This window comes from Ranitomeya variabilis, chromosome 5 (assembly GCF_051348905.1).
Source record: "Ranitomeya variabilis isolate aRanVar5 chromosome 5, aRanVar5.hap1, whole genome shotgun sequence".
NCBI classification, from domain to species: domain Eukaryota; kingdom Metazoa; phylum Chordata; class Amphibia; order Anura; family Dendrobatidae; genus Ranitomeya; species Ranitomeya variabilis.
Window position 1 is genome coordinate 609,930,994 of NC_135236.1, and position 72,089 is coordinate 610,003,082.

Consider the following 72,089-nt stretch of genomic DNA (forward strand, 5'->3'; position numbering starts at 1 on the left):
GGCATGAAGAGTGGTAGCATCCCTGATGGATTATTGGTGGAAAGGTGAGTATAACTTTGCTTTTCTATTATTTTGTGAATAAATAGGTAAAAAAGGGTGGGGAGTTTTATTTGAAATAAAGAACTTTATTTTTGCTGTGTCTTTTTTAAAATATGACTATGGGATTTATAACTGGGGTGTCTTATAGACAACTCTCCATTACTACCTCCTTGGCTTGATGTCAGCTGACAATAAAAAGCTGACATCAACCCCAAACCCATTACCGCACTTGAAACCAGGACAGGTGGGAAGAGAGAAGATAAGCACCAGATATTGCACATTTCTGGGGTGGCTGAAGGCTGAGGTTGGGTAATATCCCTGGCCCCATCCTAGGCTATTAATATCAACTCACAGCTGTCTGATTAGACTTTGCTGGTTAGAATTTATAGGGGGGCCCTACTTTTTTTCTGGGATCCCCAGCAAACTAACCAGTAAAGGCTATGCAAACAGCTGTGAGCTGTTATTAATAGCCTGGGAACATTTTGGGATATTGTCCCTTTTCCCAGATTAGTATCATCAGCCAGCTGCCGTGGGCTTTCTCTCTGCTGGTTATCAAAATTATTCTGGAGCCCAGGTCAATTGTTTTTATTTAATTCTTAATTTTGCACATGATGTACACAGCGGATTCTGAATACAGCTCCCATCATAGACATTTGGTTGCGCTGATCTCAGGGAGACCAGGCTTCAATGATCAGAGCTATCATCAGCACCTGGGAACAGCGTAAACTGTACCGCTTTTTCCCAGGTGCTGGTACGTGTCACACGGATGACACATTGATGTCAAAAAAAGAAGAGAAGCCAGCACTGCTGAAGTTCAAAACGCAATATCTAAATTGCACATGCACATAATACATTCTGACTGTATTTCAAATATGAGATATTTAGCAAATAATTGATCAATTCTTTGAGCTACCCCGCCACTTCACGGCAATCTCATAATGGGGCAGTCCTAATCCTAACTCTACGTTTTTTATTTACATTGTGCCATTACGGCCTCCTAAATGTATAGAGAGTGAGAAAAAAAAAAAAAGGGACAGACCACATTATATAACATTACATGACAAACTGTACCTGGAGCATTGACAGAATCACTCCCCTTAGTGCCAGGAAGGCGAGCGCGGATAGAGGCCGATCAGGTCCTGTGCGGACATGTCAGATCTGGCCTCCACACTGCCAAACCAACACCAAAGTTAAAGGATGAAACTGGCTGAGGCACAGCTGCCTAATTAACTAGAGCCTGAGGCAGGGCAAGGGCTGCTGTGTGCGTGTGCGCACAGCAGCCTATCAATCATAGTGAACCCAGACAGAATGGCGCATATGACCCAGCGAGCGCGGCAACAGTGGTGGTCAGCCACATACCAATACAGAAGCAAAAAAAGAAGAGAAGCCAGCACTGCTGAAGGTCAAAATGCAATATCTAAAGTGCACATGCACATAATAAATTCTGACTGTATTTCAAATATGAGATATTTAGCAAATAATTGATCAATTCTTTGAGCTACCCCGCCACTTCACGGCAATCTCATAATGGGGCAGTCCTAATCCTAACTCTACGTTTTTTATTTACATTGTGCCATTACGGCCTCCTAAATGTATAGAGAGTGAGAAAAAAAAAAAAAAAAGGGACAGACCACGTTATATAACATTACATGACAAACTGTACCTGGAGCATTGACAGAATCACTCCCTTAGTGCTAGGAAGGCGAGCGCGGATAGAGGCCGATCAGGTCCTGTGCGGACATGTCAGATCTGGCCTCCACACTGCCAAACCAACAGTTGCGTTTTGGCCTTCAGCAGTGCTGGCTTCTCTCCTCTTTTTGCTCCTGACACATTGATGTCATCCATATGCACGAGTTCCACTTACATTTTGTCTGTGCTGCACAAAAAAAGAACATCTGCAGGTTTTTCATACGGACCATGTAAAAAACCAGACATGTGCGCACCACAATTGAATAGAGTAGGTGTTGGTATGTCCACATTTGTGGTCCTTTAACCCCTTTCTGTCATTAGACGTACTATTCCGTCCATGTGGGGTGGGCCCTACTTCCCAAGGACGGAATAGTACGTCATACGCGATCGGCCGCGCTCACGGGGGGAGCGCGGCCGATCGCGGCCGGGTGTCAGCTGCCTATCGCAGCTGACATCCGGCACTATGTGCCAGGAGCGGTCATGGACCGCCCCCGGCACATTAACCCCCGGCACACCGCGATCAAACATGATCGCAGTGTACCGGCGGTATAGGGAAGCATCGTGCAGGGAGGGGGCTCCCTGCGGGCTTCCCTGAGACCTCCGGAGCAACGCGATGTGATCGCGTTGCTGCGAGGGTCTCCTAACTCCTTCCTGGCTGCAGGTCCCGGATCCAAGATGGCCGCGGCATCCGGGTCCTGCAGGGAAGGAGGTGGCTTACCGAGTGTCTGCTCAGAGCAGGCACTGGTAAGCCTGCAGCCCTGCACAGCAGATCGTCGATCTGGCAGAGTGCTGTGCACACTGCCAGATCAATGATCTGTGATGTCCCCCCCTGGGACAAAGTAAAAAAGTAAAAAAAAAAATTTTCCACATGTGTAAAAAAAAAAAAAAAAAAATTCCTAAATAAATAATAAAAAATAAATAAATATTATTCCCATAAATACATTTCTTTATCTAAATAAAAAAAACAAAACAATAAAAGTACACATATTTAGTATCGCCGCGTCCGTAACGACCCAACCTATAAAACTGCCCCACTAGTTAACCCCTTCAGTAAACACCGTAAGAGAAAAAAAAAAAAAAACGAGGCAAAAAACAACGCTTTATTACCATACCGCCGAACAAAAAGTGGAATAACACGCGATCAAAAAGACTGATATAAATATCCATGGTACCGCTGAAAACGTCATCTTGTCCCGCAAAAAACAAGCCACCATACAGCATCATCAGCAAAAAAATAAAAAAGTTATAGTCCTGAGAATAAAGCGATACCAAAATAATTATTTTTTCTATAAAATAGTTTTTATCGTATAAAAGCGCCAAAACATAAAAAAATGATATAAATGAGATATCGCTGTAATCGTACTGACCCGAAGAATAAAACTGCTGTATCAATTTTACCAAACGCGGAACGGTATAAACGCCTCTCCCAAAAGAAATTCATGAATAGCAGGTTTTTGGTCATTCTGCCTCACAAAAATCGGAATAAAAAGCGATCAAAAACGGTCACGTGTCCGAAAATGTTACCAATAAAAACGTCAACTCGTCCCGCAAAAAACAAGACCTCACATGACTCTGTGGAGCAAAATGTGGAAAAATTATAGGTCTCAAAATGTGGAGACGCAAAAACTTTTTTGCTATAAAAAGCGTCGCTGGTTTCACACTTGCGTTTTTGTCTGCAGCGTTTTTTGCACAAAAAAACGCATGCGTTTTTTCCCTATATTTAACATTGAAAACGCATGCAGTTTTTTTGTACGCGTTTGGTCGCGTTTTCAAACGCATGCGGTTTTTTTCTGCATGCGTTCATTTTCAGAAATACAACCTGCAGTATTTTCTTGCGTTTTTAAGCACATGCGTTTGTTTGCGTTAAAAACGCATGCATTTTTATCGAAAAAAAACAGAAAACACACTGAAAAGCCACCCACCACCATCAAGGTGATAAAGGGATCCAAACCCTAACCCTAACTCTACCCCTAACCTCACCCCTAACCGTTTAATGAACATTTTCTGACAGTCATAGTGCCACGTATTTCAGAGCCACGTATTTCAGTGCCACGTATTTCAGTGCCACGTATTTCAGTGCCATGTATTTCAGTGCCACGTATCACCTATTTCAGTGCCACGTGTTTCACTGCCACGTATTTCAGGGCCACGTATCACGTATTTCAGTGCCACGTATCACGTATTTCAGTGCCACATATTTTAGTACCACGTATTTCAGTTGCACGTATTTCAGTGCAACGTATTTCAGTGCCACGTATTTCAGTGCCACGTATTTCAGTGCCACGTATTTCAGTGCCACGTATCACGTATTTCAGTGCCACATGTTTCAGTGCCACGTATTTTAAGTGCCACGTATCACATATTTCAGTGCCACGTATTTAAGTGCCACGTATTTAAGTGCCACGTATTTCAGTGCCACGTATTTAAGTGCCACGTATTTCAGTGCCATGTATTTCAGTGCCACGTATTTCAGTGCCACGTATCACGTATTTCAGTGCCATGTGTTTCAGTGCCACGTATTTAAGTGCCACGTATCACATAGTTCAGTGCCACGTATTTAAGTGCCACGTATTTCAGTGCCACGTATTTCAGTGCCACGTATTTCAGTTCCACGTATTTCAGTGCCACGTATCACGTATTTCAGTGCCACGTGTTTCAGTGCCACGTATTTAAGTGCCACGTATCACATATTTCAGTGCCACGTATTTAAGTGCCACGTATTTAAGTGCCACGTATTTCAGTGCCACGTATTTCAGTGCCACGTATTTCAGTGCCACGTATTTCAGTCACGTTTAGGGTTAGGGTTAGGGGTAGGGTTAGGGTTAGGGTTAGGGCTAGGGTTGGAGGTAAAGTTAGGGTTGGGGCTAAAGTTAGGGTTGGGGCTAAAGTTAGGGTTAGGGTTTGGATTACATTTACGTTTGGATTAGGGTTGGGATTAGAATTATGGGTGTGTCAGGGCTAGGGGTGTGGTTAGGGTTACCGTTGGGATTAGGGTTAGGGGTGTGTTTGGGTTAGGGTTTCAGGTAGAATTGGGGAGTTTCCACTGTCCAGGCACATCAGGGGCTCTCCAAGCGCGACATGGCGTCCAATCTCAATTCCAGCCAATTCTGCGTTGAAAAAGTTAAACAGTGCTCCTTCCCTTCCGAGCTCTCCCGTGCGCCCAAAAAGGGCTTTACCCCAACATATGTGTTATCAGCGTACTCGGGACAAATTGAACAACAACTTCTGGGGTCCAAGTTCTCTTGTTATCCTTAGGAAAATAAAAATTTGGGGGGCTAAAAATCATTTTTGTGGGAAAAAAAGATGTTTTATTTTCACGGCTCTGCGTTATAAACTGTAGTGAAACACTTGGGGGTTCAAAGTTCTCACAACACATCTAGATAAGTTCCTTGGGAGGTCTAGTTTCCAATATGGGGTCACTTGTGGGGGGTTTGTACTGTTTGGGTACATCAGGGGCTCTGCAAATGCAACGTGATGCCTGCAGACCAATCCATTTAAGGCTGCATTCCAAATGGCGCTCCTTCCCTTCCGAGCTCTGTCATGCACCCAAACAGTGGTTCCCCCCCACATATGGGGTATCAGCGTACTCAGGACAAATTGGACAACAACTTTTGGGGTCTAATTTATCCTGTTACCCTTGTGAAAATACAAAACAGGGGGCTAAAAAATCATTTTTGTGAAAAAAAAAAGAATTTTTATTTTCACGGCTTTGCGCTATAAACTTTAGTGAAACACTTGGGGGTTCAAAGTTCTCAAAACACATCTAGATAAGTTCCTTGGGAGGTCTAGTTTCCAATATGGGGTCACTTGTGGGGGGTTTGTACTGTTTGGGTACATCAGGGGCTCTGCAAATGCAACGTGACGGCTGCTGACCAATCCATTTAAGTCTGCATTCCAAATGGCGCTCCTTCCCTTCCGAGCTCTGTCATGCGCCCAAACAGTGGTTCCCCCCCACATATGGGGTATCAGCGTACTCAGGACAAATTGGAAAACAAATTTTGGGGTCCAATTTATTCTGTTACCCTTGTAAAAATACAAATCTTGGGGCTAAAAAATCATTTTTGAGAAAAAAAAAAAATTATTTTCACGGCTCTGCGTTATAATCTGTAGTGAAACACTTGGGGGTTCAAAGCTCTCAAAACACATCTAGATAAGTTCCTTAGGGGGTCTACTTTCCAAAATGGTGTCACTTGTAGGGAGTTTCAATGTTTAGGCACATCAGGGGCTCTCCAAACGCAACATGGCGTCCCATCTCAATTCCAGTCAATTTTGCATTGAAAAGTCAAATGGCGCTCCTTCCCTTCCAAGCTCTGCCATGCGCCCAAACAATGGTTTACACCCACATATGGGGTATCAGCGTACTCAGGACAAATTGCACAACATTTTTTGGGGTCCAATTTCTTCTCTTACCCTTGGAAAAATAAAAAATTGGGGGCGAAAAGATCATTTTTGTGAAAAAATATGATTTTTTATTTTTACGGCTCTGCATTATAAACTTCTGTGAAGCACTTGGTGGGTCAAAGTGCTCACCACACATCAAGATAAGTTCCTTAGGGGGTCTACTTTCCAAAATGGTGTCACTTGTAGGGGGTTTCAGTGTTTAGGCACATCAGGGGCTCTCCAAACGCAACATGGCGTCCCATCTCAATTCCAGTCAATTTTGCATTGAAAAGTCAAATGGCGCTCCTTTCCTTCCGAGCTCTGCCATACGCCCAAACAGTGGTTTACCCCCACATATGGGGTATCAGCGTACTCAGGACAAATTGTACAACAACTTTAGGGGTCCATTTTCTCCTGTTACCCTTGGTAAAATAAAACAAATTGGAGCTGAAATAAATTTTGTGTGAAAAAAAGTTAAATGTTCATTTTTATTTAAACATTCCAAAAATTCCTGTGAAACACCTGAAGGGTTAATAAACTTCTTTAATGTGGTTTTGAGCACCTTGAGGGGTGCAGTTTTTAGAATGGTGTCACACTTGAGTATTTTCTATCATATAGACCCCTCAAAATGACTTCAAATGAGATGTGGTCCCTAAAACAAAATGGTGTTGTAAAAATGAGAAATTGCTGGTCAACTTTTAACCCTTATAACTCCGTCACAAAAAAAAATTTTGGTTCCAAAATTGTACTGATGTAAAGTAGACATGTGGGAAATGTTACTTATTAAGTATTTTGTGTGACATATGTCTGTGATTTAAGGGCATAAAAATTCAAAGTTGGAAAATTGCAAAATTTTCAAAATTTTCGCCAAATTTCCATTTTTTTCACAAATAAACGCAAGTTATATTGAATAAATTTTACCACTAACATGAAGTACAATATGTCACGAGAAAACAATGTCAGAATCGCCAAGATCCGTCAAAGCGTTCCAGAGTTATAGCCTCATAAAGGGACAGTGGTCAGAATTGTAAAAATTGGCCCGGTCATTAACGTGCAAACCACCCTTGGGGGTGAAGGGGTTAAAAAATGGACTGCAAATGGACATAAAAAGAAGTGTGAAGGGGCCTTTGAGTTTGTTTTTTTTTGTAGACAAATTTATAGTTTTCATTGGTACCATTTTGAAAACACAAATAATTTTGATTGCTTTTTGCTCAATTTTTGGGGGGAGAAGAGGTGAATTAAAAAAATGGCATTTTTGGCATTATGGTTTAAGTTTAAATAATTTTTATATTTTTGTGAAATCCAACTTACCTGCACCAAATATGCTCAATGTGCCTTTCAGTAGGCTCTAGCTTCTAAGATAACAACATAAACAATATGCAATGCAAACATAACAAGTGCAATGGGTCACAGAATGGACAAGTGACATCGGTATGTGAGAGATTAAATAGTATGGAAAAGGAAAGGTTAATAAAATGTAAAATGAGATTGTGTAACATCATTGAAAAAAGCTACTATATCTCTCTGGGCATAATTTCTTCTGGCTTTTCATGCATCTCTGTTATCCCATGTGGTTACTTTTGCCGGAATGTGCTGGTGTAAATGTTTGCTTGCAGAGTCACTCATGTTTAATGACAGCTCCCTTGATTAGAGCTTATTGCATTTTTAAGAGTCATTGAGCATCTGTCAGTGATATTTAATTCTATACGCAGCTGGAGGTCTAACATCGGATAGAGAGTTCTGCCTTAAAAGAAAGATCAATAGTTACAATTAAAGACTCGTGTATCTCTGCCTACAAAAGAGCGACACTAATAAAATGTCTTTGTATAGGAATATACGGGGATTAGTAGAATGGCAATGCCAAAGGATCATTACATCGGGACCATTATGAGTGCAAAATAAGTCATTGTTAACCCTTTGAGTTAATAAGTTTACATTTCTATTATCAAACCTATTCCTGTACATTTCAACATCACAGATGCACAACCCAACCACTAAGAAATAACTTCATAGCAAAGACAATTGTTTTTTTGACATTTTGCAAATTAGAATCCATTAAATCTGAAATTTTATAATATGAAATTGACCTGTGAGCTGGCAATACAAAGTCAGAGGGTGATAAACCGTTAAAAACAGACAGCACTCTTATGACACACAGATGGCATCCGATCACTGGCCATTCTTTTATAGATCCCTTGAATGAGGGAGATCTGCAAATTGGATCCAAAATTTTCATCTCCAGGTATTTTGTTTTTTTATGACATGCGGTTCGCAAAAAAACATGCCCAAAACATGCCCATAGATTATAATAAAGTATTTCTTCTATCTGAGAAAAAAATGGATATAACACATACATTATGGGTCAGTTTCTGGCGATATGTCTACCAAAAAGAAATGTAGAATGCCTGTTTTCTGAATAGAGATGTAACCAGGAAGAATTGTAAGCAAAACAATGGCAGGGGTCCAGCTTGTAAACACACACGAAACCTAGTTATAGATCTAGTTCAATGTGCTCCAAAATGGATATGAATAGCAACAAACATTTTTTCATAGCCATTAGACAACCTTTTAGAGTTCTCTCACCCAGCCAAATCAGATCTTCTTTTTTGCACTGATGAAAGACAAAAACCCTGAAGCATGTGACCACAATTAAAGTTTCTGGTTTGGCTTCTTATCCTAAATCATGTATCAAGTCCCCTTAAAAGGTCAATATTGACTTTTAGGATTGTTAATTTCCAATATGTGGCACTAGTGTTCCTCCTCTTCCTCCTTGAAAAGGCTATTTGCATACTTAATTCAATGAGGAGCATTGCCTGGCTTAGAAGTCTCCTTAAGGTACCTTCACACGAAACGACTTTGTAATGATATCGCTAGCGATCCGTGACGTTGCAGCGTCCTGGCTAGCGATATCGTTTAGTTTGACACGCAGCAGCGATCAGGATCCTGCTGTGATGTCGCTGGTCGCTGAATAAAGTTCAGAACTTTATTTGGTCGTCCGATCGCCGTGTATCGTTGTGTTTGACAGCAAAAGCAACGATACCAGCGATATTTTACACTGGTAACCAGGGTAAACATCCGGTTACTAAGCGCAGGGCCGCGCTTAGTAACCCGATGTTTACCCTGGTTACCATCGTAAAAGTAAAAAACAAACAAACAGTACATACTCACCATCTGATGTCCGTCAGGTCCCTTGCCGTCTGCTTCCCACACTGACTGAGCGCCGCAAAGTGAAAGTGAAAGTACAGCACAGCGGTGACGTCACCGCTGTGCTCTGCTCTCACTGTACGGCGGCACTCAGTCAGAGCAGGAATCAAACAGCGACGCTGCAGCGATCGGCATCGTTGTCGCTATCGCTGCAGCGTCGTTTCGTGTGAAGGTACCTTTACTCTAACTTGGCACTCTCCACAAGGAGAATCATTATGCCTTAGTGTATGTGCACAAAGAGTTTTTTGTGAGGAGGTTTTGGAGCAGAAAATCTCCAAATCACACTCAAAAGCTAAAAATTTCACAAAAGCTAATATATTCTGCTCAGATTGCCCTCTGTAAAAATACTACGAGCATATACCCTTAGGCTATGTGCATACATAGTCTATTTGCTGAGGTTTTGGAGCAGAAAATTAGTGGAAAGTAGTGTTGAACGATACCTTCCGATATCGGAAAGTATCGGTATCGGATTGGATCGGCCGATATTCAAAAAATATGGGATATCGCCGATACCGATACCCGATACCAATGCAAGTCAATGGGACGAAAATATCAGAATTAAAATAAAGCCTTTCTTTCCTTGTAGGTTCATTCTACATGAAGGAAAACAACTAAGAATAATGTAGGATGTATTGGGGGAGGTGGCGGAGACATTAAAGGCATAGAGGTTTAGCCCAATCAAACAGAATTAGACAGTTAGGAAGCGGGGTAGAGGGAAGAGTGCCAGGGAGGCTAGTCCTGATCTTTCACACCCCAATAAGTTTGCTAAGTTGGCAGATGAGGGGGGTGCCAGTACAGTGGTAGCACTGCTGCAGCCAGGCATGTCCTCTGAAAGCCAGAGGAGTGACTGCTCCAGTAAGGAGGGAAATAGGAGAGCAGGGCAGGCCAGACAGGTGCTGGTAGTGGGGGACTCAATTATTAGGGGAACAGATAGGGCAATCTGTCACAAAGACAGGGATCGTCGAATGGTGTGCTGCCTACCTGGCGCTCGAGTCCGACACATCGCTGATCGGGTGGACAGATTACTGGGAGGGGCTGGTGAGGACCCAGCGGTCATGGTGCACATTGGCACAAATGACAAAGTTAGAGGTAGGTGGAAGGTCCTTAACCCCTTAGTGACAGAGCCAATTTGGTACTTAATGACCGAGCCAATTTTTACAATTCTGACCAGTGTCACTTTAAGAGGTTATAACTCTGGAACGCTTTATCGGATCCCACTGATTCTGAGATTGTTTTTTCGTGACATATTGTACTTCAAGTTAGTGGTAACATTTCTTCGATATTACTTGCGATTATTTATGAAAAAAATGGAAATATGGCGAAAATTTTTAAAATTTTGCAATTTTCAAACTTTGTATTTTTATGCCCTTAAATCAGAGAGATATGTCACAAAAAATAGTTAATAAATAACATTTCCCACATGTCTACTTTACATTAGCACAATTTTGGAAACAATTTTTTTTTTTGTTAGGGAGTTATAAGGGTTAAAAGTTGACCAGCAATTTCTCATTTTTACAACACCATTTTTTTTTAGGGACCACATCTCATTTGAAGTCATTTTGAGGGGTCTATATGATAGAAAATAATCAAGTGTGACACCATTCTAAAAACTGCACCCCTCAAGCTGCTCAAAACCACATTCAAGAAGTTTATTAACCCTTTACGTACTTCACAGGAACTGAAACAATGTGGAAGAAAAAAATGAACATTTAACTTTTTTTTGCAAACATTTTACTTCAGAACCATTTTTTTTAATTTTCACAAGTGTAAAAACAGAAATTTAACCACAAATTTTGTTGTGCAATTTTTCCTGAGTACGCCGATACCCCATATGTGGAGGTAAACCACTGTTTGGGCGCACCGCAGAGCTTGGAAGTGAAGGAGCACCGTTTGACTGTTTCAATGCAGAATTGGCTGGAATTGAGATCAGACGCCATGTCGCGTTTCGGGAGCCCCTAATGTGCCTAAACAGTGGAAACCCCCCACAAGTGATACCATTTTGGAAACTAGACCCCTTAAGGAACTTATCTAGATATTCGGTGAGCACTTTGAACCCCCAAGTGCTTCACAGAAGTTTATAACGTAAAGCCGTGAAAAAAAAATCGCATTTTTTCTACAAAAATGATCTTTTTGCCCCCAAATTTTTATTTTCACAAGGGTAACAGGAGAAATTAGACCACAAAAGTTGTTGTGCAATTTCTCCTGAGTACGTCAATACCCCATATGTGGGGGTAAACCACTGTTTGGGCGCACCGCAGAGCTTGGAAGAGAAGGAGTGTCGTTTTACTTTTTCAATGTAGAATTGGCTGGAATTGAGATCGGACGCCATGTCACGTTTGGAGAGCCGCTGATGTGCCTAAACAGTGGAGACCCCCCACAAATGACACCATTTTGGAAACTAGACCCCTTAAGGAACTTATCTAGATGTGTGGTGAGCAATTTAAACCCCCAGGTGCTTCACAGAAGTTTATAACGTAGAGCCGTGAAAATAAAAAAATCGCATTTTTTCTACAAAAATGATCTTTTTGCCTCCAAATTTTTATTTTACCAAGGGTAACAGGAGAAAATGGACACCAGAAGTTGTTGTACAATTTGTCTTGAGTACGCCGACACCCCGTATGTGGGGGTAAACCACTGTTTGGGTGCATGGCTGAGCTCGGAAGCAAAGGAGCGCCATTTGACTTTTCAATGCAAAATTGACTGGAATTGAGATCGGACGCCATGTCGCGTTTGGAGAGCCCCTGATGTGCCTAACAAGTAGAAACCCCCCAAAAGTGACCCCATTTTGGAAACTAGACCCCCCATGGAACTTATCTAGATGTGTAGTGAGAACTTTGAATGCCCAAGTGCATCACAGAAGTTTATAATGCAGAGTCGTGAAAATAAAAAATATATTTTTTTTAACAATAAAGATTTTTTAGCCCCCAAGTTTTTATTTTCACAAGGGTAACAAGAGAAATTGGACCCCAAAAGTTGTTGTCCAATTTGTCCTGATTATGCTGGTAGCCCATATGTGGGGGTAAACCACTGCTTGGGTGCACGGCAGAGCTCGGAAGGGAAGGAGCGCCATTTTGGAATGCAGACTTTGATAGAATTGTCTGCGGGCGTTATGTTGCGTTTGCAGACCCCTAATGTACCTAAACAGTAGAAACTCCCAACAAGTGACCCCATTTTGGAAAATAGACCCCCCAAGGAACTTATCTAGATATGTGGTGAGAACTTTGAATGCCCAAGTGCTTCACAGAAGTTTATAATGCATAGTAGTGAAAATAAAAAATATTTTTTTTTCCCACAAAAAAGACTTTTTTAGCCCCCAAATTTTTATTTTCACAAGGGTAACAAGAGAAATTGGACCCCAAAAGTTGTTGTCCAATTTGTTCTGAGTATGCTGGTACCCAATATGTGGGGGTAAACCACTGTTTGGGCGCACGGCAGAGCTCGGAAGAGAAGGAGCGCCATTTTGGAATTCAGACTTTGATAGAATTGTCTGTGGGTGTTATGTTGCGTTTGCAGAGCCCCTGATGTACCTAAACAGTAGAAACCCCCCACAAGTGACCAAATTTTGGAAACTAGACCCCATAAGGAACTTATCTAGATATGTGGTGAGAACTTTGAATGCTCAAGTGCTTCACAGAAGTTTATAATGCATAGTAGTGAAAATAAAAAAATATTTTTTTTTCCCACAAAAAAGATTTTTAGCCCCCAAGTTTTTATTTTCACAAGGGTAACAGGAGAAATTGGACCCCAAAAGTTGTTGTCCAATTTATCCCGAGTACGCTGATGCCCCATATGTGGGGGTAAACCACTGTTTGGGCGCACGGCAGAGCTCAGAAGGGAGGGAGCACCATTTGACTTTTTTAGCGCAAAATTGGCTGTCGTGTTTGGAGACCCCCCTGATGTACCTAAACAGTGGAAACCCCCAAATTATAACTCCAACCCTAACTCCAACACACCCCTAACCCTAATCTTAACCCGATCCATAATCCTAATCACAACCCTAACGATAATCACAACCCTAACCCCAAAACAGCCCTAATCTCAACCCTAACCATAACCCTAATCAAAACCCTAAATCCAACACACCCCTAACCCTAATCCCAAACGTAACCCTAATCCCAACCCTAATCCAAACCCTAATCCCAACTATAACCCTAACTTTAGCCCCAACCCTAACCCTAACTTTAGCCCCAACCCTAACCATAACTTTAGCCCCGTCGTCACAAAAAAAGTTCAATGTAACCTTTTTTTTGTACGTCGCGTCCGCCATTTCCACGCATGCGTGGCCGTAACTCTGCCCCCTCCTCCCCAGGACATAGACTGGGCAGCGGATGCGTTGAAAAACTGCATCCGCTGCCCACGTTGTGCACAATTTTCACAATGTGCGTCGGTACGTCGGGCCGACGCATTGCGACCGCCCCGTACCGACGCAAGTGTGATAGAAGCCTAAGGCTACTTTCACACTAGCGTCGTACTCGGCCCATCGCAGTGTGCCGGGCCGACATACCGACGCTAGCGTTGTAAGCGCCGCACAACGGGTGCAGCGGATGCTGTTTTTTCAACGCATCCGCTGCCCTATTGTGAGGGGAGGTGGGGGCGGAGTTCCGGCCGCGCATGCGCGGTCGGAAATGGCGGACACGTCGCACAAAAAAGTTACATGTAGCTTTTTTTGTGCCGACGGTCCGCCAAAGCACGACGCATCCGTCGCACGACGGATGCGACATGTGGCAATCCGTTGCAATGCGTCGCTAATGCAAGCCAATGGAGAAAAAACGCATCCTGCAAGCACTTTTGCAGGATGCGTTTTTTCTCCGACGCATTGCGACGGAAGCCAAAAAACGCTAGTGTGAAAGTAGCCTAACCCTAACCCTAGCCCTAACCCTAACCCTAAATTTAGCCCCAACCCTAACCCTAGCCCTAACCCTAACTCTAACCCTAACCCTAACCCTAACTCTAACCCTAACTCTACCCCTAACCCTAACCCTAACCCTAACTCTAACCCTAACCCTAACCCTAACCCTAATTTTAGCCCCAACTCGTCTTCTCCTGCCGGCCGGCAGATGGCAGCAGATGGCGGGCGCACTGCGCATGCGCCCGCCATAAGGAAAAAGCCGGCTGGCAGGAGAAGACAGAAGAGGACCCAGGGACACCGGGTGAGTATGTTAGGGTCCCCGAATCCCCCTATTTCTCTGTCCTCTGATGTGTGATCACATCAGAGGACAGAGAAATACAGATCGCTTTTTTTTTTTTTTTTGCGGTAGCCGGTAAACTGTTAATTACCGGCGATCGCAAAACAGGGGTCGGTGCAAACCGACCCCGATCATGTTCTTTGGGGTCTCGGCTACCCCCGGCAGCCGAGACCCCAAAGATCTTCCGGGTGCCGGGCGGCGGGCGTACTGCGCGTGCGCCCGCCATTTTTTCCCGGAAAAAAGATGGCGGCGCCCATGGGGACGCACCAGGAGCACCGGGGGAGGTAGGTAAGTATCGGGGGGCTATTGGGGGCCATCGGGGACCCTATTTCTCTGTCCTCCGATGTGCGATCACATCGGAGGACAGAGAAATTAAACGGCACATCGCGTTTTTTTTTTTTTGTTGCGACCGCCGGTAAACGGTTAATTACCGGCAATCGCAACTCGGGGGTCGGTAAAAAACCCCCGAATCATGTTCTCTGGGGTCTCGGCTACCCTCGGCAACCGAGACCCCAGAGAAAATCCGACTCTGGGGGGCGCTATTCACTTTTTCCACAGCGCCGTTAATTAACGGCGCTGTGGTTTAAGTACCCTTAGCGGCCGCCGTTAAAAGGCGTATCGGCGGTCGTTAAGGGGTTAAAGATGATTTCAGGGAATTAGGCTGCAAGCTGAAAGCAAGGACCTCCAACGTGGTATTTTCTGAAATACTGCCTGTACCACGTGCCACGCCAGAGAGGCAATGGGAGATTAGGGAGGTTAATAAGTGGCTCAAGAATTGGTGTAGGAAGGAGGGGTTTGGGTTCCTGCAGAACTGGGCCGACTTCTCAGTTGGCTACAGGCTCTACGCTAGGGATGGGCTGCACCTCAATGGGGAAGGTGCAGCTGTGCTGGGGGAGAAAATGGTTAGAAGGTTGGAGGAGTGTTTAAACTAGGGAATGGGGGGAGGGTATTCATTTTATAGGTGGGGAAGATAGTGCAGATAGAGACCTGGGCACAAATAAGGAAGTTGGGGGTGGCGGATACATGGGGGGTGGGGTTAGAACAGTTAGTAATTTAAGAAAGAATAGAGGTACAGAGAGATACATAAATTGCATGTATATTAATGCCAGAAGCCTCGCCAACAAAATGGACGAATTAGAACTAATGTTGTTGGAACATAATTATGACATGGTGGGGATATCTGAAACATGGCTGGATGAGAGCCATGATTGGGCTGTTAACTTGCAGGGCTATAGCCTTTTCAGAAATGACCGTACAGATAAGCGAGGGGGTGGGGTGTGTCTGTTTGTAAAATCGACCTTAAAACCCATCCTGCATGATAATATAGGTGAATCTAATGAAAATGTAGAGTCCCTGTGGGTGGAGATAAGGGGAGGGGGAAAAAATAATAAATTACTGATAGGGGTTTGTTATAAATCTCCAAAAATAATGGAAGCAATGGAGAATATCCTTGTAAAGCAAATAGATGAAGCTGCGACTCAAGGAGAAGTCATTATTATGGGGGACTTCAACTACCCTGAAATAGATTGGGGAACAGAAACCTGCAGTTCCAGTAAAGGTAATCAGATTTTGACAACTATGAGAGACAATTACCTTTCACAACTGGTTCAGGACCCAACAAGAAGGGGGGCACTGCTAGACCTAATATTAACCAACAGGCCAGACCGCATATCAAATATAAGGGTTGGGGGTCACTTGGGGAATAGTGATCACAAAATAATAAGTTTTCATGTCTCCTTTAATAAGATGTGTAGTAGAGGGGTGACAAGGACACTAAACTTCAGGAGGGCAAATTTCCAACGGATGAGAGAGGATCTTGGTGCAATTAACTGGGACGATATCCTGAGACATAAAAGTACACAAAGAAAATGGGAGACGTTTATTAGCATCCTGGATAGGACCTGTGCACAGTATATACCGTATGGGAATAAACATACTAGAAATAGGAGGAAACCAATATGGCTAAATAGAGCTGTAAGGGGCGCAATAAGGGACAAAAAGAAAGCATTTAGAGAATTAAAGGAAGTAGGTAGTGAGGAGGCATTAAATAAATACAAAAAATTAAATAAATTATGTAAAAAGCAAATCAAGGCAGCAAAGATTGAGACAGAGAGACTCATTGCTAGAGAGAGCAAAAATAACCCCAAAATATTATTTAACTACATAAATAGTAAGAAACTAAAAAATGATAGTGTTGGCCCCCTTAAAAATAGTCTGGGTGAAATGGTGGATGAGGATGAGGAAAAAGCCAATATGCTAAATGACTTTTTTTCATCAGTATTTACAAAAGAAAATCCCATGGCAGCCAATATGACTAGTGATAATAATTCCCAATTTAATGTTACCTGCTTAACCCAGCAGGAAGTACGGCGGCGTCTAAAAATCACAAAAATTGACAAATCTCCGGGCCCGGATGGGATACACCCCCGAGTACTGCAGGAATTAAGTACAGTCATTGATAGACCATTATTTTTAATCTTTAAAGAGTCCATAATAACAGGGTCTGTACCACAGGACTGGCGTATAGCAAATGTGGTGCCAATATTCAAAAAGGGGAAAAAAACTGAACTCGGAAATTATAGGCCAGTAAGTTTAACCTCTACTGTGGGTAAAATCCTGGAGGGCATTCTAAGGGATGCTATACTGGAGTATCTGAAGAGGAATAACCTCATGACCCAGTATCAGCACGGGTTTACTAGGGACCGATCATGTCAGACTAATTTGATCAGCTTCTATGAAGAGGTAAGTTCCGGTCTGGACCAAGGGAACCCAGTAGATGTAGTGTATATGGACTTTTCAAAAGCTTTTGATACGGTGCCACACAAAAGGTTGATACATAAAATGAGAATAATGGGGATAGGGGAAAATATGTGCAAGTGGGTTGTGAGTTGGCTCAGGGATAGGAAACAAAGGGTGGTTATTAATGGAGCACACTCGGACTGGGTCACGGTTAGTAGTGGGGTACCACAGGGGTCAGTATTGGGCCCTCTTCTTTTTAACATATTTATTTATGACCTTGTAGGGGGCATTCAGAGTAGAATTTCAATATTTGCAGATGACACTAAACTCTGCAGGGTAATCAATACAGGGGAGGACAATTTTATATTACAGGCCGATTTATGTAAACTAGAAGCTTGGGCTGATAAATGGCAAATGAGCTTTAATGGGGATAAATGTAAGGTCATGCACTTGGGTAGAAGTAATAAGATGTATAACTATGTGCTTAATTCTAAAACTCTGGGCAAAACCGTTAATGAAAAAGACCTGGGTGTATGGGTGGATGACAAACTCATATTCAGTGGCCAGTGTCAGGCAGCTGCTACAAAGGCAAATAAAATAATGGGATGCATTAAAAGAGGCATAGATGCTCATGAGGAGAACATAATTTTACCTCTATACAAGTCACTAGTGCGACCATACTTAGAATACTGTGCACAGTTCTGGTCTCCGGTGTATAAGAAATACATAGCTGAACTGGAGCGGGTGCAGAGAAGAGCGACCAAGGTTATTAGAGGACTGGGGGGTCTGCAATACCAAGATAGGTTATTACACTTGGGGCTATTTAGTTTGGAAAAACGAAGACTAAGGGGTGATCTTATGTTAATGTATAAATATATGAGGGGACAGTACAAAGACCTTTCTGCTGATCTTTTTAATCATAGACCGGTGACAGGGACAAGGGGGCATCCTCTACGTCTGGAGGAAAAAAGGTTTAAGCATAATAACAGACGCGGATTCTTTACTGTAAGAGCAGTGAGACTATGGAACTCTCTGCCGTATGATGTTGTAATGAGTGACTCATTGCTTCAATTTAAGAGGGGACTGGATACCTTTCTGGAAAAGTATAATATTACAGGGTATATACACTCACAGGCCACTTTATTAGGTACACCTGTCCAACTTCTTGTTAACACTTAATTTCTAATCAGCCAATCACATGGCGGCAACTCAGTGCATTTAGGCATGTAGACATGGTCAAGACAATCTCCTGCAGTTCAAACCGAGCATCAGTATGGGGAAGAAAGGTGATTTGAGTGCCTTTGAACGTGGCATGGTTGTTGGTGCCAGAAGGGCTGGTCTGAGTATTTCAGAAACTGCTGATCTACTGGGATTTTCACGCACAACCATCTCTAGGGTTTACAGAGAATGGTCCGAAAAAGAAAAAAAATCCAGTGAGCGGCAGTTCTGTGGGCGGAAATGCCTTGTTGATGCCAGAGGTCAGAGGAGAATGGGCAGACTGGTTCGAGCTGATAGAAAGGCAACAGTGACTCAAATCGCCACCCGTTACAACCAAGGTAGGCCTAAGAGCATCTCTGAACGCACAGTGCGTCGAACTTTGAGGCAGATGGGCTACAGCAGCAGAAGACCACACCGGGTACCACTCCTTTCAGCTAAGAACAGGAAACTGAGGCTACAATTTGTACAAGCTCATCGAAATTGGACAGTAGAAGATTGGAAAAACGTTGCTTGGTCTGATGAGTCTCGATTTCTGCTGCGACATTCAGATGGTAGGGTCAGAATTTGGCGTAAACAACATGAAAGCATGGATCCATCCTGCCTTGTATGGAGCATCTTTGGGATGTGCAGCCGACAAATCTGCGGCAACTGTGTGATGTGTTGTGAATTTGGATTCTGGGCTCCCCCGGTGGCCGCTTGTGGAATTGGACTTGTCATCCTCTTTCCTGTTTCACCTGGTTCCATCAGTAGTGGGTGTCGCTATTTAAGCTCATTTCTCTGGTGGTTTCTTGCCGGTCAACAATGTTATCTGATGCCTCTCAGTGCTTGTTCCTGCTTCTAGACAACTACTAGTTAAGTTGGACTTTTGTCCATGTTTTGTTTTGCCTATTTGTTCCAGTTCACAGCTGAAGTTTTGTTACTGTGTCTGGAAAGCTCTCGTTGATCAGGGATTGCTACTCTGGCGTTATGAGTTAATGCCAGAGTTTAAGGTAATCTCTGGATGGTGTTTTGTTAGTGTTTTTTCTGCTGACCATGAAAGTATACTATCTGTCTTCTGCTATCTAGTAAGCGGACCTCAAATTTGCTAAGACTATTTTCCTGCTGCGTTTGTTGTTTCATCTGAACTCACCGTCATTATATGTGGGGGGCTACTGTCTTCTTTGGAATATTTCTCTAGAGGTGAGCCAGGTCTTATATTTCCCTCTGCTAGCTATTTAGGTCTTAGGCCAGAGCTGGGCATCTAGCGATAAATAGGAAATGCTACCTGGCTATTTCTAGTTGCGCGGCAGGCTTAGTTCATGGTCAGTATAGTTCCATCTTCCGAGAGCTTGTCCCTCTATAGGCTTGCTATGATCTCTGCCTGCAGAGATCATGACAGTTTGACCGGCCAATAAAGTGTTAAAGACCCAGGTTGAGAAAGGAGAGTTATAAGAAGTCTGCTGGAATTTTTTTTTTTTTTTTTTCTTCCTCCAGTCTGCCTTGCTGCAGTCTTTTTTCTCTCTCTCCTCCTAATCTCTGTATGCTCTGTGTGCACCTGACAATAATGGATCTCCAGAGTGTAACTGCGGGTTTGAATAATCTCATCACGAAAGTACAAAATTTACAAGATTTTGTGGTACATGCTCCGGTATCTGAGCCGAGAATTCCTTTGCCGGAGTTCTTCACAGGGAATAGAGCTAGCTTCCAGAATTTCCGAAATAATTGTAAGCTTTATTTGTCCCTGAAGTCTCGTTCAGCTGGAGACCCTGCTCTGCAGGTTAGGATTGTGATTTCCTTGCTCAGGGGTGACCCTCAAGATTGGGCCTTCTCATTGCCAGCAGGGGATCCTGCGTTACGCGATGTGGATGCGTTTTTTCTGGCCTTGGGCTTCCTTTATGAGGAACCTCATTTGGAACTTCAGGCAGAAAAAACTTTGATGGCACTATCTCAGGGGCAAGACGAAGCTGAAGTTTTCTGCCAAAAATTCCGTAAATGGTCTGTGCTTACTCAGTGGAATGAGTGCGCCTTGGCGGCAACTTTCAGAGAAGGTCTCTCTGATGCCGTTAAGGATGTTATGGTGGGGTTCCCTTTGCCTGCAGGTCTGAATGAGTCCATGACAATGGCTATTCAGATTGATAGGCGTCTGCGAGAGCGCAAACCGGTGCACCATCTGGCGGTGTCTATGGAAAAGACGCCAGAAAGTATGCAGTGTGATAGAATTCTGTCCAGGAGCGAGCGACAGAATTTTAGACGGAAGAATGGATTGTGTTTCTATTGTGGGGATTCTACTCATGTTATATCAGCATGCTCTAGGCGTACAAAGAAGCTTGATAAGTCTGTTTCCATTGGCACCATTCAGTCTAAGTTTATTTTGTCTGTAACCCTGATTTGCTCTTTGTCATCCATTGCCACGGACGCCTATGTTGACTCTGGCGCCGCTCTGAGTCTTATGGATTGGTCCTTTGCCAATCGTTGTGGTTTTGATTTAGAGCCTTTGGAGACTCTTATTCCTCTGAAGGGGATTGACTCCACCCCATTGGCTAATAATAAACCACAATACTGGACACAAGTAACCATGCGTATCAATCCGGATCACCAGGAGATTATTCGTTTCCTGGTGCTGTATAATTTACATGACGATTTGGTACTGGGATTGCCATGGTTGCAGTCTCACAACCCAGTCTTGGACTGGAGAGCAATGTCTGTGTTGAGCTGGGGATGTAAGGGTATTCATGGGGATGTACCTTTGGTTTCTATTTCGTCGTCCATTCCCTCTGAAGTCCCTGAGTTCCTCTCTGATTATCAAGACGTCTTTGACGAACCCAAGCTTGGGTCGTTACCTCCGCACCGTGAGTGCGATTGTGCCATAGATTTGATACCGGGTTGTAAATATCCAAAGGGTCGTTTGTTTAATTTGTCTGTGCCGGAACATGCTGCTATGCGGGAATATATAAAGGAGTCTTTGGAAAAGGGACATATTCGTCCATCTTCTTCTCCCTTGGGAGCTGGGTTTTTCTTTGTCTCAAAAAAAGACGGCTCTTTGAGACCATGTATTGATTATCGGCTTCTGAATAAGATCACTGTTAAGTATCAATACCCATTGCCATTGCTTACTGATTTGTTTGCTCGTATAGAGGGTGCTAAGTGGTTCTCTAAAATTGATCTTCGTGGGGCGTATAATTTGGTGCGGATCAGGCAGGGGGATGAGTGGAAGACCGCATTTAATACGCCCGAGGGCCACTTTGAGTATTTGGTCATGCCTTTTGGTCTTTCTAATGCCCCTTCAGTTTTCCAGTCTTTTATGCATGATATTTTCCGCGATTTTCTGGATAAATTTATGATAATATATCTGGATGATATTCTGATTTTTTCTGATGACTGGGACTCTCATGTCCAGCAGGTCAGGAGAGTTTTTCAGGTTCTGCGGTCTAATTCTTTATGTGTGAAGGGGTCTAAGTGCGTTTTTGGGGTCCAGAAAATTTCCTTTTTGGGGTATATTTTTTCTCCCTCTTCCATTGAGATGGATCCCGTCAAGGTGCAAGCTATTTGTGACTGGACTCAGCCCTCCTCTCTTAAGGGTCTTCAGAGATTTTTGGGCTTTGCCAACTTTTACCGCCGATTTATTGCTGGTTTTTCGGATGTCGTTAAACCACTGACTGATTTGACCAGACAAGGCGCTGATGTTGCTAATTGGTCCCCTCATGCTGTAGAGGCCTTTCAGGAGCTTAAGCGCCGTTTTGCCTCTGCCCCTGTGTTGCGTCAGCCTGATGTGAATCTGCCTTTTCAGGTTGAGGTTGACGCTTCGGAGATCGGAGCTGGGGCAGTGTTGTCGCAGAAAGGTTCCGACTGCTCCGTCATTAGGCCTTGTGCCTTCTTTTCTCGCAAATTTTCGCCCGCAGAGCGGAATTATGATGTTGGGAATCGGGAGCTTTTGGCCATGAAGTGGGCGTTTGAGGAGTGGCGCCATTGGCTCGAGGGGGCTAGGCATCAGGTGGTGGTATTGACTGACCACAAAAATTTGGTTTATCTTGAGACTGCCAGACGCCTGAATCCTAGACAGGCGCGCTGGTCTTTATTTTTTTCTCGCTTTAATTTTGTGGTGTCATACCTACCGGGTTCTAAGAATGTTAAGGCAGATGCCCTTTCTAGGAGTTTTGACCCGGACTCTCCTGGTAATTCTGAACCCACAGGTATCCTTAGGGAGGGAGTAATTTTGTCGGCCGTTTCTCCTGATCTGCGGCGGTCCTTGCAGGAGTTTCAGGCGGATAGACCGGATCGTTGTCCGCCTGATAGACTGTTTGTTCCGGATGATTGGACCAGCAGAGTCATCTCTGAGGTACATTCTTCTGCATTGGCAGGTCATCCCGGAATTTTTGGTACCAGGGATTTGGTGGCAAGATCCTTCTGGTGGCCTTCCCTGTCACGAGATGTGCGAGTCTTTGTGCAGTCATGTGACGTTTGTGCTCGGGCCAAGTCTTGTAGTTCTCGGGCTAGCGGACTGCTGTTGCCCTTGCCTATTCCTAAGAGGCCTTGGACACACATCTCGATGGATTTTATTTCAGATCTGCCTGTTTCCCAGAAGATGTCTGTCATCTGGGTGGTCTGTGACCGTTTCTCTAAAATGGTCCATTTGGTTCCTCTGCCCAAGTTGCCTTCTTCGTCTGAGTTGGTTCCTCTGTTTTTTCAGAATGTTGTCCGATTGCACGGTATTCCTGAGAATATTGTTTCTGACAGAGGTACCCAATTTGTGTCTAGATTTTGGCGGGCATTCTGTGCTAGGATGGGCATAGACTTGTCTTTTTCGTCTGCTTTTCACCCTCAGACTAATGGCCAGACCGAGCGGACTAATCAGACCCTTGAGACATATCTGAGGTGTTTTGTCTCTGCTGACCAGGATGATTGGGTTGCTTTTTTGCCATTGGCAGAGTTCGCCCTCAATAATCGGGCCAGTTCTTCCACCTTGGTGTCCCCGTTTTTCTGTAATTCGGGGTTTCACCCTCGATTTTCCTCCGGTCAGGTGGAGTCCTCGGATTGTCCTGGAGTGGATGCGGTGGTGGAGAGATTGCATCACATCTGGGGGCAGGTTATGGACAATTTGAAGTTGTCCCAGGAGAAGACTCAGCGTTTTGCCAACCGTCATCGTCGTGTTGGTTCTCGGCTTTGTGTTGGAGATTTAGTGTGGTTGTCTTCTCGTTTTGTCCCTATGAGGGTCTCTTCTCCTAAGTTTAAACCTCGGTTCATCGGCCCTTATAGAATATTGGAGATTCTTAATCCTGTTTCTTTCCGTTTGGACCTCCCTGCGTCCTTTTCCATTCATAACGTTTTTCATCGGTCGTTATTGCGCAGGTATGAGGTACCTGTTGTACCTTCAGTTGAGCCTCCTGCTCCGGTGTTGGTTGAGGGTGAGTTGGAGTACGTTGTGGAGAAAATTTTGGACTCTCGTGTTTCCAGACGGAAACTCCAGTATCTGGTCAACTGGAAGGGTTACGGCCAGGAGGATAATTCTTGGGTCAATGCATCTGATGTTCATGCTTCTGATCTTGTTCGTGCCTTCCATAGGGCTCATCCTGGTCGCCCTGGTGGATCTGGTGAGGGTTCGGTGCCCCCTCCTTGAGGGGGGGGTACTGTTGTGAATTTGGATTCTGGGCTCCCCCGGTGGCCGCTTGTGGAATTGGACTTGTCATCCTCTTTCCTGTTTCACCTGGTTCCATCAGTAGTGGGTGTCGCTATTTAAGCTCATTTCTCTGGTGGTTTCTTGCCGGTCAACAATGTTATCTGATGCCTCTCAGTGCTTGTTCCTGCTTCTAGACAACTACTAGTTAAGTTGGACTTTTGTCCATGTTTTGTTTTGCCTATTTGTTCCAGTTCACAGCTGAAGTTTTGTTACTGTGTCTGGAAAGCTCTCGTTGATCAGGGATTGCTACTCTGGCGTTATGAGTTAATGCCAGAGTTTAAGGTAATCTCTGGATGGTGTTTTGTTAGTGTTTTTTCTGCTGACCATGAAAGTATACTATCTGTCTTCTGCTATCTAGTAAGCGGACCTCAAATTTGCTAAGACTATTTTCCTGCTGCGTTTGTTGTTTCATCTGAACTCACCGTCATTATATGTGGGGGGCTACTGTCTTCTTTGGAATATTTCTCTAGAGGTGAGCCAGGTCTTATATTTCCCTCTGCTAGCTATTTAGGTCTTAGGCCAGAGCTGGGCATCTAGCGATAAATAGGAAATGCTACCTGGCTATTTCTAGTTGCGCGGCAGGCTTAGTTCATGGTCAGTATAGTTCCATCTTCCGAGAGCTTGTCCCTCTATAGGCTTGCTATGATCTCTGCCTGCAGAGATCATGACAGTGATGCCATCATGTCAATATGGACCAAAATCTCTGAGGAATGCTTCCAGCACCTTGTTGAATCTATGCCACGAAGAATTGAGGCAGTTCTGAAGGCAAAAGGGGGTCCAACCCGTTACTAGCATGGTGTACCTAATAAAGTGGCCGGTGAGTGTATATTAGATTCCTTGATAAGGCGTTGATCCAGGGAACTAGTCTGATTGCCGTATGTGGGGTCGGGAAGGAATTTTTTTCCCCATGATGGAGCTTACTCTTACCACATGGGGTTTTTTTGCCTTCCCCTGGATCAACATGTTAGGGCATGCTAGGCTATGGGTTGAACTAGATGGACTTAAAGTCTTCCCTCAACCTTAATAACTATGTAACTATGTAACTATGTAAGAATAGCAGGAATTTTTTTTTATTTTTTTTAAGACGTTCGGAGTTACAAAGATATTGACAATGTTAAGTTTTTTTTATTTTGTCAGATATTGATGTCTCACTACTTCCATGCCCTTCACCTTCTTTTTTACTTCTCCAACACTTTCTTCATCATCCTCAGCAGCAGCATCTTTGACATCAACTTCTTCTTCACCTTATTCATCTTCTTCTTCATCTTCTACCTCTTAGTTTTCTTGTTACATTCTTCATCTTCTTGTTATTAAACTGTTATTCTTCTTCATATTCTACTTCTTCATCATATTCTTATTTGTGACAGGCATTCCTGTCGTTGTTATGTATAACAGTTTGAAGATTACACCTCCCGTTCTGCCTGTCACAAAAGAGTTACAACAGTATTTGTCTGCGTTCAGTTTGGCCTGCAGCATCAGGCTTTTTCCAGGGGCACCACGAGGAGGAATGGACTCACCCCCATACACTGCTTAGTCTTCTTCTGCTTATAATTTAGATAATATCTTTTGCTCTGATGTTTAGTCTTATGCTTAATGTTCTTCTGCTCTTTGTTCTGCAGCCTCTTGTTCTTCTGCTTCTCGGTCTTCCAGGGTCGTCGTCTCCAGGGTCGTCGTCTCTGGGGTCGTCGTCGTCATCGGGGTGGTCTTCAGGGTCGTCGTCTCCAGGGTCATTGTCTCAGGGGTTGTCATCTCTGGTGTCGTTGTCATCTTAGGGGTGGTCTTCAGGGTCGTCGTCGTTAGGGTCTTGAACTTGGAAATGTAGCAGAAGGTACAAGAAGGCTGAGAAAATGCCGAGAACCAGCTGATGGAACTGGAACCCGGATGGTTACCCAAAGGTCCAAGAGCCAATGGAACTACTGAGGACCAGCTGACGTTACTGGAACCCGGTTACTAAGCAGGAGGTACCCGTGCCAGAAAGCACTACCAAGGACCACCTGATGTTGGTGGAACTCAGATACCCAAAAGGAGGCACCTAAGCCAAAGGCTCTGCCCGGAACCAGCTGACGGTACTGGAACCAGGATAGGGAGCAGAAGGTACAAGAGCAAAAGACACTACTGAGAACCAGCTGACGGTACTGGAACCCGGACGGGTAGCCGAAGGTCCAAGAGCCAATGGAACTACCGAGGACCAACTGACGTTACTGGAACCCGGTTACTAAGCAGGAGGTACCCATGCCTGAAAGCACTAGCAAGGACCACCTGACGTTGGTGGAACTCGGATACCCAGAAGGAGGCACCTAAGCCAAAGGCTCTACCCGGAACCAGCTGACGGTAGTGGAACCAGGATGGGGACCTATTCAAGATTGTCCTCCTAGAGCCCCAACTAGCAGTGTTGGAGCAAAGGGTCAGCAGGGGGAGCAGAGTGTAGGCCGAAGCCTGCACTGGAGGCAGCTTAGTGTCTGTTGTGTCTGCGTGGCGTTTGCAGGACACGTTGCTGGCTACACAGCAGGGGTACAGCTGGCGTTACTGAACCCCACTGACACATTGTCGAGTGTTTTTCTCTGTGCAGCTAGCACTTCCGGGCACCAACTGGCGGTGTTAGAGACCAGGGAATCAAGGAGGAGTAGAGGAGCAGAGTGTAGGCCAGAGCCTGCACTGGAGGCAGCTTTGTGTCTGCCTGGCGTTTGCAGGACACGTTGCCAGCTACACAGCAGGGGAACAGCTGGCATTACTGAACCCCACTGACACATTGGCAAGTGTTTTTCTCTGTGCAGCCAGCACTACCGGGCACCAACTGGTGGTGTTAGAGCCCAGGGACAGCAGGGGAAGGAGAGTGTAGGGCGAAGCCTAATTGGAGCAAATTGAAAGGGAACCTTTAAACCCCCCTCAGGTGTTACAAACTAGAATAGCCACCTTGTGCAGCAGTAATGCTGCATTAGTAATAGATTGCTCTTTTAATTTTGTTCCTTGCACACGCTGAATGAAACACGTGTACAATTTAGCCCCTTATACCGTCAAACTGTCTTGGAGGTGGGACTTTCCTTCTTAACCCCTTCCCGACATCGGACGTACTATATCGTCCGATGTCGGGTCCCCTGCTTTGATGTGCGCTCCGGCGGTGAGCGCACATCAAAGTCGTGACATGTCAGCTGTTTTTTACAGCTGACATCTGCGCGCAATAGCGGCGGGTGAAATCGCGATCACCCGCCGCTATTAACTAGTTAAATGCCGCTGTCAAACGCAGACAGCGGCATTTAACTACCGCATCCGGCCGGGGGGCCGGAAATGAGCGCATCGCCGACCCCCGTCACATGATCGGAGGTCGGCGATGCTTGTATATTGTAACCATAGAGGTCCTTGAGACCTCTATGGTTACTGATCGCCGGTGGCTGTGAGCGCCCCCCTGTGGTCGGCGCTCACAGCACACCTGCAATTCTGCTATATAGCAGCGATCTGATTGATGATCGCTGTTATGTAGCAGAGCCGATCGGGCTGTGCCTGCTTCTAGCCTCCCATGGAGGCTATAGAAGCATGGCAAAAGTTTAAAAAAAAAGTAAAAAAAATGTGAAAAAAATAAAAAAAATATAAAAGTTTAAATCACCCCCCTTTCGCCCCAATCAAAATAAATCAGTAAAAAAAAAAATCAAATCTACACATATTTGGTATCGCCGCGTTCAGAATCGCCCAATCTATCAATAAAAAAAGCATTAACCTGATCGCAAAAGGGCGTAACGAGAAAAAAAATCGAAACGCCAGAATTACGTTTTTTTGGTCGCCGCGACATTGCATTAAAATGCAATAAAGGGCGATCAAAAGAACGTATCTGCACCGAAATGCTATTATTAAAAATTCCAGCTCAGCACGCAAAAAATAAGTCCTCACCCGACCCCAGATCACGAAAAATGGAGACGCTACGGGTATCGGAAAATGGCGCAATTTTATTTATTTATTTTTTTGCAAAGTTTGGAATTTTTTTTCACCACTTAGGTGAAAAATAACCTAGTCATGTTAGGTGTCTATGAACTCTTACTGACCTGGAGAATCATAATGGCAGGTCAGTTTTAGCATTTAGTGAGCCTAGCAAAAAAACCAAACAAAAAACAAGTGTTGGATTGCACTTTTTTTGCAGTTTCACCGCACTTGGAATTTTTTTCCTGTTTTCTAGTACACGCCATGGTAAAACCAATGGTGTCATTCAAAAGTACAACTCGTCCCGCAAAAAATAAGCCCTCACATGGCCAAATTGACGGAAAAATAAAAAAGTTATGGCTCTGGGAAGGAGGAGAGTGAAAAACGAAAACGGAAAAACGAAAAATCCCACGGTCATGAAGGGGTTAATGAGATGCAGCACAGCTGTCAAAAATACCACCTCGGTGCTGGGCGCAGCCTCCTGAGCGTCGCTTTTTTCTGTCCCGGAGTCTGCTCTGTTGTGTAATCCCTTGGCCATGCGCTGTTATCGCTGCCCGTCTTCTGACATCATTTGATGTCAGCCAGTGCGGTCGCGCTGCCCATGAATCCCAGCCCCGCAGTGTCTTTTCATTTATTCACACTGCGGGCCTGGGATTCATGGCCTTGCACAGTAAATATGTTCGCCTCTCACTCATGTCCTTACACCTGTTTCAGACTGTGCGGCGTCAGCTGATCCCTTATCGCATGCCACGGCCATGAAGCCGCACAGTCTGAAGAAGGCAGAAGGAGATGACTTAGTGGCGAAGATATGCACCGCTCATGCACATGAATCCCAGCCCCGTAGTGTCTTTTTATTTATTCACACTGCGGGCCTGGGATTCATGGCCTGGCGCTGTAAATATGTTCGCCTCTCACTCATGTCCTTACACCTGCTTCAGACTGTGCAGCGTCAGCTGATCCCTTATCGCATGCCACGTCCGTGAAGCCGCACAGTCTGAAGAAGGCAGAAGGAGATGAGTGAGAGGCGAAGATATGCACTGCTCATGCCCATCAATCACACCCTGGCTGTCAAAATAACTAAGACACTGAGGGGCGTTGTGTTGGGCAGGGCAGCCACACAGGCGCAGCCAGCCTGCCAACCAATGATGTTAGAAGACGGGCAGCGCTACCTGCGCATGGCCAATGTTGAACATAGCAGCGCAAGGTCCGTGGCAGCTTAAAACAACGCTGATGAGGCGGCGCATGGCACCAAGGGGGTTGCTGCATGTCATTACAAAGGAAAGTCACACCTCAGGGACGGTTTAATGGTATCAGGGGACACATTTTATACGTGTTGAGTTTGACGTGTGCAAGGAGAATAACTTAATGTGCCACCTTGTTTAAATGCAGCATTACTGCTGTACAAGGTGGCTGTTATACATACAAATGCCTGGGGGGGGCAGGTTCCCTTTAATTTCAGTTGTGGTGTCTGCGTGGCATTTGCAGGACACGTTGTTGCCGGCTACACAGCAGGGGAACAGCTGGCGTTACTGAACCCCACTGACACAGTGGCTAGTGTTTTTCTCTGTGCAGCCAGCACTTCCGAGCACCAACTGGTGGTGTTAGAGCCCAGGGTCAGCAGGAGGAGCAGAGTGTAGGCCGAAGCCTGCACTGGAGGCAGTTTTAGGTCTGTTGTGTCTGCGTGGCGTTTGCAGGACACGTTGTTGCCGGCTACACAGCAGGGGAACAGCTGGCGGTACTGAACCCCACTGACACATTGGCGGGTGTTTTTCTTTGTCTCTTTCTCTTTCCTCTGCCTACTTGTAGCAAGTTGAAAGGGAACCTTTAACCCCCCCCAGGCGTTTGTAGCTGAAAGAGCCAACTTGTGCATCACAAATGCTGCAAAAGGAAAAGGTGGCTCTTGTAATTATGCTCCTTGCAAACGCAGAACTAAACACTTATAAAATGTATCCCCTGATACCGTGAAATCATCCCGGAGGTGGGACTTTCCTTTGTAGTGGGACGCAGCACTGGCGTTATTCCTACCCCCTTGGCGGTGTGCGCCGCATCCTCAGCGTTGTTGGAATCTGTCACTGAGCCTGCGCTGTTATGTTCAACCTTGGTCATGCACAGTTAGCGTTGCCCGTCTTCTGACATCACTTGGTGTCAGGCGGGCTGTGCCTGTGTGGTCGCGCTGCCCGGGATCCCACCTCGCTGTGTCGTTTAATGTAATCACACTGCAAGCCTGGGATCCATGGGCATGCGCAGTGCATATCTTAGCCTCAAACTCACCTCCTTTTGGCTTCTTCAGACTGTGCGGCTTCACGGCTGTGGCATGCTATTAGGGATCAGCTGACGGCGCACAGTCTGAAGAACGCAGAGGGAGATGAGTAAGAGGCTGAGATGAAGATATGCACTGCGCATGCCCAAGGGTCCCAGGCCCGCAGTATGATGCAATCAGAAGACACTGCGAGGCGGGATCTCGGGCAGCGTGGCCGCACAGGCCCAGTCCACCTGACACCAAATGATGTCAGAAGACGGGCAGCATGAACAGCACATGGCCAAGGTTGAACATAGCAGCGCAGGCTATGGGACAGATTAAAACAACGCTAAGGAGGCGGCACAAGGCACCAAGGGGGTAGGGATGACGGCTGTGCTGCGTTCCATTACGAAGGAAAGTCCCACCTCCGGGACGGTTTTACGGTATCAGTGGACACATTTTATAAGTGTTAAGTTCTGCGTGTGCAAGGAGCACAAGTAAAAGAACTACCTTTTCCTTGTGCAGCATAACTGATGCACAAGGTGGCTCTTTCAGTAACAAATGCCTAGGGGGGGACAGGTTCCCTTAAATTTCAGTTGTTGTGTCAGCGTGGCAGTCACAGGACACATTGCCGGATACACAGCTGGGAATCAGCTGACGTTACTGAAACCCAATAACAGTGGGTCGTGTGTTTTGACTGTGCAGACGGCACTTCTGAGCATCAACAGGCGCTGTTGGAGCCCAAGAATTACAGGTCAGGTGGTAGAAAGATGAACACAACAGGAGACCTGGATACTGCAGACACTCAATTATTTAATCAGGAAGGGGAGTGGCGAATTCCTGCGAGATCCAGGCCTGGTTCATTTTCAGAAAAGTAAGCCGGTCAACGTTATCGGAGGATAGTCGCATGCAACGGTCTGTTAGTACATCACCTGCGGCACTAAAGACGCATTCTGATAATACACTAGCCGAAGTGCAAGCCAGCACCTCCAATGCATACTGGCTTAGCTCTGGCCATGTATCCAGCTTAGAGACCCAAAACTTGAAAGGGGAACAGCCGTCTGGGAGTACAGTAAGAGGGCAAGACATGTAGTCTGTCACAATCTGACGGAACCGTTGCCTCCTGCTGACTGGAGCCGCCGGTGATGGTGTAGACATTTGTGGCGGGCACACAAAACTGTGCCACAGTTTGGCCATACTGGTCTTGCCTTGGGCAGAGGCACTGCTTCTGCTCCCTCTTTGTGCAGAGCCTCCTCCACTGCCTCGACGCACTGAGCTGCTTTGTAAAGCACTAGCAGCACTGCTCTCAGTTGGACTGGAGAAGATGATGGAATTCACCAATGTGTCTTGGTACTCCCCCATTTTACGCTCCCGGTTCAAAGGTGTGATGAGGCTTTGTAAGTTGTCGGGGTATCGAGGATCTAGGAGGGTGTACACCCAATAATCAGCCATGTTGAGAATGTGGGCGATGCGGCGGTCGTTTCTCAGGCACTGCAGCATGTAATCAACCATGTGCTGCAGACTGCCAACTGGCCAAGAAACGCTGTCCCCTGCTTGAGGCGTGATCTCTGCCTGCTCTTCATCACCCCACCCTCGCTGTACACACTGACTACTGGACATTTGTGTAACTCCCTCCTCTGGACGGATGTCTTCCTCCTCCATTGACTCCTCCTCATCCTCCTCACAAAGTGTCCCCTGCCTATGCCTTTGTGAGGAACCACGTAGCGCTGACTGTCCAGAAGCTGATGGAAATTGTGACTCCTCATCCTCCACCTCTTCCACAACATCATCCCTTAGCGCTTGCAGTGTTTGTTGAAGCAGGCAGATAAGGGGGACAGTCATGCTGACTACTGCATCATCTGCACTCGCCATCCGCGTGGAATAATTGAAGGGACGCAAAACCTGGCAGACGTCCTTCATAGTGGCCCACTCTGTGGTTGTGAAGTCTGAACGGCGCGGAGTGCGACTTCTTTGCGCCTGATGCAGCTGGTACTCCATTACTGCTTGCTGCTGCTCACACAACCGCTCCAACATATGTAACGTGGAATTCCACCTGGTGGGTAGGTCACATATGATGCGATGTTCTGGAAGGCGGAATCGGCGCTGCAGAGCTGCAATGCGCGATCTTGCCGTGCTGGAACGCCGCAAGTGAGCACACTCTAGGCGGACCTTGTGCAGCAGTGCATCAAGATCTGATAGTCCCTCAAAAAACTCTGCACGACCAAGTTGAGCACATGTGCCAGACATGGGATGTGAGTGAGGTTGCCTAGGCCCAGAGCTGCCACCAGATTTCGGCCATTGTCACACACTACCATGCCTGGCTGGAGATTCGCTGGCACAAACCACACGTCGCTCTCCTGCTTTATGGCATTCCAGAGCTTCTGCGCTGTGTGGCTTCGATTCCCCAAAGAAATTAATTTCAAGATGGCCTGTTGACGTTTGGCCACGGCTGTGCTCATATCGGTCGTAACAGGTAAACGTTCACGGGTCCATGTGGAGGTGGACTGTGACGGCTCCTGCAGCGATGATTCTGAGGAACTTGTGTATGAGGAGGAGTCAATGCGGACAGACTGGATTCCTGCAATCCTTGGAGTTGGCAGAACACGTCCTGTGCCACTCGCACGATCTGTACCCGGCTCAACAACATTAACCCAATGGGCAGTGAGGGAAAGGTATCGCCCCTGTCCATGGTTACTGGTCCACGCATCGGTGGTGAGGTGGAACTTGCTACTGACGGCGTTCAGTAGCGCGTGTTTTATGTGTCCCTCCACATGCTTGTGCAGGGCAGGGACGGCTTGCCTGCTGAAATAAAAGCGGCTGGGCACATTGTATTGTGGGACTGCCAATGCCACCAAGTTACGGAAGCTGTCAGTCTCCACCAGCCTGAATGAGAGCATTTCAAGGGACAGTAGTTTTGCAATGCCAGCATTCAGAGCCTGTGCTCGTGGGTGGTTTGCCGAGAATGGCCGCTTTTTCTCCCATGCCTGTGCTACCGATGGCTGTAGACTGGGCTGGGACTGTGAGGATGACTGGGAACGTGGTGCTGTGGGTGGAATTACAGTGGGTCTCTGGACAACAGTGCCAGAGGTTCTTCCATGGCGTTCCTGTGAGGAAGCCGAACCAGCTGTGTGTCAGCTGAAGGAAGAGACAACAACACGAGCTGAAGAGGTGGTAGGTGCCGCTGTTGGTTGGCATAGGTCTTCAGTGTGTTGTTGTAACTCCACCGCATGCCTGCTCCTCACATGTTTCCACATATTTGTGGTATTGAGGTTGCTGACATTTTTCCCTCGTTTGACTTTATGATGACACACCTTGCATTTGACACAGCAAATGTCATCTGCAACTGTGTCAAAAAAGGACCAGGCACTTCAAGTCTTGGGAGCGCCCGTTTTGGCTTTTGGAAGAGACATGCTCTTATTGGGTGCCGAAGTGGAGGCTACAGGCTCCGCAGTCTTCCCCCTCCCTCTCCCTCTTTGGGCCGTTCAGGGAATCTCTTCCTCAGAGCTGCTCCCACCACCTTCCTGTACCTCATGTCATGATGGGTCCAGGACCTCATCATCTACACTCCCCTCTTCCACCAACTGCTTCTCCTGGGTAGTCTCGGCAGCACAGTACGCACCAGAAAGTGGCACCTGAGTCTCATCATCAGCTGCGTACTGAGGTGTGCTGACCGGAGGCACTGGCCCACCCATCTCTTCAGAGTCAGAGAGACAAAGCTGTTGGGCATCACTGCATACTGCCTCTTCTTCCATTTCTCCAATGGTGCTTGGCTGGCCCCCTGTTTCCAAGCCAAGAGATTCAGAGAACAGAAGTAGAGACGGCTCCAGTCCTGGGCTCTCTGACTGCCTGGGCAATTTGGCAGGTGGTGAAGAGACAGATGGGTGCTCTCCAGTGCTCTGTGCCTGAGAGGATGTGGCACTAATTGAAGTCGATGCGTTAGCTGCCATCCATCCGACAACTGCTTCAATTTGGTCTTCACGCAGCAGCGGTGTACAGCGCTCTCCTACAAAGCTGCGCATGAAGGACTATTCCCTGCTGTAACTGGGTGATGATGAGTCACCGGTGCCCGCAGCAGGCACAGAATCCCCACATCCTCTCCCTGCTCCACGCCCACACCCACGTGCCTTACTCCCTGTTTTCTTCATCTTGGTTGACTGATAAAGATAAGCAGAAAAGTACTACTAAGGGCTTAGTGTGCTTATTCCTGAACAGCTCCTAACAGGTATAAGAAACACTGATTTTTTAGAGTGTGGACTAGACTTTAATATGAGCTAATGTGGCCTACACAACAGTAAAGTGGTGTGTTTGGTGAACTTTTTTAACTTTTTTTTTTGTTAGTTGCAGAACTGACTAATGAGTGAGCTGCAGTCAGACAAAGACCGTGCAGACAGCTGTAAACGGCGCTGCAAGGCCCAAAAAAGCTCCTCTCTGTTATCCTATGTATTGTTTTTCCAAAATTTAGCTGGATACGGGTGGAAAGCCACTAATAGGAAATATTTGAAAAAACAGTGCAGCAGGCTGCACTAATAGCAAAAAAAGACAATGGATATAACAGTATGAGGCAGTGAAGCACCCAGAGCTGAATACAACCGGCTATGGCTGCAAACAGACTACAGAGTGAGCTGCACTCACACACACAGAGACCTTGCAGACAGCTGTGAACAGCGCTGCAAGGCAAAAGCAAGGTTCTCACATAGCGGTTGCTAAATTAGCCTGGGTAAAGCACAATGAAGCAAATCGCTATCTCTAAACTGGCCCTCAGTCAGAGCACATCGTCCTGTCCCTAACTGAATTCACAGCAGAGTGAGCCCGAAATGGCGGCAGCGATTTTAATAGTGCATCATGACATCATTTCAGCAGCCAATCACAGCCTTGCCAGTAGTTACATGCCCACCATGCAGAACAGGATGTGCCCACACTTGTAATCATTCCTCATTGGCTGAAATAGGCAGTTTGAATTCTGGGAACTTCCGATTCCGGTATCCGATATGCGGAAAATATCGGAACTCGGTATCGGAATTCCGATACCGCAAATATCGGCCGATGCCCGATACTTGCGGTATCGGAATGCTCAACACTATTGGAAAGTCAATTTTGTTAGGAGTTTTGAGATTTCAAAAAGCTATTGGAAAGTTTCTACTTAGTTTCTGATCCAAAACCTCCAAAAAAAACCCCTCTGGATGCACATACCCTTAGACGTCAAATAAATCAGCACATGTTGTATTATTCCTAGTAAAGGGAACATAGATGTAAAATCATTGAAACATAAAAGAAGATAGCAATTTACGTTGTGAGCCCTACTTATTGTTCACAGACAATCCAAGCAGGCCACACCACAAAGCACAGTGAAGCATGTCTACACTCTTCAAGGGGAATTTCTGATTTCTGTTCACAGAAGGCAGTTGTCCACTTTTATCTAGTAGGAATGTATTGCAATGGATCTGTCATTGGAAACTGTTATGTCCTGAAAAATTTAGGCAGATCACCTAGGGAGTAGAAGATAGAAGGTTTTCCATTTTTTTTAATGCATACATTAAATATGGACATGTGAACTAAGCCTTATAGATGCTAGAAGCAATTGACTATATACTATGTTTCCGGAGGTTAATATGAATATTTAGCGTGCTTTGTATTACATTTGCAGTAATTCCAGTGCGTTGGCTCTCATGCATCTCCATAATCAAACTAAAATTCACAATAATCTGAACTTCCCATTCCCATCTCCAAGACTTCTTACGTGCAGCGCCAATTCTTTGGAATGCACTACCCAGGACAATTTGATCAATTCTTAATATCTATAGTTTTTTAGTGTTGCCTAAAAATGCATTTCTTTAGACCCACCTATGGCCCCACCTCACTTATCTAACTATCCTCGTTTTGCTCACACTAAATTTTCTACAGAATCATGATCCTCATATCATCTGTTCAAACCCTCCATGCCTTTAATAGCTCTGTCTGTACTATACACATACTGGCTGGTGACCGGTTCATGCAGTGTTATGTGCAGACCCTATTTAGTACATTATGGCAGCATAGTACAATATAATGACATTTTATCATTTACCTTCGGTGTCTCCCTTATTTCCTCATAGATTGTAAGTTTGCGAGCAGGGCCCTCACTCCTTTTAATATCCTTGTTATGTTTATTCTGTAATGTATTGTCTGTACAAGTCCCCTCTGAAATGTAAAGTGCTGCGGAATATGTTGGTGCTACATAAATAGCATAATTATTATTATAATGCCTTGCAGCTATGACCTCTTACAGATTATCATACCAAGTACAGTGGTGGTCAGTACCTGGCCTCTCAGAGATCAGAAGTCCCAGTGGAGCACAGTTTGTACATTGGAGTAGTTTTTCATATCCAGAGTCACTGAGTAAGGGTACTGTCACACCGTGCAATTTTCGTCGCTACGACGGCACGATCCGTGACGTCGCAGCGTCGTATGAGTATCGCTCCAGCGTCGTAGACTGCGGTCACACTTTGCAATCACGGCGCTGGAGCGATGCCGAGGTTCGCTGGTAACCAGGGTAAACATCGGGTTACTAAGCGCAGGGCCGCGCTTAGTAACCCGATGTTTACCGTAGTTACCAGCGTAAAAGTAAAAAAAAACAAACCGTACATACTCACCATGTGATGTCCGTCAGGTCCCTTGCAGTCTGCTTCCTGCTCTGACTGAGTGCAGCCGTACAGTGAGAGCAGAGCGCAGCGGTGATCACCGCTGTGATCTGCTCTCACTTTCCGGCCGGCGCTCACAGTCAGAGCGGGAAGCAGACTGCAAGGGACCTGACGGACATCACATGGTGAGTATGTACGGTTTGTTTTTTTTACTTTTACGCTGGTAACCACGGTAAACATCGGGTTACTAAGCGCGGCCCTGCGCTTAGTAACCCGATGTTTACCCTGGTTACCAGCGAACGTATCACTGGATCTCTGTCACACACAACGATCCAGCGATGACAGCGGGAGATCCGGCGACGAAAGAAAGTTTCAAACGATCTGCTACGACGTACGATTCTCAGCAGGGTCCCTGATCGCTGCTGCGTGTCAGACACTGCGATATCGTAACGATATCGCTAGAACGTCACGAATCGTACCGTCGTAGCGATCGTAATTGCACTGTGTGACAGTACCCTAAGTCTCTCTCTTCTGTACAATGTAAATGAGGTGTAAGCTCTTAAGGCCACCAGGCTACTCTCCCTCTCTCACCTGTAGAGTGTAAGCTTTTATGATTAATGGTGTCATCTTCTCTCTCCCACATGTAAATTGTCAGCTCTTGTGGTCTAACTCTCCTCTCCCACATGTGTATTTTCTAAGCAATTACAAGTATTGAAATCTGTACAAATTTATTCACCACAAATCAAATTTTAGGGGTAAATTCGGCAGACTCGCTGATTGTGAATTTCAAAAGACTGGATCATCTCTACTTCCCACTGCCTTTTGTATGGAAGTTGCAATTTAAGATCTAACCAAAGAGCTACAATTACTGTGGTCACAAAATCCATATTTTGTAGGTGTATTAATAGTGACATACATAGTAAGAATGAAAATAAACACAGAACAGTTACATTTAACTCATTACAGTCTGTTTATATATGACAGATTTTTGTGATTTTCTTTTAATCAGAAATAAACCTTTCATAAGATCCTGAATATTCAAAAGAGATAAAACTAAAGCTGGAGTCACACTAAACGACTTACCAACAATCACGACCAGCGATACGACCTGGCCGTGATCGTTGGTAAGTCATTGTGTGGTCGCTGGGCAGCTGTCACACAGACAGCTCTCTCCAGCGACCAACGATCAGGGGAACGACTTCGGCATCGTTGAAACTGTTTTCAACGATGCCAAAGTCCCCCTGCAGCACCCGGGTAACCAGGGTAAACATCGGGTTACTAAGTGCAGGGCCGCGCTTAGTAACCCGATATTTACCCTGGTTACCATTGTAAAAGTAAAAAAAAAAAACACTACATACTCACATTCTGATGTCTGTCACGTCCCCCGCCAGTGTCCACAGGGTTAAAACTGCTTTCGGCAAGAGCGCTGCTAATGCACGCGCTGCTGCTGAGAGCTTCCCTGCACTGAATGTGTCAGCGCCGGCAGTAACAGCGGTGACGTCACCTCTGTGCTCTGCTTTACGGCCGGTGCTGACACAGTCAGTGCAGGGAAGCTGTCGGCAGCAGCGCGTGCATTAGCAGCGCTCCTGCCGAAAACAGTTTTAACCCTGTGGATGCCAGGGGACGTGACAGACATCAGAATGTGAGTATGTAATGGGGTTTTTTTACTTTTACAATGGTAACCAGGGTAAATATCAGGTTACTAAGCGCGGCCCTGCGCTTAGTAACCCGATATTTACCCTGGTTACAAGTGAACACATCGCTGGATCGGCGTCACACACGCCGATCCAGCGATGACAGCGGGTGATCAGCGACCAAAAAATGGTCCTGATCATTCCCCAATAACCAACGATCTCCCAGCAGGGGCCTGATCGTTGGTCGCTGTCACACATAACGAGATCGTTAGCGGGATCGTTGCTATGTCACCAAAAGCGTGACGTTGCAACGATATTGTTAACGATATTGTTATGTGTGACTCAGCCTTAAGTCATATAAATGGAGTGGGCACCTTTAGTGCTTGATTGATATATTTGTAGAGCAGAATACTAACAAAATGTGAACTCCCAGTGCAGCCCTCAGTACAACATTAGTGGTGTTAAAGAGATTATCCACTACTTTAATTCAATTACTGGTTTTGCCATAAATGTTCAAGGATAATTCCCCTAAGAACCATATATACCTTTTATACCATGTTTCATATTTTACACCTTTCTATATCACTTCATGTGCCCTATTACCAACTCTGTAGTCACAGGCATCACTTCCTTATCAGAATCATCTGCTCCCTTCTGACTACATATGCCTTAATTCTTTTTGATAGGCTGCAAGCTACCAGTGAGCACAACCCTTTTAACTCTGCCTAGACCCTCTCACGTTCCTCCTCCAATATCACACAGCCCCAGCCTGATCTCCTGTACTGGACTGTTACAAAAAAATATAAAATTACTCGCTGATCAGGCTCTCGGTGTGATTCCCCGGCATCTCCCAGTACGGCCAGTGTCTGAACATTGTCCTTGGTCCATGTGAGGCCAGTCCCTGTTCCAGCACCCTATACCAGTTTGTCTGATCATAGCTCTAATCAGTGTCTGTAAACCTGACCCCTGGAGACAGCAGCTGCAGTAACATGTATTACCAGGTAGCTAACTGGAGCCCAGTCAGTCTCCACCATCAGGAGCTCCAGTGAACACCTGCTAGCCAATTAGCTATGCTCCCTCCTAGGCAGACCCGCACCTGTGGCACAGTAGGTCCACAAATCCATGTGTGCAACTGTTGGGCATAACAGTTTTACTTGCCATGGGCCCTATTGATTCCCAGTCTTTATTATGCTCTGAGCTGTCAGCAACTGCGCTTCCAGCAAGAGAGCAAGGAAAAACTTTGATTCATCTGATGACACTAGATGATCGATTGGAAGCCATGATATCTGGATAACTTGAAACTTGTGCTCTCTAAGTGGAACCCATCTGAATTGGTCCGCCATGGTACTATGGGGATCCGAAGTGGTATAATAGGTTCTTGGAGCAGTGCCTGCTGCACTATGAAGTTTTCAGCCAGCAATTTTCCTTTCTGGGCCAAGGTGGAATTCCCGATGTCCTACCTAGCAGTAGATTACCTGGCATGGCTCAACCCCCTAAGGGAAAAATGGGCTCCTATCACCTTGGAACTGCAGGCCTTCCTAGTGGCCTTCAATATGGTCTTCAACGAGCCAAACCCTAAATTTTCTGCAAAACCTTCCTTCCCCAGCTTCCAGAAGCAGACCAGACAGGTGACGTGTGAGGAGCCATCCCGTCTGACCCGGTCCTTTCCATTCCACTGGTGAATAAGATGCTGCGAGCGCAGCCTCAGTGATGTTACTGAGGCTGCGTTCCCGGCCAGGCTGAACTGCGGTAACCACAGGACAATGGGAAAATGCCAGTGATGAGGTCACCGCAGTTCAAACTCAGTGTCTTCACAGGAGATCACCATGAGAATTTTCCACTGTGATCTGCTGTGAAGACACTGAGCTTGGACTGTGGTAACTTCATCACTGGCATTTTCCCACGGTCCTGAGGTCACCACAGTTCAGCCCGGCTGGGAATGCAGCCTCAGTGGCATTACCGCTAGTCACTGAGACTGCGCTCGCAGCAGCTTATTATCCAGTGGTTCTCAGCCTGGACAGTTGCATCTTTGCGCCGTCCAGGTTGAAAACTATGTCTCCTCAGACATGGATTACGGTGTGGGACAAAAAGATGGACAGGTATGGTATATTGTTGTTTTCCTATATTAGTTTTATTACAGGAGAACGAGGGCTTCGGTGGAATTAGTTGAGGTTGCAAGTATGGTTTGATTAAGATTAAGATTATTTTTTTCAATTAAAGGACTTTATTCTTGCTGCATGTTTATTTACCATACAACTATCGGATTAGTAGTGGATAGGTGTCTTATAGACGCCTCTCCATTACTAAGTGGTGGGCTTGATGCCACTAGACTATACAAAGGTGACATCAACCCCACAAATATGAACCCCACTTGCCACAGCTACAGGGCAAGTGGGAAGAGCCAGGCAAAGCACCAGAGTTGGTGCATCAAATAGATGTGCCTTTTCACGGCAGCTGCGGGCTGCTATTGCTAGGCAGGGGGGTCAATATCCTTGGCCCCTTGCCAGCCTGAGAATACCAGCCCACAGCTGTCAGCTTTTAGCAAGGCTGGTTGTCAAAAATTCAGGGAACCTCATGCCGTTGTTTTAAATTATTTATTTAAATCATTTTACAAAACAGCGTGGGGACCCCTCTATTCTTGATTACCAGCCTTGCTAACGCTGACAGCTGAGGGTTGAAGCCCCCAGCTGTGAGTTTTGCCTTGATGGTTATCAAAAATACAGGGTAACCTAAGCTGTTTTTTATAAATTATTTATTTACAGCGCAGGAGCGGCTGATAAAGGCCAGTTTCACACTACCATAGAGAAAACATTGCATAGCACTCGGCCCAGTATTATCACACTGGGCGTTTTTGCTGTGTTTTTTTGCTGCTTATTTTATGCTAATTTTCAGCTGCTTTTTTACAGCAAAGCCTATGAGATTTCAGAAATCTCATGCACACACATTGTTTTTTTTGTCATCAGGATTTTGTGCTTTGCAGCATTTTTTTTACATACAGCATGTCACTTACTTCAGCTTTTTGCTGTGTTTTTCACCCATTGACTTGAATGGATGGTGAAAAAAGCCCGCAAATACACAGGCTAACTTTTCTTGCAGTGTATGTGTTGCAGAAAAGTCAAGGACAGGAAGATGTGACCTCACTGTCAGCTCTGCTACATCTAGATAGCAGGCTGCATGATGTGTCCATACAGGCTGTCATCCAACAGAGTGGACCCGAACACCATTCACTTGAATGGGGGCCCGACAATACAATGCTTGACATGCTTTCATATGCATGACATTGCGGCAAACACCGCTTCTACTCGGCGGGGAAACCCCTGCTGATCAGAAAGATGCGGTTCCCATGCTGTTCCCTCGCAGTATCTCATTCATCATTGGTTCGCAGCCTGGACGGTCACATCTTTGCACCGTCCAGGTTGAAAACTAAATATCCCCTAGACATGGATTACGGTCTGGGATAGAACGACGGACAGGTATGGTATATTAATGTTTTTTAATTTTTGGTTTATTACAGGACAATGAGGGATTCGGTGGAATTAGGCTAGGTTGTAAGTATGGTTTAATTGATATTATTAAAGGAGTCTGTGCCATTTTTTCATTTAAACGACTTTATTCTGGGTGTCTGTGTTTTCTTACAATGTGACTATGTGGTTATTATTGGGGGCGCCTTAATGATGCCTCTCCATTACTAACCTTTGGGCTTGATATCATCTGACAATACTTCAACCCCCCAACTATCACCCCACTTGCCACCACTACAGGACAAGTGGGAAGAGCGAGGCTAAGTGCCTTTTCTGGGATGGCTGAGTGCTGCTATTTTAGCCTGTTGGGGCCAGTATCCATGGCCCCTTCTTTGGCTATTAATATCAGCCCGCAGCTGTTTGCATAGCCTTTGCTGATTGTTAATTATAGGGGGACCCTACGTCATTTTTTAGAATCTCCCATTTTAATAGCCAGTAAAGGCTATGTATACAGCTGTGAGCTGATATTAATAGCCTGGGAAGTTCCTTGGGTATTACCCCCTTCCTAAGCTGTAAACATTGGCCTCCAGCCATCGGCTTTTCCTCTGCTAGTTACGAAAATTACGTGGCAGCCCACGCCATTTTTTTCAGAAAAAAATATTTTTTATTAATTAAATACGGGTACAGTAAGTTGCACACACACTGTACTAATTGCATTTGTCACTTACAGCTATATATCTTCCTATTCTATTTGTATTTACTGTATGTAATCCATCTCTTCTATCCTGTTGGCTCCTGCTGTGATTTTACACTACAGCGGCTGCTGAATTTCTGGCTTTTCTTCTATCTATGTAATATATATGCATATATATATATGTATATATACATACGTATATGTGTGTCACTGACATATATATATACTGTATATATGTATTCTATGTGTATATATCTATTCTATCTTTTCTATTCTAACCTGTCAGTGTGATTTTACTGAACGCTGCACATGAATTACACTGGTCTACAAAAAAAAAGAATTCTGGCATGAACTTTAAGAACAGTATTAGACTAATTTGAGGGTGCTGAATTCAAATCTGATCTTATAATTTCTCTATCACATCATGTTTTTGCGCTATAGGTATATAGCCCATTTTCATGAATTCCATGATAAATATAAGTAGTGTATGAAAAGTGCCGGTTTATACGGTTCACTAAGGTAAATTTAGTTTTCATTAATTAATGTGAGAATATCTTTGTTTTCTTTGAACATGCATAATTCCTATTTGTTATGATAACACCCTTGTTTTCTGTGCTACTGGGACAATAGAGCTACAGCAGAGCATTGGGTGAAAACTGAATGGCATCAGCGACAGAGTTTGGCATCTGGCAATAAGAATGTCATCCATGATCCTCTAGTGGATAGGAAGGACATTGTCTTTCCTCCCTTACACATAAAACTTGGATTGATGAAGCAATTCTTCAAAGCTCTTAATCACAGTGGAGAATGCTTTAACTATATATGTTCAACTTTTCCTGGTCTTAATGAAGAGAAGAAAAAGGCTGGAATATTTGATGGACCTCAAATAAGAACACTTATGAGAGACCCAAATTTTATCACATCAATAAATGAGACAGAAAAAAGAACTTGGAATGCATTTTGTAATGTGGTGCAGAATTTTCTAGGGAATAAGATAGCAGACAACTATGAAGAGATTGTGGAAGAGCTACTAATGAGTCTGCGAAATCTTGGCTGTAGAATGAGTATCAAGATTCACTATTTACACAGCCATTTGGACTTTTTTCCAGAGAACCTTGGGGATGTGAGCGAGTAACAAGGGGAGCGTTTTCATCAGGACATTAAAACAATGGAAGAACGGTATCAAGGCCGGTGGGACTCACATATGATGGCTGACTATTGCTGGAGCTTGATGAGAGACAACCCGGAAGCTGTACATCACAGATCAGCCAAGAAAAGAAAGTTCAAATAACTGCCATTTGTCATTCATCTGTGTGCCATATATATGTATTTTAATATTTTGTAGTTTAATTCTGCAAGTATAATTGATTTGCTGTACATATTTGCTCATCTCTAATGGTGAGATGAGTCACTTTTCTTCTAGTGGACAGAAGAAACCTTGGTCCTGAAGAGAAGTCGTGGGAGTTCATGAAGAGATGTCGACCTCCAACTTCTCTGCAGAGAGTCCTCCCTGACTTGAAGAAGAGCAGGTGTAAAGGGGGGTACAGTAGTGCTATTTCCAGTGCCCCTGCATGGTGTCCCCTTCTCCCTCCATGTGAGGACACCGGGTTGCTCACCCACTCGACTCTCGGTGTAGTTTCCCACGTGCTCCTGCTACTTCCTGGTGTGCATGCCACAGTTTCTGGTGGTACACTACGCTGCTCTTAAAGGGCCAGATGCATATAGTAAATGCTTTCAACCTGTAGCTGAGAGGCATTTAGTATAATGTGTTCACCTGCAAGATGGCTCCCAGCCAGTTGCTGGGAGTCATCCTGTATAAAAGTCTCATTCTTCCTTAGGGAGTTGCCAAGCAACGAGTCATTAGGTAGTTGGTGTTCTACCAGTGCAATTGTGGTGTCCTCAGGTCGAGGTGCAGCCAGTGTCCTGAACCTGAATCCCTACTCCTGGTGTGGCCATTGTCCTGCACCCGAATCTCTTGTCCCAGTGCAGCCAGAATCCTGTTTCCAAAGTCCCCTGGTCCCAGTGCAGCCAGTGCCTAAATGTTGTCCTCTCGTCCTGGAGTAGCCAATCCTGAATCTGAAGTCCTGTACACTGGTCCCAGTGCGATCAGTGCTTGAATATTTTCCCCCAGTTCATGTGCGGCCAGTCCCTGTTCCAGTATCCTAGACCGGTGTGTCTGAACATAACCCTTATCAGTGTCATCAAAACCTGACCCCATCAGCTGCAGTACCAGTTCTGCCTAAGGGTGGTACCTAGTGGCTACTTGCAGCCCAGTCTTTCTCCACCATCAGTAGCTCCAGTGAACACCTGGTAGCCATTTGATTATGCCTCCATGCAGGCCTGGTCCTGTGGCACAGGCACGCTATTTCGGCTTTGCTTCTTCTGATGCTTGCTTCTCGTCATGTCTGAGTACACGTCAATGTTTCTCCATGTGTTCCAGGGACCTGCAGTGCAAAGGAATCAATATTTCACAGCTAATAGCCATGGAAATTACAGGATGCAGAGCGTAGCGCAGCTCAGTGTGTCCTCTTCACATGGCCATCAGGATGCACCCCGTTCAGGAAAATTTCTGTACTTATTAGATACTTGCATTTTTCATTTCATATTTTTGTGCGCTTTATATGCTTTTTTGTCCCATTTTTTCAGCTGCAGTTTTTGTCTCTTTTTGTTACGTCATGTGTTAAATAAAACCTCTTTGTTTTGGAAACTTCCTGTTACTTGGCTTTACTTTGCTCAAACTATATAGATAAAATTGTGTGGATTACATACCTTTTTACAGTGTTTTCACAGTGGAAATGCAATAAGAGCGCACATGCGTGTTTTACCTGTGGATTTTTTTCACATCATTCAAGTCTATGATGGGGAAAATCCGTTAAGATAAATTGAAATGCATATTTCAAAACTGCACCACGGATCAGTTTTCACAGCGTGATAAAAAAGCAAACTGGGTATGAGATTTCTATAAATCCCATACATTTTGCTGTAAGTATAAAATGCTGTGACTTTATATGCTGCTTAGACATGCAGCATCAAAAATGCACTAAATACTCCTCATCAGCCCTAGTAATCACAATATCTGCCATGATGGGGGTTATAAAGGGAACACAAGTGAGGACAAACTTTATATAGTACACGTTGTACATTAAAATATGTTTTAGAAGTATTAATCTGATAGTCTTTTTTAACTAAATTGGACGTATAATTAATTTATCACTTACGTTTTTTCTATTCACGGTTACGGGTCTAGCATCATAGCCAGGAATGGCAACTGAAGGAGTACAATGCCGTTCAAAGTCATTTGTGTTTTTTATTTCCAGAAAAAGGGGGTGACCTGATCTTTCTACTTTCCCATCAGTGAACTTAGCTTGTGCTTGTTTTAGGCATAATGTCTTAGATAATAACTACTAAGGGATCAGTCCTGCTCTGGAAGGGCCTGCTTTTCATGAAATGCTTTTTTTTCTTGACCTTTCACTCTAATATACCTCTTCAATGCCTTTCATTACAGCTCTACAAGACCAGCAACAAAGAAGCTGTAATTGACTATAGAGTTACCAATGTCCCTTTTCCGTCTTTGCCATCTATATGGCTTTTGAGAGCAGTACCAAAAAGATGACAGAATGGTGGCACTGATTTTCAGATCACTTTGAAAAAAAAGTTCAGTACATTTAGGAATCTAAAGCTTGCATGACACAGTATTAAGCTTCAAAGAGACAATTATTCCTCCATTTACTTTTGTACTACACCAAAACAGAACATTTCAAGAAAGGCCTTATTTCTTCACAAATACCAAATGGAACAATAAGATCTATAAGGTAACAATAGTTCTGCAATATTTATCATACTATTGAAGTTTGGTTACCTCTAACATTTCTCGAACAGAATGTATTCGGCACAGAATCTACGATTAATGTTAACTATACTTCTTTTCATAAATTAACAGCACTAGTAAACTTCAATACATCTTAGACAAGAATGCCTCTTTCTACACTTATCAGTCATTTTTGTCTCCTGATTGATCAAAAACTCTAAATAATTTCTCAAATCAATCTAAAAAATATGTTTGCAGTGAGGTATCACATTACACCTATTGCTTGGAAAAACTATAGAGGTGGTGGAGCTGACGAGAGAGAGGAGAAAAGAGAAACTGCTGAGGATTCTAGTGCATGGGGGACAACTGCTAAAATGCAGAATATAAGTCATATTATGGGCAGAGATAATGTTATTCTTCATGTACACATACATAACTATCTTACGTAAAGAGGTTAGCCAGTGTTACCAGAACAGCTAATTTCCATAATGGAGGAAAGTGGTGTCAATTACATTATAGCCCCATACACTTGCCAAAAATTGAAGCTAACAGTTCTGTATATGCTCCAGATAACCCTTTTAAAAGTTACCTGAACTTAGTTACACTTTAAATATATTCTTAAAATTTTTAGTGTTGTTTTTTTATGTTACATCTAATATTAACATTTTAACCTTAAATTTTATCCTTAAAAAGCAAAATCATTCATGCCCAAGTAGCAGTTATCATGGATCCGAGTGGCAAGTATCATGCATTTTCTAACGAAGAACAGGTGCGTTATACTTGCTACAGCATTTTGTGTACATTATATAGGGGATACTGTGACTGCTCTAAATACAATATATGGGTGATACTGCTGTATATATGTTATATAGGTGATACTGCGACTATACACATCAGTCACAGTACCACCTATATAATGTATATACAGCAGAGTCGCAGTATCACCTGTATACTGCATATAGACTGCTATATGTACATTATATATGTGATACTGTGATTTTACGCAGATTTAGCAGCCAGTATCACATATATAATGTATATACAGCAAACATAACTTATAACTTAAGCCCCAGTCCCAGTAGGCAGCCTGCCTGCAGCCAGTTTTGGACCAGGAAAAAGGCCAGGGAATAACATATTTTAATTTAGACATGTTTCTGGGCTGGGAACAGTCACTCACCCATAAGACTGAAATATACAGCTGCCCGAGATTGCAAGCGCGTGCGCGGGTAGGAGCTCCGGACTCGCTGTGTGACAGGGTCCCTGATACGTTCAGCGCTGCAGCCAGGGGCGGGAGTGTGCGCTCTCTCCGCCCACAAAGAACGTCCTGAAGTGTCAACATCAGCATGTTCTTAACCCCTGCTATGTGCATCGCAAGCACTGACTGCTGCTTGCGCGTGCATGCCTGTAAAACCACCATGCCCACAGATTTAAAGGGCCTGCAGCAGGAAAAATGGGCCGGTGGCCGCATCAGCAGGCGAGCGGCCGGATGAGCGGGCGCCGCCAGCCCGAGGCCCACAATGCATCGTGGCCCAGTGGGAAAATGCCCCGTTGGGCAGATTATCAATCCGGGCCTGATGGATGGCATCAGATTTCAATCCATGTGATTTGTTTGTTTTGCTTTGTTTTTCCTATGTGAAAAATCACTGATGAAACGTTGACACACGGACTAAACACTGATGAAACTCTGATCATAAGCACTGGTGAATAATGGTCCACGAGAAAAATCATGGACGACTGAATGAGACCTACAGGGGTGAATCTGAATTGGCATCCAATTTCTATTATAGTTTTCAATTGTTGGTAGTTTTAATAAAAATAAATATTTTTTGTTTTATATGCATCTATATCTTTTAATCTGTGCTAGTTTTTGCAAATACACTGTTTTGAAGCACATAGAATTTATTACCAAAACCAAGCACCAAAGAGGAAGAGGAGACAGTGATGCACAGGTCACAAGTTACATAAACATTTTATCATAAACAAATTAAAATTAGACATATGGATATTAACCCCTTCACAACCTTGCTATTTTCTACTTTTCCATGTTCATTTTTTCCTTTTATTTCAAGAGCCATAATTTTTTAATTTTTCCTTCCACATAGCCATATGAGGGCTTGATTTTTGTGGGACGAGATGTACTTTTGAATGACACCATTCATTTTATCATATGATGCACTGAAAAGCAGAAAAAAAATCCAAATGCATTGAAATTGAAAAAAAGTGCAGTTACACAATAGTTTTTTTAGTTTTTTATTCACCATGTGTATATACCGTATTTTCTGAACCATAAGACCCACTTTTTTCCCCAAATTTTTTTAGGGAAAATGGGGGAGTGTCTTATGATAGCAATATACTTACAAATCCTGTGGCGGCGGTCCTGGTGGCGGCAGCCTCCTGTCCCAGACTGGTGCAGCTGTGGTGCAGCAGTGGTGGTGCTCTGTGGTGTGGTTATGGTGGAAGTGCTCTGTGATGGTGGTGGAGCTCCGCCAGCATTTCTTCAAAGCCCAGAAGCCCAAGCAGCTACATTGCTGTGATGCGGTGTGGTGGTCTCAGGCAAACTGGCTGCCGGGGAGGCGCATGCTCAGATTCAGATCTTGGCAATGAGACCACCACCACACCACAGAGTGTTGCTGCCCCACAGAGCGCTGCCGCCCCGCCACCTCACAGAGCCCTGCCACCCCACAAAGCCCAGCCACCCCTCAGAGCACCGCTACCACACAGAGCACTGCTGCAACACAGAGCACCATCACCGCACCAGCCTGAGATGGGATTTCCCAGAGGCCACCACACCACCCTGGACCACTGAACGACCCCTGTGACCACTCATCCACCTGTGTCGATCCCTTCCCTGGTAAGCTGAATTCGGACTGTAAAATGGACCCCCATTTGACACATTATTTTTTTCTCTTTATTTTCCTTCTGAAAATTTGGGGTGCATCTTATAGAAAAACTGGTCTGGCAATATGATTCTCCAGGTCAGTATGAGTATGCAGATATAAACTTGTATACTTTTTTACTATTTAGGTGGTGAAGATGTGTTGGAAAAAAAATTGCTAGTGTTGCCATTTAAAAAAAATCTGTAATGTTTTCATTTTTCAGGATATATGGCTGTGTGATGGCCTTTTTATTGTGCCCTGAGCAGATCATATTACTGATACCATTTTAGGGTACATGCAAGGTTTTGATCAACTCTTATTGCATTTTGTTCCAGTATTGCACCAAACAAAAAAAGTCAGGCTGGAATTTTGTTGTTTTTTTTCTCTTTACTCTGTTTACCAACCAGATTAACCCCTTAACCCCTTCACCCCAAAGCCTGTTTTCACCTAAGTGACACGGCCAATTTTTACAATTCTGACCACTGTCACTTTATGAGGTCATAACTCTGAAACGCTTCAACGGATCCTGGTGATTCTGAGATTGTTTTCTCGTGACATATTGTACTTTATGATAGTGGTAAAACTTCTTCGATATGACTTGCATTTATTTGTGAAAAAAACTGAAATTTGTCGAAAATTATGAAAATTTAGCAATTTTCAAATTTTTCGTTTTTATGCCCTTAAATTAGAGAGTTATATCACATAATATAGTTAATAAACAACATTTACCACATGTCTGCTTTACATCAGCACAATTTTGGAAACATAATTTTTTTTTGTTAGGGAGTTATAAGGGTTAAAAGTTGACCAGCGATTTCTAATTTTTGCAACAAAATTTGCAAAACCATTTTTTTTACGGACCACCTCACACTTGAAGTGACTTTGAGGGGTCTATATGACAGAAAATGTCCAAAAGTGACACCATTCTAAAAACTGCACCCCTCAAGGTACTCTAAACCACATTCAAAAAGTTTATTAACCCTTCAGGTGCTTCACAGGAATTTTTGGAATGTTTAAAAAAAATTGAACATTTAACTTTTTTTTCACAAACTTTTTACTTCAGATCCAATTTGTTTTATTTTACCAAGGGTAACAGGAGAAATTGGACCAAAAAAGTTGTTGTACAATTTGTCCTGAGTACGCCGATACCCCACATGTTGGGGTAAACCATTGATTGGGCACATGGCAGAGCTCGGAAGGGAAGGAGCGCCATTTGACTTTTCAATGCGAAATTGGCTGGAATTGAGATCGGAACCCATGTCGTGTTTGGAGAGCCCCTGACGTGCCTAAACAGTGGAAACCCCCACAAGTGACACCATTTTGGAAAGTAGACCCTCTAAGGAACTAATCTAGATGTGTGGTGAGCACTTTGAACCTCCAAGTGCTTCACAGAAGTTTATAATGTGGAGCCGTAAAAAAAAATAATATTAATTTTCACAAAAAATGATCTTTTTGCCCCAAATTTTTTATTTTCCCAAGGGTAGCAGGATAAATTGGACCCCAAAAGTTGTTGTGAAATTTGTCCTGAGTACGCTGATACTTCATATATGGGGATAAACCACTGTTTGGGCGCACGGCAGAGCTCGGAAGGGAAGGAGCGCCGTTTGAAATGCAGACTTAGATGGATTGGTCTACAGGTGTCATGTTGCATTTGCAGAGCCCCTGATGTACCTAAACAGTAGAAACCCCCCACAAGTGACCCCATATTGGAAACTAGACCCCCCACGGAACTTATCTAGATGTGTTGTGAGAACTTTGAACCCCCAAGTGCTTCACTACAGTTTATAACGCAGAGCCGCGAAAATAAAAAATATATTTTTTTCCACGAAAATTATATTTTAGCCCCCATGTTTTTATTTTCCCAAGGGTAAGGCTAGTTTCACACTTGCGTTTTTTTTAAAAACGCATGTGTGAAAAAACGCATGTAATCGCGGTAAAACGCATGCGTTTTTTTAGACGCATGCGTTTTTATAGAAAAACACAAGAAAACAAGAAAAAACCAAAAAACCCTAACCCTACCCCTAACCCTACCCCTACCCCTAACCTGAAATACGTGGCACTGAAATACGTGGCACTGAAATACGTTTATATACGTATATACGTATATAAGTGCCACGATATTTCAGTGGCCACGTATATAAGTGCCACGTATATAAGTGCCACGTATATAAGTGCCACGTATATAAGTGCCACGTATTTCATGTACATGCCACGATATTTAAGTGCCACGTATATAAGTGCCACGTATTTAAGTGCCACGTATTTAAGTGCCACGTATTTAAGTGCCTGTATTTAAGTGCCACGTATTTCACGTAAATGCCACGATATTTCAGTGCCACGTATTTCACTGAAATACCGTGGCACTTAAATACGTGGCACTGAAATATCGTGGCACTGAAATAACGTGGCACTGAAATACGTGGCACTGAAATACGTGGCACTGAAATACGTGGCACTGAAATACATGGCACTGAAATACGTGGCACTGAAATACGTGGCACTGAAATACGTGGCACTATGACTGTCAGAAAATGTTCATTAAACGGTTAGGGATGAGTTTAGGGGTAGGGTTAGGGTTAGGGTTTGGATCCCTTTATCACCTTGATGGTGGTGGGTGACTTTTCAGTGTGTGTTCTGTTTTTTTTCTATAAAAACGCATGCGTTTTTAACGCAAACAAACGCGTTGAGATCGGACGCCATGTCGCGTTTGGAGAGCCCCTGATGTGCCTAAACAGTGAAAACTCCCAATTCTAACTGAAACCCTAACCCCAACCCTAACCCTAGTCCTAACCCTAGCGCTACTTTCACACTAGCGTTTTTTTGCATACGTCGCAATGCGTCGTTTTGGCGAAAAAACGCATCCTGCAAAGTCATCTGCAGGATGCGTTTTTTCCCCATAGACTAACATTAGCGACGTATTGACACACGTCGCAAGCGTCGTGCGACGGTTGCGTCGTGTTGTGGCGGACCGCCGGCAGCAAAAAACGTTACATGTAACTTTTTTTGTGCTGACGGTCCACCATTTCCGACCGCGCATGCGCGGCTGGAACTCCGCCCCCACCTCCCCGCACCTCACAATGGGGCAGCGGATGCGTGGAAAAACAGCATCCGCTGCCCCCGTTGTGCGGCGCTTGCACAGTATGCGTCGGTATGTCGGGCCGACGCAGCGCGACGGCCCCGTACCGACGCTAGTGTGAAAGTAGCCTAACGGGAAAATGGAAATAAATATATTTTTAAAAATTTTATTATTTTTCCTAACTAAGGGGGTGATGAAGGGGGATTTGTTTTACTTATATAGCGTTTTTTGGGCGGATTTTTATGGTTGGCAGCCGTCACACACTAAAAGACGCTTTTTATTGCAAACAATAGTTTTTGCATCACCACATTTTGAGAGCTATAATTTTTCCATATTTTGGTCCACAGAGTCATGTGAGATCTTGTTTTTTGCAGGACGAGTTGACGTTTTTGCTGGTACCATTTTCGGGTACATGACATTTTTTGATCGCTTTTTATTCCGATTTTTGGGAGGCGGAATGAACAAAAACCAGCAATTCCTGAAATTCTTTTAGGGGGTGCGTTTATACCGTTCCGCGTTTGGTAAAAAGGATAAAGCAGTTTTATTCTTCGGGTCAGTACGATTACAGCGATAACTCACTTATATAATTTTTTTATGTTTTGGCGCTTTTACACAATAAAAACTATTTTATATAAAAAATAATTGTTTTTGCATCGCTTTATTCTGAGAGCTATAACTTTTTTATTTTTCTGCTGATGATGCTGTATGGCGGCTTTTTTTTTGCGGGACAAGATGACGTTTTCAGCGGTACCATGGTTATTTATATCCGTCTTTTTGATCGCGTGTTATTCCACTTTTTGTTTGGCGGTATGAGAATAAAGCGTTGTTTTTTGCCTCGTTTTTTTTTTTTTACGGTGTTCACTGAAGGGGTTAACTAGTGATATAGTTTTATAGGTGGGGTTGTTATGGACGCGGCGATACTAAATATGTGTACTTTTATTGTGTGGTGTTTTTTTTTATTTAGATAAAGAAATGTATTTATGGGAATATATTTTTTTACACATGTGGAAAAAATTTTTTTTAACTTTTTTACTTTGTCCCAGGAGGGGACATCACAGATCGGTGATCAGACCGTGTGCACAGCACTCTGTCTGATCACCGATGTGACAGGCATGTTCCACAGGCTTGCCGGCGCCTGCTATGAGGATTCTCAGCAGACGCCGGCAAGCAGGGTCATCTTATGACCCGGAAGGAGTCCCGCGGCCATCTTGGATCCGGGGACTCCTTCCAGGTCACCGGAGCAGTGCGATCTCATCGCGCTGCTCTGGTGGGAGAGCGCAGGGAGCCCCCGTCCCTGCGCGATCCCCCTCTATGCCGCTGTCACTATTGACAGCGGCATCAGAGGGGTTAAATGCCCGCGATCGGGGACAGCGCCGATCGTGGGCATTGCTGCGGGGTGTCAGCTGTCATATACAGCTGACACCCGCACCCGATCACCGCGGCGCTCAGCGTGAGACCGCGGTGATCGGGGCGCCGTACTAGTACGGCGCATGGCACGAAGGGGTTAATGACTAGAGGTATTTTTGGTTTTGCATTTTCATTTTTTGCTCCCCTTCTTCCCAGAGCCATAACGTTTTTTGGTCAAAATGGCAATGTGAGGGCTGTTTTTTTGCAAGACAAGTTGTACCTCTGAACAACACCATTGGTTTTAATATATCTTGTACTGGAAAATGGTAAAAAAAATTCCAAGTGCGCTGAAATTGCAAAAAAAGTGCAATCCCACAGTTGTTGTTTTTTTTTTTCATGTTCACTAACTGCTGAAACTAACCTGCCGTTATGATTATCCTGCTCATTACAAGTTGATAGACACCAAATATGTATAAGCTCTTTTTTATTTAAGTGGTAAAAAAATTCCAAACTTTAAAAAAAAAAAAAAATTGAGCCATTTTCAGATACCAGTAGCGTCTACATTTTTTGTGATTTCAGGTTCGGTGAGGGCTTATTTTTTGCGTGCCAAACTGACGTTTTTAAATATACCATTTTCGTGCAGATACGATCTTTTGATTGCTCATTATTGCATTTTAATTCAGTGTTGTAACGACCAAAAAAATGTAATTCTGGCATTTTTACTTTTTTCTTGTTGCGCCGCTTAGCGATCTGGTTATTTTTTTTATATTGATAGATCGGGCGATTCTGAATGAGGTGATTCCAAATATGTGTATGTTTCATTTTTTTTATTGTTTTATTTTGAATGAGGAGAAAGGGGGTGATTTGAACATTTATATTTTTTTATTTTTAAAATATTTTTAAAAACATTTTATTTTTACTTTTGGCATGCTTCAATAGTCTCCATTAGATACAGATTGGCATAATTGTGGTAAATATCTGCGCTGCTGAATCACTAAAATTCTAGAATTATTAATACATGTGGCTTTATTATTCTACGTGTTTCAGAGTTCAAGACTCCTTCATCAGGAACACCACATAAACATCCTGTGCTCCTGTGGTGTTTCCTGATGAAGGAGCGCAGAAATTTATCACAATTATCCCAATCTGTATCTAACGTCTGGCCGTTCCTGGACTTGTGGATCTGCTGCAGCAAATCCTTTCAATGCTTCAACTCAGCTACATCTGGTGAGTGCAATCCTATGGATTAACCTTTTAACCTTCTCAGATAAGACACTATTTGCGCTATTTCCTTCAACAGTTTTCAATAGACATGGGAGACTAGAAGCTGCCATAATCCGATTGGATCTGTTACATACCTGCGATAATCAGATCGCCTGTATGTAGCAGAATTTCTCACTTGCTATGAGCACCAACCGCCGGGCGACTCTCACAGCAATCCGGCAGTGACAACAATAGAGGTCTGCTGGAGACCTTTAGTTGTCATGCCTACCCATCGGTGACCCTCAATCACGAGATGGGATCACCGATGGGCAGTATTTCCAGTGCACTTGCCAGAAGCGCACATTAAATGCTGCTGACATAGATTTAAACTGGCATTTAGCTAGTTAACAGCAACGGGTGGATCGCGATTCCACCTGCTGCTGTTAGAGGCACATGTCAGCTATTCAAAACAGCTGAGATGTGCTGGGAAAGATGTGGGCTCAGAGCAGGAGCCAACATCAAAGGGAGAGAGTCCAATTTTGGCGTACTATTACACACTATGTTGGAACGTGGTTAATTTATTTTATATTTTGATAGATCACACTTTTACGACTGCAGCAATACCAAATCTGTGTATTTTATTTATTTTTTTTATATCTATGTGACAAAAGGTGGGTGATTTGAACTTCTCTTTTTTTATTTTTGTCATAGTTTTAAAACCTTTTATTGTTCTAACTTTTTACTACATTTGTTAGCCCCCTTTGGGGACTTGAAGCTATGCTTGTCCAATAGCTTGGGCTATACATGGCAGTGTATAGCTAAGATCACAATCTTCTGTGAACACCAGCCACCAGCATGAGGGTTTTCAGCAGAACCCCACCTGTCATGACAATCCATCAGCGTCCCGCGTTTACATGATTACAATATATACACGCTGATGGGAGTGCAGAATGAAGCACCCCCCTGGTGGTGAGTGAGAAATCCCTCTGTCAGAGACTGACAGCGGAACTTAACAAGTTAACAGCTGCAGGCTCTGCTCCACTAGTGGCTGTTAAAGGCACACGAGCCTATTAAGACGACTATTAATGTACAAGTATGTCAAAGTTAGTAAAGGGGTTAACAAGACACCAATAGAGGTTGGAGTAAGTAAAGGAACTAAAATGACAAAAAAGTACTAACTGAGGGTATGTAACCAGTTATAATATAGCTATATAAGATTAGAAAAATATTACTAAAAGTATTCAATGGATTAGCTCCTTTCTGCACTAGGACATGAACTAATATCCTTGGAAACGGTCCTCATGTATGGATGGTGCTCACGAGATGAGCTCTCTTCACATGTAGAACCTAAGAAAAAAAACTGCAGAAAATTAAAGAAGCACTCCCATTTTAACCTCTTTCTGACCTCGGACGGGATAGTACGTCCGAGGTCAGATACCGTGCTTTGATTCAGGGCTCCGGCGGTGAGCCCGCATCAAAGCCGGGACATGTCAGCTGTTTTGAACAGCTGACATGTGCCCGCAATAGCAGCGGGTGAAATCACGATTCACCCGCCGCTATTAACTAGTTAAATGCCGCTGTCAAATGCAGACAGCGGCATTTAACTACCGCTTCCGGCCGCGTGGCTGGAAATGCGCGCATCACCGACCCCGTCACATGATTGGGAGACAGCGATGCTTCTACATTGTAACCATAGAGGTCCTTGAGACCTCTATGGTTACTGATCCCTGGTAGCTGTGAGCACCACCCTGTGGTCGGCGCTCATAGCACACCTGCATTTCTGCTGCATAGCAGCGATCTGATGATCGCTGCTATGTAGCAGAGCCGATCCAGTTGTGCCAGCTTCTAGCCTCCCATGGAGGCTATTGAAGCATGGCAAAAGTTAAAAAAAGTTTTAAAAAATATGAAAAAATAAAAAAATATATAAAAGTTTAAATCACCCCCCTTTCGCATCATTCAAAATAAAACAATAAAAAAAAATCAAACCTATGCATATTTGGTATCGCCGTGTTCAAAATCGCCCGATCTATAAATAAAAAAAAGGATTAACGCCAGAATTACATTTTTTTGGTCGCCGCAACATTGCATTAAAATGCAATAACGGGCGATCAAAAGAACGTAGCTGTGCAAAAGTGGTATCAATAAAAACATTAGCTCGGCACGCAAAAAATAAGCCCTCTCCCGACCCCAGATCACAAAAAATGGAGACGCTACGGGTATCGGAATATGGCGCTTTTTTTTTTTTTTAGCAAAGTTTGGAATTTTTTTCACCACTTAGATAAAAGATAACCTAGACATGTTAGGTGCCTATGAAGTCATAATGACCTGGAGAATCATAATGGCTGGTCATTTTTAGCATTTAGTGAACCTAGTATAAAAGCCAATCAAAAACCAAGTGTGGGATTGCACTTTTTTTGCAATTTCACCACACTTGGAATTTTTTTCCCATTTTCTAGTACATTACATGCTAAAACCAATGATGTCTTTCAAAAGTACAACTTGTTTCGCAAAAAATAAGACCTCACATGGCCATATTGACGGAAAAATAAAAAAGTTATGGCTCTGGGAAGAACGGGAGCAAAAAACGAACACGGAAAAACGGAATATCTTAAGGTCATGAAGGGGTTAATATATTGCAGTCAATATTCTTCAAAACATATATATACAGTGCCTACAAGTAGTATTCAACCCCCTGCAGATTTAGCAGGTTTAATAAGATGCAAATAAGTTAGAGCCTTCAAACTTCAAACAAGAGCAGGATTTATTAACAGATGCATAAATCTTACAAACCAAAAAGTTTTGTTGCTCAGTTAAATTTTTATAAATTTTAAACATAAAAGTGTGGGTCAATTATTATTCAACCCCTAGGTTTAATATTTTGTGGAATAACCTTTGTTTGCAATTACAGCTAATAATCGTCTTTTATAAGACCTGATCAGGCCGGCACAGGTCTCTGGAGTTATCTTGGCCCACTCCTCCATGCAGATCTTCTCCAAGTTATCTAGGTTCTTTGGGTGTCTCATGTGGACTTTAATCTTGAGCTCCTTCCACAAGTTTTCAATTGGGTTAAGCTCAGGAGACTGACTAGGCCACTGCAACACCTTGATTTTTTGCCTCTTGAACCAGGCCTTGGTTTTCTTGGCTGTGTGCTTTGGGTCGTTGTCTTGTTGGAAGATGAAATGACGACCCATCTTAAGATCCTTGATGGAGGAGCGGAGGTTCTTGGCCAAAATCTCCAGGTAGGCCGTGCTATCCATCTTCCCATGGATGCGGACCAGATGGCCAGGCCCCTTGGCTGAGAAACAGCCCCACAGCATGATGCTGCCACCACCATGCTTGACTGTAGGGATGGTTTTCTTGGGGTCGTATGCAGTGCCATCCAGTCTCCAAACGTCACGTGTGTGGTTGGCACCAAAGATCTCGATCTTGGTCTCATCAGACCAGAGAACCTTGAACCAGTCAGTCTCAGAGTCCTCCAAGTGATCATGAGCAAACTGTAGACAAGCCTTGACATGACGCTTTGAAAGTAAAGGTACCTTACGGGCTCGTCTGGAACGGAGACCATTGCGGTGGAGTACGTTACTTATGGTATTGACTGAAACCAATGTCCCCACTGCCATGAGATCTTCCCAGAGCTCCTTCCTTGTTGTCCTTGGGTTAGCCTTGACTCTTCGGACAAGCCTGGCCTCGGCACGGGAGGAAACTTTCAAAGGCTGTCCAGGCCGTGGAAGGCTAACAGTAGTTCCATAAGCCTTCCACTTCCGGATGATGCTCCCAACAGTGGAGACAGGTAGGCCCAACTCCTTGGAAAGGGTTTTGTACCCCTTGCCAGCCTTGTGACCCTCCACGATCTTGTCTCTGATGGCCTTGGAATGCTCCTTTGTCATTCCCATGTTGACCATGTTTGAGTGCTGTTCACAAGTTTGGGGAGGGTCTTAAATAGTCAGAAAAGGCTGGAAAAAGAGATAATTAATCCAAACATGTGAAGCTCATTGTTCTTTGTGCCTGAACTACTTCTTAATACTTTAGGGGAACCAAACAGAATTCTGGTGGGTTGAGGGGTTGAATAAGGAATGACCCTCTGAAAAAACTTTTCCCAATTTAAAAAAAAAAATAAACAAAGAAATAACATTCTTTTTTGCTGCAGTGCATTTCACACTTCCAGGCTGATCTACAGTCCAAATGTCACAATGCCAAGTTAATTCCAAATGTGTAAACCTGATAAATCTGCAGGGGGTTGAATACTACTTGTAGGCACTGTATATATATATATATATATATATATATATATATATATATATATATATATATATATATATATTAGTTAGATGAATAGATTTAAAGCCGACAAATGATCTGCCGCATACAGTGTAGAATAGAATAGGGTTTATTGGAACAGATAGAATAGATATATACACATATATATGACACACATATATATATCTTTATATTGCATTGAGATGTAGATAGAAGATTAGCCGTTAATTCATTTGTTGGCTTCTAAAAAATCAATGCAGGAGCCGACAGGATAGGAGACATGGTTACGTACAGTAAATCTATGCAGAATAGTTAGTTATATAGATGTGTGTGATCAATTCAATGTGTGTGCAAATTAAGGAACATGTATGTATTTAATAAAAGATTAAAAGATTATTTTAGTGGAAAAACATGGCTTGGGCTCCGTACAATTTTCTGCCCCAGAGAGGGAAAGCCAGTGACTGGGGGCAGATATTAATAGCCTAGGAAAGGACCATGGTTATTGCCCCCCTCCCCTGGCTAAGAACATCTGCCCCAGCCACCCCAGAAAAGGTGCATCTCTAAGATGCACCAATTCTGGCACTTAGCCTCTCTCTTCCCACTGCCCTGTAGTGGTGGCATATGGGGTAATAGTTGAGGTGTTTAATTTTCCCATACTCAAGAGTTCACCATGGGTCAAGCTGTGAGGCAGCTCAGCATCAATGACGTCAGCACTAGTCACTGATGCTGCCGCCAGCAGCTTCTCATTTCTTCATCAGAGGTTTACAGCCGGGGCAGTCACATTGACACCACTCCCGGTTGTAAACTGTATATCCCTTAGATATGGATAATGGCAAGGGACAGAATGCCGTACAGGTTTGGGTATATTGTTGGTTTGTTATTTTTTCTTTATTACAGGAGAGCGAGGGTTTCGCATGGATTAGCTGAATAATAAAGATGGGAAACTGTGTTTAGTGTTTTATTTAATTAAAATACTTTATTCTGGCTGTGTCTTTCTTCAACCCTTTACCAACTATAGGATTAGTAATGGACAGTTGTCTTATTGACACCTCTCCATTACTAAGCAAGCTTGATGTCACCTTACAATACAAAGGTGACATCAACCCCACAACTATTACCCCACTTGCCACTGCTACAGGGCAAGTTGGTAGATTGAGCCTAAGTGCCAGAATTGGTGCATCTTACAGATGCACCTTTTTGGGGGTGGCTGAGTGCTGATGTTTTTAGCCAGGGGGGCAATATCCATGGTCCCTTCCTAGGCTATTAATATCAGCCCGCAGCTGTCTGCATAGCCTTTGCTGGTTATTAATTATGGGGGAACCCCACATCCTTTTTTGGGGGTCCCCCATGTTACTAGCCAGTAAAGTATACAGCTGTGAGCGGATATTAATTGCCTGGGAAGCTCCATGTGTATTACCCCATCCTAGGCTATAAACATCTGCCCCCAGTTGCTGGCTTTCCCTCTGCTGGTTTTGAAAATTAAGCGGGAGCCCACACCATTTCTTTCCAATAAATAATCATTTATTAATTAAATACATGTCCAGTAATTTGCACAAACACTGTACTAACTGTATTTGTCACTGACATATATATCTACTTATTCTATATGTATTTACTGTATGTAATCCATCTATTCTATCCTGTTGGCCCCTGCAGTGATTTTAAAGAAGCCGGCAGATGAATTACCGGCTTTTATTCTATCTATCTTGCTGTGCAATATAAATACATATATATGTGTGTTACTGACATGTATATACTGTATATATATATATATATATATATATATATATATATATACATGTATTCTATGTGTATATTTATATTCTATCTATTCTATTCTAACCTGTCAGTGTGATTTTTACAGTAGACGCATATGAATTGCCAGCTTTTCAAAGGACACCGGTGCGTAAAGAACGGACAGCACATGCATGGTGCCAGTGCTGTGCATTTTTTTCTCGCATCCATTGACTTGTATTGGTGAGTCTCATCCGATACACGCAGCAAATCACAGCATGCTGCAATTTTTTCTCTGTCCGATTTCAGCTGAGAAAAAAATCACAGATGAGATGTCACCCATTGAATAAAATTGGGCCGAGTGCAATAAGATTTTATTATTATTTTTCACTGCAAAATGCAAACAAATTTATATGATTTATACAATGTGATTTTCTGGATTTTATTTTGATATTCTATCTCTCAATGTTAAAATGAACCTAACCTTAAAATTATAGACTGTTCATGTCTTTGGAAGTGGGCAAACTTACAAAATCAGCAAGGGATCAAATACTTATTACCCCCACTGTAATATTGTAACATAAAAGGTGATATGCAATACTTCAACTTGTCCTGTAAAAAACAAGTCCTCACATGTCTGTTGACAGAAAAGAAAAATGTTACAGCTCTTGGAAGAAAGTGATCAAAAATACAAAAGCACAAAAAAAATAGCTGACCCTCAGGGTATGTTTCCACGTTCAGTATTTGCTGCGGATTGGACGCTGCGAACAGCTGCAGCATCCAATCTCCAGCGGCCAAATGATACAGCATAGTTTAAAGATGCAGGTGGCAGACCTGCGTATACGCACATGTGGCATGTCTTTGTAGACTGCAACATGTCTATTTATCTTGAGGAGATGCTCAGTCTCCACAAGAAAATTACACAGTGCATGTATATAATGCGGTGATTCACCACGTGTATGAAAGGGGGCAGCGCTTTGGACGGAGCTACGTGCAAAGCGCTGCCAATCCGTACCGTAGAAACAAACCCTTAAAGGGTTGAAGAAATAAGACTTTACTACCGATAGTAGATTACGGTAGACTAGGAAAGGAGATACAATATACAATTCACAATTGCAAATGCTATGCACGGTCACTTAAAAAAAGGGGGAAGAAAAGGATCAACATAGTCGTATGAATAAAAATCTGTAGCTTTATTTCACATGGTTAAAAAACTGTCCCCATTCTGACAATTTTCTGACCGAAGCTCTTAGTCATAGAATGCTAATACTATGCACAGGCAATATAGCTGAGGTATAAAATGCTGGTGCAGCACACTCAGATAAATTTACTATGAGCACAACCCACCGAGCAGAAGTGTGTCATACTAGTCAATGTAATGCAAATAACAGGAGGATATTATAATGGACCAGTGTGTGCTAGGTATGATAGTACAGCAATGAAAAACAGTCATAAAGTATTTTATCATTCCATAAAATATTGCAATCGGTGCAAGCTTGGCAAAACATCCTAATCCTGATAAAGCAAAATGAAACATGCATTGGGGCATATAGATACACACCAGGAGTAGGGATGAGCGGATCAGTGGATGTTCAGGTTCATCAGGTTTTACCAAACTTGAGTTTAAAGTTTTGTTATGGTACCAGAACTTGACTCAAACTTGACCCAGGACCCGAACCCCATATAAGTCAATGGGAATCCGAACTGTGGTGCTGAAAAATTGCTGTAAAATGGTCATAGTAAGGGCTACGTGGCTGCAAAAGGATAGGAGCAGGACAATGGCCCTGCAAACAAATGTAGAGAGGAAAATGACTTCAAATAACATAAAATAGAAAATAATCTTGAACAAGTACAGTAAATAGCTTAGACTTTGCTAGTTTTTAAAAATAGGTGGGAAACCACATCTTTTTTTGCAGTCCCCCTCTTTAATAACCAGTAAAGGCTATGCAGACAGCTGTGAGCTGTTATTAATAGGCTGGGAAAATCCATGGATAATGGCCTCTTCTCAGAATAATAATACTAATCCCCAGCTGTTCGCTTTACCTCAGCTGGTTATTAAATATAATGGGGATCCCATGCCACTTAAAAAAAATAGTTTAAAAAGGCTAAATACCCTTTAGTGCCTTGTGAAAGGCACTAAAGGGTGTCGTTTTATTATATGTAGGGGGCTTGTGACATTTATTCTATCAATATCTGTATACAAGATTGCTTTATTACTTAGAAAACTAACTTTAATTGACATTGAAAATTACTGTATGTAAAAGTTGATGTTAAAAGTGCATTACATACTGGTTGCATACACATGTCATACGTATGTCAAACGAATGCTACTTGAGAAAAATCACTCTCATGACCATGACACTAGTCCTATTTTTCAGAAGCAACATCTGAGTGATTTTATTTACACAGATGATTGCGAGCCTGAAAGCAGTAAAATACTATGCATGTATTATACTTTTTTTTTCACTGAACCATTATTTACCTTTGCGAGTTTTATCCGCTTCATGGATTAAAGTTAGACAAGTCTCCTTTTTTCTTTTTTGTAGACAATCGGACATATAAATAGGCACATTCATTGTAATGGATCTATAAACTGTCCATAAAAATGACAGCGACAACCAAAAAATAAATGTAACAACCCTAAGAGTATGTTCACACTATGTATTTCTTCAGTGTTCTCTACTCCAAAAATGCTCAAAAGTATGGACCTAATAATTTTTATGGACAAATTACTTGCTCTTCATATTTTTGGGCTTTTGAGCTTCGTTTAACCACTTCTGGCTTTCAAACATTACTTTGGAAGGCAAGAAAGATGCTTGGAATATGCTTTTTTGAACGTTTTGTCAGTGGTTGTGCTTGAAAAAAGCTCTACTATCTTATTGAATAGAAGCAAGGAAAACACAAAAGGCACCAAAAGAATTGTATGAACATTTTAGTTCAAAAATAATTATACATATAATTATATAGCCTTTGTATTGGAAAAAATATGGGACCCACTGTAAACTTGAACAAAGGATAAACCACGAAAAAACCACAGTGTAGTAGTCCAGAATTTAAACAAATATTACAAAGTTTATTAGATATACAAAAAAGGTCTCTAACAAGTAAATGGGCTAAAATTGGCAATCAAGTGCATATTAAAAAGGAAGGGAGACAAGATGACAATCCTGCTCTGTATATGTCAAGCTCATGGTAGTAAATATGTCCATCCAGATGCCACATATAAAATACATCATTATAGTACCAACAGATTTACCTAATTACATCATAAAAAGGGTCATATAGCAATATATTCAAAAAGGTACATAGACATACATCACAAATGTAGGAAACAACATACCAGGTGGAACTACACAGGATGTCAAATCATCTCCCGCCCACCTCAACGCGCGTTTCAGAGATTTCCTTCCTCAGGGAGTGTGCCATGATGAGAAAACATTAGCTATTTATAGCTGCCATACCCATAAACTAGCCATCACCTTTGCAAACCAGACACATCGGCCGACGCTGATGCACATGGGCCCATGTGACCACACGTCAGTCGGCGGACGGAAGTGGAGAAGGTGGAACTGAGTGGCGATCGACACATGCACGGGAGTCCTCCGGCGGCCATATTGGTCAAGGGCAAATACCAATAAGAAGTATACAAACGAAGAAGGTAATTAAAAAGTAAATATATGTATCATATATATATATATAAGTAAAAGTCCCATTGATTATAATGCCTTATTCTAATACCCCTAAATGAAGTGGAAAAGGTGGAGCTGAGTGGCGGTCGGTGCATGCGTGGAAGTCCTCCGGCAGCCATATTGGTCCAGGGCAAATACCAATAAGGAGTATACAAACGAAGAAGGTAATTAAAAAGTAAATCTAAGTATCGTATATATAGAGGTAATAGTTCCATTGATTATAATGCCTTATTCTAATACTCCTAAGAGGAAAACGGATCAAATCAGCAAATGCACCAAATCGCCACCCAGACTGGGAAAATACATAGCAACGGGGAATAGATAAGGTGCATAGCTTCAAGCAGCACTACACTATGTTCCAAATTATTATGCAAATTACATTTTTATCAGATTTTCCTAAATGGTTGGTGCAAATGACAGTCAGTCTAATAAAAGTAATCACCCATTAGAGTATACATCGAATTTTATTGAAGAAACCTCCCAATGATAACAGTACAATCTCCAAAATGAATAAAAACTCAAAATGCACTGTTCCAAATTATTAGACACAGTAGAATTTCTAAACATTTGATATGTTTTAAAGAACTGAAAATGCTCATTTGTGGAATTTGCAGCATTAGGAGGTCACATTCACTGAACAAAAAAGCTCTTTAACACCAAAACATCCTAACAGGCCAAGTTACATGTTAACATAGGACCCCTTCTTTGATATCACCTTCACAATTCTTGCATCCATTGAACTTGTGAGTTTTTGGAGAGTTTCTGCTTGTATTTCTTTGCATGAAGTTGGAATAGCCTCCCAGAGCTGCTGTTTTGATGTGAACTGTCTGCCACCCTCATAGATCTTTTGCTTGATGATACTCCAAAGGTTCTCTATAGGGTTAGGGTCAGGGGCAGATGGTGGCCACACAATGAGTTTATCTCCTTTTATGCCCATAGCAGCCAATGACTCAGAGGTATTCTTTGCGGCATGAGATGGTGCATTGTCAGCATGAAGATGATTTTGCTCCTGAAGGCACATTTCTGCTTTTTATACCATGGAAGAAAGTTGTCAGTCAGAAACTCTATATACTTTGCAGAGGTCATTTTCACACCTTCAGGAACCTTAAAGGGCCCCACCAGCTGTTTCTCCATGATTCTGGCCCAAAACATGACTCCTCCACCTCCTTGCTGACGTTGCAGCCTTGTTGGGACATGGTGGCCATCCACCAACCATCCACTACTCCATCCATCTGGACCATCCATGGTTGCTCAACACTTATAAGTAAACAAGACTGTTTGGAAATTAGTCTTCATGTATGTGTGGGCTCAATACAACCATTTCTGTTTGTGAACACTGTTTAGGGGTGGTCGAATAGTAGGTTTATGCACCACAGCAAGCCTTTGAAGGAGCCTATACCTTGAGGTTCGAGGGACTCCAGAGGCACCAGCAGCTTCAAATATCTGTTTGCTGCTTTGTAATGGCTTTTTAGCAGCCGCTCTCTTAATCCGATGAACTTGCCTGGCAGAAATCTTCCTCATTATGCCTTTATCAGCACAAACACATTTGTGCTCAGATACAGCCACAAATCTCTTAACAGTACGATGATCACGCTTAAGTTTTCAGGAAATTTCTAATGTTTTCATCCCTTCACCATGGCATTGCACTATTTGATGCTTTTCAGCAGCAGAGAGATCCTTTTTCTTTCCCATGTTACTTGAAAACTGTGACCTGCTTAATAATGTGGAACATCATTTTTAAGTAGTTTTCCTTTAATTAGAATCACCTGGAAAACCAATTATCACATGTGTTTAAGATTGATTTCAGTGATCCATTGAGCCCTGAGACACAATACCATCCAAGAGTTTATTTGAAAAACAAAACAATTAAATCTTTATGACACTTAAATACAATTTGCATTATAATTTGGAACACAGTGTACACATGTGTGCTATAGGACAAGTGCAAATAATTACAAAAAAATTGTACATCGCAAATAAGAGGCCAAATTACAACAGCCCCAGAAAGAATTATAGGATATTGTAATAACAATATTAATGAATACCCAATCAAACTGGTAAATATTCATATGGTATGGACAAATAGCTAAAGGCAGAACAAAAACCAAAATACTAGTATAAATATAAACAAATGAACACAACATAGAAAAATATATTAATATACGATCAATAACTTGATTGACACACGATGTTCACGACTCTTCTCATTCTGTCTTCGTATAATCTTCACGGACAAAAAATGATACACTGAAAGGCATAAAATATAACCAGGTTAAAACCAAAAATAGATAAAAACATCCGGATGAGAGCACAATACAGATGCAGAGCAGCCAGGAGTAGGGTTGAGCGACTTTCATTTTTTTAAGATCGAGTAGGGTTTTGGGAAACCCGATTTTGTCCAGAGTCGAGTCGAGTGCAGTCGGCCGATTATCGCTAAAAGTCGGGGATCGACCGAAACACGAAACCCAATGCAAGTCAATGGGGAAGCATAGTCGGCAGTGAGTGGAGGCCAGGAAAACACCTACAGTGCCCATTTTAATGCCAAAAACATCCATTCTTGTTTCTGAAGCTTGCCAATCTTAATTAACTGTATAATAATAGTTGGGCATAGGGAATTGGGGGAAAGTTGTGGGGGGAGTAGGGCTGGCTCAAGTTTTTCGTGGGCCCAGGAAATGCGGACTACGTCACGGCGGTGTTGCAGGGAAAGGTAAGTATTTAAAAGTTGCAAGTGCTGTGATCCTGAGCAAGCAGGGGGGGCCCACTCGTTCGCATTGCCACTGGCACAGGGCCCCTCAAAGTACGGCGGTGTGTTTGCATGGCGGGGGCGCCTCCCACCAGCAGCGACACTTTTGCGTACTCTGAGGGGCCCTGTGCCAGTGACGTCGCCAACGAGTATGCCCCCCCACCTGATGAAGGAACCTGCACTTTCATCTGCACCTTCCTCTTTGTCCCTGTGTAAGGTGGTATAACATGCGGGAAGGGGAACCTTACTTTCAGCAGGGACAGATTCTGGCTGTGTAGAGTACAAGGGGAATGTAGTGGTCTAGGTCAATGTACCAGCAGACTCATTTAGCAGTGGCTGGGCAATGGGCAGGATGAGGAGGAAACAGATATAGGGCCAAAGAATAAAGTAGGCTACATGCAGTTCAAAATTGGTAACAGGACTAAACAGGCGGCATTGCTTTGTTCAGTGGAGTAGCAAACCCAAGAGCAGCAGACACTGTTTCAAGGGCCTAACCACACTAGTAGGCCAAATGCAGTTTAATATCTGATAGTATAGGGCGAAAGCCAGAATGTGGAAGCTCAGCTTTGTTCAGTTGAGGACAACACCAGGGAGGGGCAGACACCTTTAGTAGGCCGGAAAAGCCTATTGCATTTTTTAAAATGGTAATTTGGAGCAGAAGGTTGAAGCTCAGCTTTATTTAGTTGAGGGCAACACCAGGGAGGGGCAGAAGCCGTTAGTAGGCCCTAACCACCATTTTTTTTTTTTTTAAAACCACTTAATGAGAGCCGGAAGGTTGAAGCTCAGCTTTATTTAGTTGAGGACAACACCAGGGAGGGGCAGAAGCCGTTAGTAGGCCCTAACCACCATTTTTTTTTTAAAACCACTTAATGAGAGCCGGAAGGTTGAAGCTCAGCTTTATTTAGTTGAGGACAACACCAGGGAGGGGCAGAAGCCGTTAGTAGGCCCTAACCACCATTTTTTTTTTAAAACCACTTAATGAGAGCCGGAAGGTTGAAGCTCAGCTTTATTTAGTTGAGGACAACACCAGGGAGGGGCAGAAGCCGTTAGTAGGCCCTAACCACCATTTTTTTTTTTTAAACCACATAATGAGAGCCGGAAGGTTGAAGCTCAGCTTTATTTAGTTGAGGACAACACCAGGGAGGGGCAGAAGCCGTTAGTAGGCCCTAACCACCATTTTTTTTTTTTTTAAAACCACTTAATGAGAGCCGGAAGGTTGAAGCTCAGCTTTATTTAGTTGAGGACAACACCAGGGAGGGGCAGAAGCCGTTAGTAGGCCCTAACCACCATTTTTTTTTAAAAACCACTTAATGAGAGCCGGAAGGTTGAAGCTCAGCTTTATTTAGTTGAGGACAACACCAGGGAGGGGCAGAAGCCGTTAGTAGGCCCTAACCACCATTTTTTTTTTTTTTAAAACCACTTAATGAGAGCCGGAAGGTTGAAGCTCAGCTTTATTTAGTTGAGGACAACACCAGGGAGGGGCAGAAGCCGTTAGTAGGCCCTAACCACCATTTTTTTTTTAAAACCACTTAATGAGAGCCGGAAGGTTGAAGCTCAGCTTTATTTAGTTGAGGACAACACCAGGGAGGGGCAGAAGCCGTTAGTAGGCCCTAACCACCATTTTTTTTTTTTTTAAAACCACTTAATGAGAGCCGGAAGGTTGAAGCTCAGCTTTATTTAGTTGAGGACAACACCAGGGAGGGGCAGAAGCCGTTAGTAGGCCCTAACCACCATTTTTTTTTTAAAACCACTTAATGAGAGCCGGAAGGTTGAAGCTCAGCTTTATTTAGTTGAGGACAACACCAGGGAGGGGCAGAAGCCGTTAGTAGGCCCTAACCACCATTTTTTTTTTTTAAACCACATAATGAGAGCCGGAAGGTTGAAGCTCAGCTTTATTTAGTTGAGGACAACACCAGGGAGGGGCAGAAGCCGTTAGTAGGCCCTAACCACCATTTTTTTTTTTTTTAAAACCACTTAATGAGAGCCGGAAGGTTGAAGCTCAGCTTTATTTAGTTGAGGACAACACCAGGGAGGGGCAGAAGCCGTTAGTAGGCCCTAACCACCATTTTTTTTTAAAAACCACTTAATGAGAGCCGGAAGGTTGAAGCTCAGCTTTATTTAGTTGAGGACAACACCAGGGAGGGGCAGAAGCCGTTAGTAGGCCCTAACCACCATTTTTTTTTTTTTTAAAACCACTTAATGAGAGCCGGAAGGTTGAAGCTCAGCTTTATTTAGTTGAGGACAACACCAGGGAGGGGCAGAAGCCGTTAGTAGGCCCTAACCACCATTTTTTTTTTAAAACCACTTAATGAGAGCCGGAAGGTTGAAGCTCAGCTTTATTTAGTTGAGGACAACACCAGGGAGGGGCAGAAGCCGTTAGTAGGCCCTAACCACCATTTTTTTTTTTTAAACCACATAATGAGAGCCGGAAGGTTGAAGCTCAGCTTTATTTAGTTGAGGACAACACCAGGGAGGGGCAGAAGCCGTTAGTAGGCCCTAACCACCATTTTTTTTTAAAAACCACTTAATGAGAGCCGGAAGGTTGAAGCTCAGCTTTATTTAGTTGAGGGCAACACCAGGGAGGGGCAGAAGCCGTTAGTAGGCCCTAACCAAAGTTGAAGGCCAAATGCAGTTTAATTTCTGATACTATAGGCCGAAAGCCAGAAGGTGGAAGTTCCGATTTAGACAGTGGAGGACAATTTGAATTAGGGACTGCAGACAGACTTAGTAGGCTGTCCCCTGTGGACCATGCATCCACCACATTAACCCATTGCGCCGTAATGGACACGTAATCTTCCGTGGCCATGCCTACAGGTCCATGCGTCTGTTGTCAGGTGCACCTTTGTACTCACAGATTGCCAGAGTGCATGGACAATGCGGTCTTCTACATGCTGGTGGAGGGTTGGGATGGCTTTTCTCGCAAAAGAAGTGTCGACTGGTTAGCTTGTAGCGTGGTACAGCGTAGTCCATCATGGCCTTATTAATAGTAAATAAAATATATAACTAGGCTCTATGAACTTTTAAATAGGTTCCAGGGGTACACGGGCAGCATTGGTGTGGTCAGTGGAGGAGTATTGCAAGTAGGGGCTGCAGACAGGCTATCAAAGGCCTAAAATAACAAACAGTAGGCAGTCATGGCAGTTTTACATCGGTTACATGGATACACAGGCAGGCACTCCAGGCAGCATTGTGCTCAGTGGAGGAGTATTGCAAGTAGGGGCCGCAGACAGGCTATCAAAGGCCTAAAATAACAAACAGTAGGCAGTCATGGCAGTTTTACATCGGTTACATGGATACACAGGCAGGCACTCCAGGCAGCATTGTGGTCAGTGGAGGAGTATTGCAAGTAGGGGCCGCAGACAGGCTATCAAAGGCCTAAAATAACAAACAGTAGGCAGTCATGGCAGTTTTACATCGGTTACATGGATACACAGGCAGCTAGGTGGTGAGTGGAGGAGTATTTAAAGTAAGGACCGCAGACAGGCTATCAAAGGCCTAACATAACAAACAATAGGCTCATGGCAGTTTTACAGCGGTTACATGGATACACGGGCAGGCAGCTTGGTGGTGGTGAGTGGAGGAGTATTTAAAGTAGGGACCGCAGACAGGCTATCAAAGGCCTAACATAACAAACAATAGGCTCATGGCAGTTTTACAGCGGTTACATGGATACACGGGCAGGCAGCTTGGTGGTGAGTGGAGGAGTATTTAAAGTATGGACCGCAGACAGGCTTCGAAGGCCTAACACAATAAAATGGGCTGGCTGTAGGCACTTTAAAATTGGTTCCAGGGGTACACGGGCAGCAGTGGTCTGGTCAGTGGAGGCCTAGTGGAAGTATGGACCGCAGACAGGCTTCGAAGGCCTAACACAATAAAATGGGCTGGCTGTAGGCACTTTAAAATTGGTTCCAGGGGTACACGGGCAGCAGTGGTCTGGTCAGTGGAGGCCTAGTGGAAGTATGGACCGCAGACAGGCTTCGAAGGCCTAACACAATAAAATGGGCTGGCTGTAGGCACTTTAAAATTGGTTCCAGGGGTACACGGGCAGCAGTGGTCTGGTCAGTGGAGGACTAGTGGAAGTATGGACCGCAGACAGGCTTCGAAGGCCTAACACAATAAAATGGGCTGGCTGTAGGCACTTTAAAATTGGTTCCAGGGGTACACGGGCAGCAGTGGTCTGGTCAGTGGAGGACTAGTGGAAGGAGGGAGCGCAGAAAGGCTTCAAAGGCCTAAAATAACAAACAATAGGCTCATGGCAGTTTTACAGCGGTTACATGGATACACGGGCAGGCAGCTTGGTGGTGGTGAGTGGAGGAGTATTTAAAGTAGGGACCGCAGACAGGCTATCAAAGGCCTAACATAAAAAAACAATAGGCTCATGGCAGTTTCACAGCGGTTACATGGATACACGGGCAGGCAGCTTGGTGGTGGTGAGTGGAGGAGTATTTAAAGTAGGGACCGCAGACAGGCTATCAAAGGCCTAACATAACAAACAATAGGCTCATGGCAGTTTTACAGCGGTTACATGGATACACGGGCAGGCAGCTTGGTGGTGAGTGGAGGAGTATTTAAAGTATGGACCGCAGACAGGCTTCGAAGGCCTAACACAATAAAATGGGCTGGCTGTAGGCACTTTAAAATTGGTTCCAGGGGTACACGGGCAGCAGTGGTCTGGTCAGTGGAGGCCTAGTGGA